The sequence below is a fragment of the Nelusetta ayraudi genome, unplaced genomic scaffold, assembly GCF_046127955.1.
Source record: "Nelusetta ayraudi isolate G7.1 ecotype Tasmania unplaced genomic scaffold, CSIRO-AGI_Nayr_v1 ptg000070l, whole genome shotgun sequence".
NCBI lineage: Eukaryota > Metazoa > Chordata > Actinopteri > Tetraodontiformes > Monacanthidae > Nelusetta > Nelusetta ayraudi.
The window spans coordinates 164,229-233,291 of record NW_027466120.1 but is presented as its reverse complement, the minus strand read 5'-3'; the positions used below and the strand labels follow the sequence as shown (position 1 = coordinate 233,291).

The window sequence follows — 69,063 nt, the reverse complement described above, 5'->3', positions numbered from 1 at the left end:
GGGTAGAAACCAATCCATCAATCAATCAATCAATCAATCAATCAATCATACCCAATGGCATCTCTGCTGTTGGCAGCAAGACCAAAGACTTAACAAAGGCAAAGCGCAAAAAGAAACAAGGTTGGCGGCTTGGTCAGACTGTCGCTCTCTGCGAAAAAGGAAAAACCTCCCATAATTAATTCAGAATTAATGCGTAACAATGCAAGGGCCATCTAATAGAAATTAATGAGCAACCACTCAACCTTGAAGTTTCTGGAAGGACTATTTCCTCACAGCGGAGATGCTAGTCGCTCTTAGCGGCGGCGCCTCCTCTTAACATGCCGGAGAGTTAGCGGCGGGCGGCGGGCGGCGCAAAGGGGCTATTTTTCAGCACAATGCAAAGCGATGTGATTATTACAGATGAGTTTGTCCGACGACTGCAGGTAAAGTAATACAATGAAGCCCATTTGATAAAACGTCGGAGGGGGGGGGCGGGGCCTAAACGCATCAGATCCACGACGCCTGTAAAAGCATCGGCGTCGTCTGTCACGCCGGGACTCATCCGTCAGCGTTAGCATGGTCTGGCTAGCGCCCCTGCGCGCAGAGCCACTTGGACTGGAAGCCAAACTGTACTTTGAGGAGAAGAGTAACGCTGTGGAAACGGAGGTCGCCGTTACGTCGCGTGCAACGAGGAGCCGCGTCTGTTTGCGTGCGTGTTCAGAGGCGAGGTCGTCCCGGGTGTGTCTGGAAGCGTTTTTGCTGCGCTGCGGTTCATGGGAAAAGAAATGAAATTAAAAAAAAACTGAAAGGAAATAAAAGCCAGGATGCAGCTCCAATGACTCCACCATTCATCACACGAGGTTCCCACACCCACCCAAAAAGAGGGAGGGGGATGGAGAGAGTGGGGGCGGGGGGGGTTTGGCGGGGCAGATATGAGCAGCAGGCCAGGGGCCGAAAATCCAAAGAGCGGCTCTGGGAAAAAGCTGCAGTGGATGAAGGTGGCGTCTAATGGAGACGGAACTCGGGCAAGATTGGGAGCGACGTTAACTGGGGGCATCAATAAATAAAAGCTCTAATTAGGAGAGAAGAAGGCGAGTGGAAGCAGCACGAGGGCAGAATATCAATGGGGCCGCCGCCGCCGCCGCCGCCACCGCCGCCGCCACCGCCGCATCTGTATGCAGGCGGGACCCTCGGCCGATGGGGGAGGGGGTGGGGGGCCCACAGGGGGCGGAGCCACCGGTGGGTGGGTGGGTCGGTTGGTCGGTCGCACTGGTGGACCCATCCATTCCTGACACCACCCCCCCCACACACACACACACACACACACACGTATACCCTGACTGTGCACTGAACCCAGCGTACCCCCCCCCACCACCCCACCTCCTCCCTCCAACAGCTTCTTCTTTTCCCTCTATCTCCTTCCTCTCCTCCTCCTCCTCCTCTTCTTCTCTTCCCCTTCCTCTCCTCTTCTTCCTCCTCCTCCTCCTCCTCCTCCTCCTCCTCCTCCTCTCCTCTAACAGGCTTATCTGCGCCGGTGCCCTGAGTTGTGCCGCCGTGCTCCGCGACTTCACCGTGATTGATTGTGGTGGGGGTCCCTCCACTCCCTCCACTCCCTCCACTGCCTCGCTCCCTCGCTCCCTCACTGGGTGAAGAGAGAGAGAGAGAGAGAAAATGGAGGACCCGGGAGGGAGGGGAAAAAAGGGGGAACCAGCAACATAACAGAAGAGTGTGTGTGTGTGGCAGAGGAGGGGTTGGGGGGGGGGGGGGGCTGATGGGGGAAAAAAAAAAAGGAGCGGCCACGTCCGGCGGCGAGGTCGGAGGACGCTTATGTAAAAACGTCTTTTGTGGCAATGAACACGAACGGCGGTGGCGTGGCCCCCCCCCCCCCACCTCACCTACACCCTTACCCCCCCCCCCCCCCTCTTCAGTCAACATGCAGGTGTGTTCCCAGTAATAACGCATCACCACCAGTCTGGTGTTGGCGGTGGTGGGGGAGGGGGGAGGAGGAGAGGAGGAGGTGGGAAGAACTGAGGGGGGTGAAGGGGGGGGGCAGAGGGTGCGTGGCGCTGACCGCTCCCTGCCCCCCCCTCCCACTCCCCCCCACCCCTCTGCTTCCCTGGAGGGTAATAAAGACTGATGACAGTGATGCCGTGCCATCCGGCTCCTCGCTCCCTCCACCGCACAACCATTTGCGCCATCATTTATCCCCCCCCCCCCCCCCCCACAACCCCACCCTGCACCCCCTCCCCATTCTAATTCTGCTTTAATAACCGCCGGCGCCATTCATCAGCGTATTGACGGCCGTGACAGGCGGCGCGGCGAGCGCTAACTCTCTGCCCTTTACTGGCTGGCAGCCGGGGGTCACGGCGAGGTCACGCAGTCAATAATCACAACACACCTCGCTGTCACCTTGGAGCGACTGCACCACCTGCATATCTATCCTCGCCACCGCCTCCTCCTCCTCCTCCTCCTCCACTTGCTCCTCCGCCGTGTTCTGGAGCGACCGGGGGCCGTGCAGGTGCTGCAGGTGTTGGGTCACAGGACGGTGCTGGGGGGGGGGGGGGGCGGTGCAACGGTGGGTGGATCCTTAAGTCTGAAAAATGCAATCGTTTCAGAAAATTGAGAGGAAAATGTGCTTTTTTTTTTTTTGAAGACGACTGAAAACATTTTTTTTTTTTTTAAATCCACAACATCCTGTTTTTTTGAGCAAAGTCGCTATGAGTGAAGTGCAAAGTGCAGATTTTGTGCTTTTCCCATCGATACGTTAAGCCAGCGACCCGGGTTAAAACCGGGCCAGATCACCTCCGACATCGCACACAAGAGTTGAGTACTGTGGGAAGAAAAGGAGTCAGGAGTCAGGAGTCAGGAGTCAGGAGTCAGGAGTCAGGCGCAGGTGCGGTCGTCCTCCAAACTTCACCGCAGTTTCTCCGCCGTCGCCTCTTTTTTCTTCATACCAGCTCGACAGCGACATTTATGTTCATCTGCTGGGCGCAGCGGTGAGGCATCTGGAGGGGCCGCCTCCCTCTTTCACCCGACGGAGAGAGCCTAACAGCGCAAAGCTGCTGCGGTGACTCAAGCCCTCGATGAAGAATCTGTGTTTTTTTTGTTTTTTTTAGGGGGTCTGGTGGGGGGGCGGGGGGGAGGTCTGGAACCACACGCCTGTCCTTGAATCTTTCCATTCGCTTCGGGGGAAGTGACTCCGAGCATCGACGATTCATCCACCAGAGACAACGAGGGCAAACGGAAAAAAAGAAAAAAAAGAAAATGTAGAAATGCAAGAGGTTTTGTGAAGCTGCAAAAAAGGCACAAAGGCGACTGTAAAACACACACTGTACCTCCACCCGCGCAGACATGCACCTCCCCCCCCCCCCCTCCCGGTTCCCGCTTCGCCTACCCTGGGCAGGAGGCGGCAGCAGCCAGGGGTGTGGGCGCTGAGGGCTCTAATCCGCGGTGCAGGTCCCATTGGCAAGGATCATTGAGCTAATTAATAACGTGGCACTGAGAGGAATGGCAGTCATTAAGGAGCCGCGGCTTTGTGTGCGCGTGTGTGTGTGTGTGTGTGTGTGTGTGTGTGTGTGTGTGTTGTGTGGGAAAGGGTTGGGGGTGTACCACAGACTCAGGGGCCGGCGTTAGCGCGCAACCGTTTTCCAAAAGGCCACGCTAACGCGCTAACGCAGCACGATACAGTCGAGACAACGCTAAAATCACAAAACCCACACGAGGACTCAGAGGGATTTTCCGAAGGGAATAAATTGAATGCACACGCGACGTTTAGATTCTCTTTTTTTTGTTGTTGCATCGAGGTCAGTCAAAATGTGGCTCGACATGCCCGTCCTGGTGTTTGACGTTGGAGCTTTTGTTTGTTAACCTATTCCGTTGCGGACCAAATGCCTGCTAAACAGGTATCAGGGTGTCTGAATACTTTCCAATACTTCAGCGTTATTGCATCCTATTAAACTGCTTGACTCCAAAAAAAAAAACTGAATATGAAAAATATATGTTCACATGTAAGCTGACAACTGACCACGTCAACAAAAAGCTAGGAGCACTTCAGCTAGCTAGCTAGCTAGCTAGCACCAAAGTGTTGGAAAATCAATACAGACCCAGTGATTATTAGTGCCACTAAGCTATTAAATAATACTATATGCACCGATGCTGGAGGTTAGAATATACAGCCAGATCCTTCATACCCTGTGAATGCCCTTGGTGACATCATAAAGTGGCTATTTCCACAAGTGTATTTTTTTTTTTTCCGAGAAGTGCAACATGGACTTTTTCTTATTTTTTTGGACTGGAGTCACACATGGTAAAGTGATTTTTTTATTTTTTTTTCTTGCGCCGCAATGTGAGTCCTTCAGTGGGAAACTCCAGTAAGGCCGCTCCAGGCACTCCGTCCTTCCTTTGGGCACAATATAAAACCTGCTGCATTCCAAACATGCGGCGCTGATCATTTCCGCACTGGATAGCCATATTTTAAAAGGCAAACCACCACATAACGTGGTCCAATATTTACTGCAGACCAAGGGACCAGAAGGTTAGGAGCACTTAGTTGCGTTGTGCGAGGCGGCCCGATAGCTCAGCCTGCGCTAATGAAAGGAAACAACAGGAGCAATTAGCGTGGTAAACAAACAGCTCACTGAGGCCCAAGTGTCCTACTTCACCCCCCCTCCTCCCCCCAGCGCTCCCCCACCTACCCCCCTCCTCTGCCGTCCCCTCCACCCCCCGACAGCGAGGGGACTGGCAGCCTGAAGTAGGAGGTAATTGGGAGAGCTCGGAGCCGAGACAAAATCAATGGCAACGCATGCACAGACACAGCACGATTACTCACCACCCTGCGTCGCAACCCCGGGGACTCAAACACCACAAGTTATGGCTGCTGCTGCTGCTGCTGCTGCTGCTGCTTTGACCACGTGACGCTCGCAGCTATCTGCGGGAACGCCGCTTTGACTCAAACTCAGTTACAAAGGCCGAAAGAGAACGAGCGGACGTTCATTATTTCCACGCTGCTTCCGACTGAGAGACTTGGAGGCGGACGGCGAGCTCGACAGCGGCCTCGCTGAGAGCTCGACAGCGGCTCACTTTGACCACCAGCCATCCAGGAGCCTAACGACACCCCCCCCCCCTCCCGCCCCCCATAGCTCCCCCTCTCTCAGTCTAATTGATCTCATCCCGGTGCCATTTATGTGTCTGCCTGAACACTAATGCCTCCCACTCACTCGCTAATTGGGAATCATCAGCGTGCGCAGGGAGCGACGGTGAGGCGGCAGCGGCGGCCTTCAGACAGCAGCCAGGCAGCAGGCGCTGCAGCCACCGCCATCTCCTCGCTGAGTAGCGGCTGAGTGGAGGTGGCGCTAATGTGGGAGACTGGACGGAGCTTCAGGAAACAACCTCCCGGAGACACAGAGCTGGAGCCGCCACAGTAATGATAATAATGATAATAATAATAATGGCCATAATGGCGAGCTTCACTTTCCCTCCCACAGAAGTGCTTGATGTACGAGCATCGTGAGATCCATTCCAGAGTTCAGCTTTCAATGTGGATCAGGAACTTGTTGACACTGGGAGCAGGATGAGGTCATAAAAAAAATTAAAAAAGTGCCAAGAGCAAAGTGACGGCGACGGGGTGGGGGTGTGGTGGGGGTGGGGGTGGGGGGGGGTTGTAGGGGAAGAAGGAGGTCATTTAGTTCCCATTAGAACTTCCACCGGGTGAATCAGGACGTCAGAGACACGTTCTGTTTGGAAACACATTCATAAAAAAAAAGGTGCTGGCAGGAAAATCAAGCGAGAATTTATCGTTGCATCAACCTTCCAGAAGAGTCAGCCGAGCACCGACCCGAACCGTGCACCCGCTGGCCACTTTATTAGGGTCCACCTCGCCAGCACCGGGCTCCCTAACAAAGAGGTTTCAGATTGAGAGAAGCTCTTCCGCAGACCGCAGGTTGCAAACCCTTGGTTCTTTGAGACAGAGTGTTGCACTTTCTATGGCCAGTCTGACTGTTCCTCCACACAGCCGCTGCTGCTCACTGCAGGGCATTGTCTTCTCTGGGGCCACTCTCTCTCTAAAGGAGAGCAAAGTGAAGTAAGGTCGAGAAAGGTGTTTGCGTGTCTTTTGAAAACGCGTTTAAATTCCAATTCGTGCTGCAATTTTAAAAGGGAGATTTACAGAGATGGATGTTTTAGAGAGGGAGGGGGGGGGCAGAAATCACCTCGCTACCCTCATCTTTGATTGTTCCCCCATCCTCATTATCAAACGCCGTCGTTCTACAGGATCACAAGGTTCAATGTCTCAGGACGTTTGACCAATCGAGCATCAATCAGAGAGCGCACGTGGCCTCAGGCTTTTGAAAAAAAAAAAAAAAAAAAAATGGCGAGAATCATTTCTCACTAACTTTTGACATTTTATAGACCAGCGGATTTGTTGATGAATTGGAAAAAAATTTTTTTGAATCGGCCCGGTTGATCAATAATGAGAATAATCATTGATGGAGGCCCTCGAGGTCAATAAGCTATTTGCCGCCACGCTAATGCACAGATTTGCAGCTCGCCTGTCAATAAGGCTGCATCGCCGTAGAGACGCTGGCGAGCTGGGCCGACATCCCATAATTATCAAAGCACGGCGCCATTCTCGTCATCGTGAGGAAGTCAGAATTCTGGCTCATTCGCCCGACCTGGCTCTGCGTAACACAATGGTAAAAAATCCTCCCTCCCCCCCAAAAAAAAACACCTGCAAGGTGATGCTGCATGTCGGCGCTCACCTGCTGGCTCCGGAGCTCGGCCTGAATCTAAGAAACTTCCTCCATCATTAATGACGCGGAAAATTAGCCGGAGACCCGACATTCATCACGCACGTCGGCAACGTCTCTGATTTAGTGGTCAAACGTTATTACTGCAGATACTTAAATACTGGCTGGGCTGGGCTGGGCTGGGCTGGGCTGGGCTGGGCTGGTTTGGGCTGGGCTGGGCTGGGCTCGGCGGTGGACGGTGGACGGTGGGCCTTTATGGACGGCGGTGCTGGAGTAGAAAAAAAAAGTTGCGTGGAAGGAAATAAAAGAGGAGCACAAAGGAGGCAGAGGAGACGCAGCTCCTCGGCCCACTGCTGTCATATTTAATAACCTCCTCCAGCATCTCACTGCCCAGAGAGCCAAATGGATGCACACACGTGCGTGCACACGCACACACACACACACACACACACACACTGCCCTCTGAATACCAGCACATTACTGGCCTGGCGCTCATTGACAGAGCTGCCACTCAGCACAGAGACAGATGCTCCTCCTGGGAAGCTTCCAAACCTTCATTGGCTCATTTGTTTTGCTGATCTAATGATGGCCGCTACCTTTCCAACGGGACACCGAGCCGAGAGTGTGTGCGATTAAAGGAATGGGGGGGGTGGGGGGTGGGGGAGTACACCAGTAGCGGTGACCCTGATGACCAGCAAACCCCCCCTCCCTCCCCCCGTCAGGATTGTTTTCGCCGCACAATACCTGCAAACTCTGCCGCTGGCTCCTCAGTGGTGCTCCTCACAGTTGTCCTCTTGGCTCATTTATGCACATTTGGCTGCGAGTTCCTTGATTAAAAACATGTAAATGAGTGAGAATGGTGCGAGATCCCCAGCGGGTTCCCTGTATGTTACAACAGCCTAAACAAACCTTCAGAATTTGCATTTCCACTGGGGTTGGCCAGGCTGCAGCGGCCTGCAGTCACATGACCGTCTCCCACCGCACCGATCCCTTCCAAAGACGTCTTCATCTCCTCTGTCATCAGCCGTAGAGTGCCGCTGGAATACACACACACACACACACACACACACAGTGGGTCACACTCCCGGCCATCGATAGTCACGGGGCACCGAGGGCCCATAATGAATTTGAAGAGGTGCTCACCTATAGCAAAGTCATTTACTTTATCAGTCCGATAGAGGGAAGTGATAAGATAGTGGCTTGGCACTGTAAGAGTATCAGCCTCGCTCGCTATTCATCTCAGCCGCGATCTACAAACAGCAAAAGCTCATCGCTCAAGGCAGTCACACACCGAGCCTTTATCCGTGGAATTTAAAGGAGCTCTAATGCCTCATAAGAATGTGTGCTTATGAAAACCATCATTTCCATATGATTATCAGTCTGACTGCCGCACCAAGAGGCTTTTGCTTTGCGCTGCTTGCACTCGTGGCTCAGACGCCGCTGCTAGAATGCAGGTGCAAATATGATTTGGAGCCTTTTCCTCTTATGAAGTTGACCCCCTGTAATTGACACAGACACACTGGCAATTTGATTAGCTCTTCCTGCAGCTCCAGGCCATTTGACCGCGGCAACCTCACATCATCTGTTTTGTGCACATAGCTCCACCTATTGGTGAGGTCGGGGAACAGCAGAGCAGAGCGGCATTGAGGCCGAGGCGCCTGCTGTAACAGTGCGGCGGTCGGAATACAGCCTCTGCTCTGAAAGCCCTGCCAGACCACCGATAGGATGAGGCACACAAAACAATGAATGACACAAGATAATCATCCGATGACGTTCTCAATTTTCCAGCGCTGCTGTGTTGTACTTCAGAACAAACGCTAAATTTATTGCAGTAGCCGTTTTTTGCTTCACAAAAACGAAACGGCATTTGTGTAAATGCGATTGCCTTTTGTGCACATGGGGAAAGCGGGCATGCACACGTAACGATTTGCATGCGAGTTTGAGTGCGAGCAAACACGCTTGTCCACAGTGAGGCGGCGAGGGCCGAGGGCCAAGGGCCGAGGGGGGGGGTTGCCCCTGACAGTAGTTAATCCTGTGACTACAAAAGGAACTGATAAGAGCCTCTTGAGACACTTGAGATAAGCGCCCGGGTTTAAGTGCACTGACATTGTCGCCAAACATGTGGGCCTTGGGAATGAAGTTAGAGGAAAGAAGTTGGAAGGCGAATATACACGCGCGCAAGACACGCACTTCCACGCACACACGCGTACCTACCTACGTACGTGCGCATGCACGCCCGCTAAAACAGGTTCCCGCTTCATAGTAATCGAAAGGAATGTGCTCAGTAGCAACAGCAGTGTGTCACGCCAGGTGAGAAGCACTGTATGTCGCTTCATCAGGATACGTCATTAAAGCTGCCAAACATCAAAGGCTCTCTGATCGCAGCTCATTCTCCAGACACCAATAGCCTCATTCATCATATTTGTTTGAACAACGAGCAGGGCAGGGAGGAGAGAGAGCGGCCAAGCGAGAGGAGAGGAGGAGAGGAGAGGAGAGGAGGAGAGGAGGAGAGGAGAGGAGAGGAGGAGAGGAGAGGAGGAGAGAGGAGAGGAGGAGAGGAGGAGAGGAGAGGAGAGGAGAGGAGAGGAGAGGAGGAGAGGAGGAGAGGAGAGGAGGGGAGAGGAGGAGAGGACAGGAGAGGACAGGAGAGGAGAGGAGAGGAGAGGAGGAGAGGACAGGAGAGGAGGAGAGGAGAGGAGAGGAGAGAGGAGGAGAGGACAGGACAGGACAGGACAGGACAGGAGAGGAGAGGAGGAGAGGAGGAGAGGAGAGGAGGAGAGGAGGGGAGAGGAGGAGAGGACAGGAGAGGACAGGAGAGGAGAGGAGAGGAGGAGAGGAAAGGAGAGGAGGAGAGGAGAGGAGAGGAGAGGAGAGAGGAGGACAGGAGAGGAGAGGACAGGACAGGAGAGGACAGGACAGGAGAGGAGAGGAGAGGAGGACAGGAGAGGAGAGGAGAGGACAGGACAGGAGAGGAGAGGAGAGGAGAGGAGGAGAGGAGGAGAGGAGAGGACAGGAGAGGAGAGGAGAGGACAGGACAGGAGAGGAGAGGAGAGGAGAGGAGGAGAGGAGGAGAGGAGAGGACAGGAGAGGACAGGACAGGAGAGGAGAGGAGAGGAGAGGATAGGAGGAGAGGAGGAGAGGAGAGGAGAGGACAGGACAGGAGAGGAGAGGAGAGGAAGAGCGCCAGGAGTATTTTTTTTCGAGCCGCACGGCGAAGAAGAATTACGGCTTGGCGTAATGGAACGGGCGACAAATAAATGAAACATGAAACAACAGAGAGATTAAGAGAAGAAAAAGAGGAAAAACAACTGGGGGGGGAATTTGAAGGGGGGGGGGGCTCATGCATTGGATAAGTAATAGCGTTGCAGCAACAGAGTTCTACCAGCTCTGTTTGTAGCGGGATGACACACACACACACACACACACACACACGCACACACACACACACACACTAACACACCTGAGCCACCGTCTCGCCTCCGCAAAAACTGGCGACCACTTTCATTTGACCCCCACGAGACTTCCGGTGCGCCGCTCACTTTAGCCCGGATTTATTATCATTCATGGTTTTTATTATTATGGGAAAAAGCCTCTTGGAGAGCCGAGTGAATCGCTCATTTCTGTCCAAATAAAAGCATGCGAGGGGACATCTTCAAAGTTTATGCGGCTCGTGATCAAATGGTTTTTTATACATCCCCAGGCTCTTGTGTTCTCCAAATTGCTTCAATAAATAACTTGTAGGTCTAATTATGCGGCAATTAATTGCAGCCAACGTGGAATGCCCATCAATCTTGTATCTTGAAAGAAAGAAAAAAAAAAAAAAAAGGTCTATTCCAGCAGCACAGCCTGGCAGCGCAAATAAGAAATTTGATTATATTTTGTGCTCGCGCGCGCCGGATTGTGTGCGTCTGTGCACGCCAGCTTATCGCGAGTGTGTGTGTGTGTGTGTGTGTGTGTGTGTGTGTGTGTGTGTGTGTGTGTGTGTGTGAGCATGTGCCCACAGAGGTTAAAGCCAAAATCGCACAACAGAGCAGCTCTCTGCAGGCTGCTCTCGCTCGTCCAGTTGCTATGGCAGCGGCAGCGGCGGCGGCGGCGGCGAGGTCTGTATCCATGGCCAGAGGAAGGAGCTGGCATCCCCCAATAACAGACCTTCCACCAGCCCCCCCCCTCCCCACCGCCTCCCCCCGCCAGGCTCCTGACCCGCTGGTGAACCTGCTCTGGGGTCGGAGGTCAATGGCTCGGAGCTGCCGAGTGACAGTGAGGGATGATGAGGGAGAGAATGAGAGAGAGAGAGGAGTTACGCCGTGCAGATGGGGAGGAGAGATGAGAAAATGAAAAGATGAGACCAAATTTGATTACTATCAAGAGGTGGGGCGGGGGGGGGGGGCACTCTGGCAAAATGGCTGCTGTTTTTTTGCCCAGCGCCTTTAAAATGGAGGTGAGAAACACACTGCGTTGACTCTGTCTGTTGTGCTTTGTGTGTGTGTGTGTGTGTGTGCGCACGCACGTATGTTATTTGTGTGCATGTGCTGGGCTGGTCGGGGAGGGTGGTGTGTGTGTGTGTGTGGGGGGGGGGGGGTCTGAAGGGGCAGGGGGCAGCAGAGGAAGGAGACAGGCAGTGTCTGGCAGCAGGAGATGGATTCGTGTCACTTCCACTTTTTTGTTTATTTGTCTTGAACGTGCCCACCCCCCCCGACCCCCCCACCCCACACACACACACACACACACACACACACAAGAGCACTTTCTCTTGCAGGCTTGGGGGAGGGTGTGTGTGTGTGTGTGTGTGTGTGTGTGTATACAGGCCCTGCTGCTGGTGGGGTGAAGGTATGTGTGTGTGGGGAGTTATCAGTGCGTTGAACATGTAGTCAAAGCGGGGGTGGGGTGGTGGGCTGATATGGACGAGGAATGGGGGTGGGGGGGGGGGGGGTCAAGTGAGTTGACCCCCGACCCCCGCTGCCTGCGAGGGGTCAGACGGCCTCTGCTTCTCTCAGAACACAACTTCCTCACCTTCCAGATTTGTGTGCTTTCATACCTGGGGGCCGACACAACTATGCACTCATTCACCGCCGCTTGTCACTCGTAATTTCCCAGCGGAGAGGCGCGTCGTCCTCCTACATTTTCTTTTTTTTTTTTTTTTACCGCCCAACAAAATGTTGGGAACGCGGAGGTCACGACTGTACGTTTGCTCCCGGTGGGATTCCTAAACATACACCACGAGGTGGAGCGTCCTCCAGAAGATTCCAGCGCAGCTGGAGGACGAGCTGCTGAAGTCTTGAAGGGACGGCTCGCTCAAAATGGAAATGCCAGCCTTCAATTTTCTCGGAGCTTGAGACATTTTTCCGTTCCACTCAACTGCTCTGAAGTTCCTGGGGAGGCAACCATGCACTCGAGTTGCAAAAGAACAAAAAACAAAAAATGTTTTCGAGTAAGCCATTGCACATAAAATGAGCACCAGAATCTCCATTGAAAACAACATTGGGTGCAGTTGGTCGCACTCTTTCTTTGTGGGAAGAAAAGGGATACAAGTGCGAAACGTGAACCTCGTTGTGTTGCCACCTGTGACAACACGTTATCGTCGACCTCGCGAACGGGAGCCGAACAGCGGCACGTCGAGCGAGCTGCGGCCGCGGCTACAGTGAGGATAACACTACCCCCTAGTGGCTAATGTGCGCAACTGCACGCGGGACGTGACGCAGGCTCCCTCCGTCTGTAAATCTGCGGTCCATCCTGAGTCGAACAGCCTCCCGCTTGCAACGGAGCACACACACAATGCGGTTGGTCGTTGTGCCAGATGTAAATAACATGTGTTTGTCATGGCGGCTGGCGAAGGGCAGGGAGCAACCACGGACCCCAGCAGCAGCCAGGAGGGCAGGGGGCGGAGTGTGCGTACACAAACACACAAGATGCCCGGCGGCTCCGCTGACACGCTTTGCTCTCCCTCCCTCCCGTTCCTTCGCTCCGCCGCCTGCTTTATTTCCCCCCCGCCTTCCCCCCAGATGCCGTGTCCTCTTCGTCACCCCGCTCCCTCGGCTCCGCTCCGCTCGGTTCTCCTCATCCACCTCCCTTCGCAACCACCACCCCGCCTCCCCTCCCCGCCCGGAGACTTGTCACAGGCCCTAACTGCATCAGGAGCGCTGCTAGATTGGCTATAGATGATCTGTCCATCCATCAGCGGGGAGATGTAGGGAGTGAGAGGGAAAGACGGAGGGAGAAAAAGCGGCTGTCTAGCTATCTGTGAAGAGGAAGATGGTGAGGAGGAGGAGGAGGCGGAGGAGGAGGAGATGGAGGAGGAGGAGGAGGAGAAGGAAAGAATTGGGACGCAAAGTCATTTGCAAGGCGGAGCGGCGCGCGGGGAGGGATGCAGGGAGACACGTTCAGGCATGGGCATGTTAAATTGATCCTCGGAACAGAGCACGTGCAAAGGGGAACACATTTCCCTGCAGGTTTCTATGTGAGGGAGCGGCGCTGAGTGCTGAAGGTGTGCTGAGGTGGCATCGTTAAAGGTCTCACGAGATGCAGGAGTTCTCCTTCAGCTGTGTTTTCTACACAGCACAGGCACAGCAGGCACAGCATCTTCATCTTGTCGTTAAAAGCCCCCCCCAATCCCCCCAAAAAAAAAATAGGAAGAAAAAAAAAATTCCCAACACTTTTCAAAGTTTGAGCGCTGAAACACACTGCTGACTGACAACCCACTGTGATGTCACAAAGGGGACTGATGGCCCCGCCTTGTTTTGTGCCAGCAGCCCCAGCCGGGTATTCACTCTACCCTCTGAGACTGCATCACCCCCCTTTAAATGACACGTGGAAGCCACAAATCACTTTAGAAGCAACAAAAAACAAAAACGAGCATTTTTGCAGTTGGCTGTAAACAAAGGGCTAATTAAGCTGGAGCTGATATGTGTATGGTTTTGGGGTTTTTTTTGTTTTTTTGGACATACGCAATGCTGTTCTGCTGAAAAATAGGATGAATAGTAAAGATGTGAAAGTTGCTGTAATATCAGAGCGTTGAAGGTTAACGAGTGTTTCTCTGGGCTGCTGTTATTTTGAATTATGCCTGGCGTGAACTTTTGCTGTAAGTTCTTTGCATCATTTATTGGATTTCTTTGTCCTTTCTCCACCTTAATGGATTTGCACATAATCAATTAAAAGCGAGTGCAAAGCCGTAAAGCAATAATATTCTAGATGAAGAAAAAGTCTCATTTCTCACCCCAGAGATAATTTCACAGCAATAAGCTACAGTGTAGAATGGAAATGAAACTACACTGTATAGCTTTAAAACACCATTACCAGTCTCAGCGTTTGAGCAGGTGAGCACAATGTATCAATTAACCCGGTCATTAAATGCATTTCTGTTTTAGGAAGTCTTTAACTTTCTTACAGTTAAGGACACTTTGATACAACTAACGGTTTGTTTTTTCACTCAACCAAAAACATGATGCGTGCAGTATTTCCGCGCGGTCGCATATCAACACGCGGACTCGCACGCACTCCTCCCAAATGTGTTTTGCAGCCACCTCGAACATGAGTTTGTCACTGCTGCCTGTGTGCGCTGCCGCGTGTGCGGGACGACTGGCAGACCTGCCAGATGTGCGCTAACATGGGAGCGGAAAGGCAGAGTCTGAACTCGTCTCTCTGCCTCTCGGGGTGAAGAGTCGGAGGCGTGCTGCTGCATCACCTCCCTGTCTCACCGTCCCTCTTCCATCTGTCCGTCTGCCGTTCTTCTCCACATTTTCTGATAGAGCTCAAGAGCGACAGGCAGGCAGCAACGTTTCCTGCCGCAGACCTTGTAAAGCCAGCAAGGTCAGACAGCAGCAGCAGCAGCAGCAGCAGCAGCAGTAGCGGGACGCTCTGTCGTCAAATGTTCATCATTTCATCCCAGTGATCCTGCCCAGCGCGTCACTGGAAAGCATTTGCGCCCGCTGCAGCAGGAGCCTCGACTGGGGGAGCCGGAAGGATTCAGTCGGGCGCTGAGGCATTTTTAACAGCTGACAGCCATCAATTAGCAAGAAAATGTCAAATAAGTCAGTGGAAATGTGAACCAAACATCCCGCCGTAATGAAAACAGAGGCGCCCCGAGCACTGGTGTTGCCTCTTGTAGCTGCAGACAGGCTGCTGCCATGAGTTAGTTTGATGCTGCTGTAACTGCACGAGGAGAGTTCAGTCTGAGGTGAGTGTTGCCCCAACACTCCATCGCTTCATCTTGCCGTGTCCGTCTCCGTCGGCCCCTCTATCTTTTCCATACATACACCCCCAGCCCCTCCCACCCTCCCACCACCACCACCACCCCCTCTGTCTCCATCTTGTTCTCCCTGTTCTCTCCTTCCCCTTCCTGTTCTCCCCTCCTCTGTGTTCATCCCACCTGCCCTCTCCTATCCCTCCCTGCATTTTCATATTGAACACCACACACACACACACACACACACACACACACACACACACACTCATGCACGCACGCACACACGCACACACACACACACACACACACGCACACACCACTCTCTCCCTCCATCTCCCTTTCCCTCTGTCCCCTCTCCTCTGCCTGTTTCTCTCTCCGCCGCGCTCTGATGAATTGCCTTCCCCTCCCGGTGAACTCGACCGATAATCCTGGGGAAGCAGTAAAAGATCATCGATCAGCCCTGCAGACAGGCCCACAAGCCACAGCGCAAAACAACACGCTAACAACAAGCCCCTGCACTTGGCCCGCAGTGCCTGCACACATACGTGCACACGTACGTGCGTGGGCGTGGGCGTGGGCGCGTGCGTGCGTGTGCATGAGTAAGTGTTTTCACACATGCAAGAATCCATATTGTACAAAGAAATAAATACACGCAGGGGTTCCCAGTGGAAGCAGGGCGCGCTGTCGTATGACGTTTGTTGGTATGTTAATATTCACATGTGAGCCAGGCTCGCACACACGCACACACACACACGCACTTGGCATTCTCCAGGCCCATTGTGAACAAGAAGCGGAGAGAACGCACGTGATCTTGGGACAAGGCTCAATGGCTAGGAATTGGACCAGCTGATGGATTAAAGCAATTAATGCGTATGAGTCCGAGCAGCCAAGCAAGACATCCGTTCACCAAATAAAATGAAGCGGAGACAACTGGATTGTTTTATCATTTCCCCATGAAGCGCTGTGAAAGAGTGCCTGCTGCCGCTGCTGCTGCTGCCGCTGCTGCTGCTGCTACTGTTGGGCCTGGGATAACGATAAGCTAGCAGCCATTGTGTTAAGTTATATGACATGATGGGAAGGCTCGGACTGTGCAGAGTCATGTGTGGAGTCCATTCATCTTCATCCCCCCGTTTTGCACACAAAAATAAGCCAGCTGAACGATTCAAGCACGCGGCAGCCAATGGTCATTATTCTAGCCCCTTAAATATGACAAATGGGGGTGTAGCTCCCATTGAATCTCATTCTTTACATGCCATATTACAACACGCCGCTGTTCGCCAGCGTGGAGGAGCTTGACCATAAAAAGCCAGTTGCTGGAGAAAATAAATCTCCACTTTGACAACCGGTGAACTGCTTTCATTGAGACGACTCGCCATTCACGGCGTACTTTATCTCCCTCCCTTTTCATTTTGGTACTGTACCCGGGTTGTCCTTCGCTGCCTTCCTCTCTGCTGTCTTTGTTCCTAATGTACTGGCAAGGGGGAACCTCATTAAGCCCTGTATGTGGCAAAACACATTTGCGCCCTAGTTTGATTTTTTTTTTTTTTTCCCCCTTCCCCCTATTTCATTTGGCCTGATGCGCCACAGCACTGCCACCAAAGCGGAAAATAAAATGCCCATCAGGCTTGAAGTATGCAGCATGCTTCATTTGTGGTGCAGGCGACCCCCTGTGGTCGAAACGGAGAACTGTCACTTCACCTCTAAAATCTTGCGAATGCTGGAGGGCGGCCAGGCCGAGTTTGTGAACAGAGCCGCTTGTTCCCTCCAGAGAAGGCTGAGAGGCTGCAATTAACAGCTAGTTTAAAACATAGACATGGGCCACCTATGGAACAAGAGCGAGCTCGCAAACACACCCACACACACACACACACATGCGCACACATGTACACACCCACGGCCTTCCTGCTAACCTCAAACGACACCTGCAACAGTTATGTGAGGCATCCCGCAGGTATGAGAAGACGTCTGAGGGCATGATTCCTCCAATACTTGGGGAGTGACTTAATATGAGGGTGTGCACGTGCGTCCCCCGTGTGTTCTCCTGAAAACACGGCTGAAGACGCCATTGCGGACGTTGATGGATCACAGGGGAATGTTCAATTGCAGGTTGCTGCGTCCTGCTGTCACTGGGCTCATCTGTCACGGGGGCAAGGCTAGCTGGGAGGCAAGGTGGGGTGAGGTGGGCTGGGTTGAGGTGGAGGGGACGGGAGGGCAGGAGCGAGGGGCGTCACTCCTCCCGGAGATGACGACGACGATGATGATCGTAGACCGGGGCTGCTGCCAAGCAGAGTCAGGCTGCTTAGCCCCGTCTTGCTCTTGTGGTCTATTGGAATTTTCTCCAGGCAGGAGTCTAACAGCTTTGACAGTGCTGCAAGAAAGCATCATCAAGAGTTGTAACCCCCCCCCCACTCCCAGAGCCAGAGATATTTCCTTTGGGGTGGCCAGGGTGAGATCATGACTCACATTGGAGTGGCAACAAGTAGATCTATACCTGAAATGTCCACATGACTGTTTTTATTATTATTGTTATTATTATTATTACTCTAATTGTTAAATGACCTTATAACAGTCGACCTGTCACCATTCCTATGAATTGGAGAAGATGTTAAATATCAATAACAATATAAACCTAAATGAGCTTGTTCCTACTGCTCCGGTGTTTGTGTAACATTCAATTTCTTCTTTTGAGTTTCTTGTTTCCCCAAGAACAGAAACTGGACCAATCATCAAGTCAGAAATATGGAATGAAAAAGGAAACAAAGACAGGATACTGTCCATCAAAAGATACTGTACACTCTTCCCCCACCCCTCTCCCACCACATAGCTCCGCCCCTGGCCTCTCCCTACACGTAAGCCGTCATATCGCGCTATCTCGCATGGCCACGAGGGCGTGTTGACACGGTCGAATCCCTGGCAGCGGCGCGGGGGTTGTTCTGGGTTTGATCGTGAGACATGAACTCCTCACAAATGCCACACACGGATTCTGTTTTCAAAGGGCCTGCAGGGGCAGAAGTGATCTTACCTGCTCTGCCTGCTGCCTGTCAGCCACTCTGCACCGCAATAACCTCTGCAGCGTCCCTGCCACTCACGGCCGAGGCAACGCTTCCTCTTCCTCCTCTTCCTCATCTCCAGTTTTTTTTCTTCTTCTTCTTCTTCTTCTTCTTCTTCTTCTTCTACTCCTTCCTCTCACCAGTGCGTTACCGTCAGGAGGAGACGCACGGGCCGCTCTCTCCCGCCGACTCCCTCTACTGTCGAGTCCGGGGAAGTGCCTTTGTTGTGACACGAGAACAGAGACAAACAGGAAGGCCAATTACAGGCCGGCAGTCAGCCGTCTGTCAGCCGTTTGACAGGAACATAGCACAGTCAAATATATGGCTCGGCCGTAAATCACCGCATCTCGCTCTAACTAGCCTGTCTGTGAGTGAGTAATTAGTCGTATCATGCAGGAGCGTTTTGGCGTCCCCGGACCGCCATTAGATCATTTTACTTTTGATTTTTAGTCACTTTCCTCCGAAAACCCACGCGCTCGAATCGCTGAGTGTTCTTGAAGATTGTATGCATAAAAGTGATTTAGGAGGCACTCAGGGAATCGATCATGCAACAGAATCGTTTAATGTTTAAGGAAGGGCCCTGGTGATTTGTGGCTGTTGAAACAGAGTTCATATTCCACATTTAAAGATTAAAAAGAGGACCTTGTATTTTCATAGGGAGACCCAGCCGCCTTGTACCTCTACTACCCCCCCACCCCCACCCCCCTCCCTCGCCCCTCGCCGCTGCAGTCCCACCCCGAGAGCGGCCCGTTGCTATTGCAGATGCTTTATGACGGGCAATTTAGCTTCAGCTGCTATCTGAGCCATCTCAGGAATGGACGCGCTTACAATCAAGTGCAATAAAGCGCGGGGGAGGTCGGGGGAGAGTGGGGGAGAAAATAAAGAAGGACAACAAGCTCGTCTGGACGGCATCTCTGGACAAAAGGCTGGGGTGGGGTGTTGGTGGGGCGCAGTGGGTGGTTGAGTGGACACACACACACACACACACACACACACACACACACACACACACACACACACACACACACACACAGGCAAACAGTGATTTCCCAGGCTCTCAGTCAGGCAAAGTATACCTGTTTGTTTTCACAGGAGCTTCCAAGAGCAACGTGCATCTGATGACATTTACACACTCTTCCTCCCATCTGTTGGTTAGCAGCTTCTTTTTTCAAAGTTTTACGTGCGTGCATGCGTGCGTGCGTGCGTGCGTGCGTGCGTCTGTCGTCGGCCTTCCAGCACCGACCTGGCTTTGTTGAGTCTGCTGAGCTCCAGGAAATCTCAAGAGACGGAGGGGAGACAGATTTACACCCTTCCCCCTAAGAGGGCTTTACAGCCTGGGACCCAGCAGAGCAGTGGAAGGTCCGAGAGCACCGAGTGAAGAGCAGGGTGATGAGACGGAGAGCAGGGGGGGAGGAAAAAAAGCGAAGGATAAAGGGGGAGAGGAAGGATGAAATACTGCAGCGATGGAGCGGGGGAGGACGGAGCGGGGGGGAAACGGGGTGGGGGGGGGAAAGGGGGGGGGCGGTGATATTGATGGAATGCAACATGGCTGCTATTTGCTCGCTGCCCTTCGCCTCGGCTTCACATTGCCTCTTCTTGTCCGCCGTGTCTTCCCTCAATCTCAGTTTATCCCTTCTGTTCCTGCGCAAACACAGACACAGACACACACAGACACACACACACACACACACGCACACGCGCACACACACACACACACTTGGACAAAGGAAGGCCATAAATCTGCCAGTGTAGTGCTGCTGGGATAGAGTCACCCAAGAAAGAGGCCTGTGCTGTGTTTGGAGAGAATGCAGATGTACCTGCTGCCTCGAGCACATCATCATCATCATCATCATCATCATCGTCGTCCTCTGTTCCTCTTCCTCTGCTCCTCCTCCTCCTCCTCCTCCTCCCCCTCCTCCTCCTCTTCCCACCCTCCCCCCGTCCATTTTATCCTCTCGATCTCTCTTCAGACTTTTCTGTCTCATGTTCTTAACCCCTTTCAACCTTAACTTGGCTCATCTCTCTTCCCTCTCCACTCCCTTTGCCTTTGGTCTCACTTTAAGGGCCCATGGCTCTTGTACTCCCCCCACCACCCCTTCAGGGAAGTGGCGGTTGGGGGTGGGGGGGTGGGGGGGTGTTCCTCAGCCAGCCATGTACCATGCCATTGTATTTGTATAGACAAGGCCAAGTGACAATGGGTGCAAAAAAGAAGAGGCAGATACAGCTCATACCGCAGGCAGCCCCCTGTGGGTGGGTTGAGGGTGGGCGGCGGTGGGGGCGGGGGGGCTACAGGTGGGGGGTGAGAGGTGGGTGGGGTGGGCGTTATTGGTAACAAATATAGGGTCTGTGCAAGCTGTTTGCTGCCGTTGCTGTCTCGCAGCCACCATCCGTCACGCAGCGACGGGTCCAACGACCCGCCGAGTGATACCTGATGATCTCCGATGGGCTACATTCACAGCTAGCCCCCTTTTACACCATCCGACTGGGACACAGTCGGGCAGCGGCACCACAAAAGAAACAGGAAACGGTGCTTCTCGCTCACGGATCGGCGGGAGCAGGTGTTGGTGTCGAGGGGATCCATAAAGACAAGGAAGAACGTCTTTGTTTTGTTTGGAAGCATCTTAGCTACAATTATGGCTAATGTTAAAGCCCAGCTGCACCGGGCACGATTGCCTCCAGACAAAGACAGGGCTAAAAAAAAAAAAAAAAAATCACTCACCCACTCACACACGCACACACAGAGATACACACACACACACACAAAGTCCTCACACTGACAACAAAGCATTAACACCTACGTCTTGACAATATCACGCCATGGCATTGCACAGTCTCCCGGTGAAAACAAGGCCTCAAACACAGGCGCGCACACATAAACACAACCGCTCCAAACAGATGTGGCCCGTGTGACCTGATTTACAGTGAAGTAAACGCTTTAAGCCGCACATCTCACTCCGACACCTAAACACCTGACAGGCCTCTCATAAATAAGACTGGCCAGTAACTGCCACATAATTTACACCTTGGCTATCTCCTAGGCTAACATGTAACAGATCTCCGTTCCATATTTCAACCAGCGAGAGCCTCGCCACTCCCTGGGAAAGATGGACATAGAAAAGTTTCTCCAGGAGAAGATGGGGGTGGGGGTGGGGGTAGGGTGGGGGGTGGGGGTAGGAGAACTTCAAAAGGGGCCTGGATACAGGGGATGAAGCTCTCCGGGCCTGGAGTAACATTTGTTCGTGTGTGTGTGTGTGTGTGTGTGTGTGTGTGTGTGCGTGCGTGCGCGTCTGAAGGTGGGCCCAGTGCGTGTGAATGACCCTGGCCCGGGGCACCGCCTAGCCTAGCCTAGCCACAGACCGTCTCAGATCAAGGCCCACAGCCAGCAGTTCTACTTCTGCGTGCGCCATAAATCGTCTCGCCTTTGTCTATTCTTTCTCTTTCACTGGCTGAAACTTATCCTCTTCCATTAAGAGTGATGGATCTGCACCTCTTGGGACGCGTCGCACACTGTGAGGCTACGGGTCCCTGCAAAAGCATGCACTTTACACGGCAAATGTGAAGGAAATGCACACAGACACATCCATCCGGCGTACACCCCTTCAGAAAGCAGACTGGGGAGCATGAAATAAATCTCCGAGCCGGGAAGGAACAAAGCAAAGGACGGCTCGTTTGAAGATGAAATAGCTTAATTGGGGGCTGCTATTTATCTGCAAAGGTAAATATATATATTGAAAGGGATTTAAAATAAAAACGTGTGCTACAGACTAATGGTTTTTAATTGTCAGGCACTTCCTCATCGCATTTTACAGCGTCTGTGCTCCCTCTGGTGGCCGCCCACCGTCACAGTCAAAGAATACGTTCACTTAGAACAACATAAAAGACCTCCCATCAACCTTTAATGTAAACAACACATATTCTGTTTCAACTCTGCTACGCAATCATTCCTTCGTAATGTTCTCAATGTGGATTTGATATTACAACCCCTCTGTTTGCATGAAGCGCCATAATTGGAGGTAAGGCAGCATATGCATTAAATGCATACAGCGTTTTTTTCTTCTTCTTACCCCGCAGCGAAAGAGGGCTGATTTTTTTTTTCTTTTTTTTTTTGGCATTAGAAGTTACAAAACATGTTACAACAACGACGACCTCAAATGAGCGGCGGTGTGTGTGTGTGTGTGTGTGTGTGTGTGTGTGTGTGTGTGTGTGTGTGTGTGTAAAGGTTGTGTAAGAGTGGCCTTTGTCTTGACTCTGTTAAAATTACAGTTGAAAAGGATCGACAGTTGTGTTTTAACGCCACATTTTTTTATTTTTTTTATTTTTTTTAAAAAAGATCCTTTTATTTGAATTGATCTGTTCTGTGGTCAAAATAAGACGGACTTCGACCAGCAAAAGCAGTTTTGAACGATTGACTTTGATGGAAGTCAAAAAGAAAATAATTGAAAATAGTTGCATTTGTTTTTCCCTGCGTGAGGAAACGCTGTTTTGTCTGAATAAATATTCATATACAATGCGTTCTAATTCGAGGAGAGCGAGAGACGCCTCTGCAGCCGCAGCCCGGCTGAGTTATGCTGCTCCCAGGTGGTGAGAGTAGAGAACAACATCTTTAGGAGTCACTGCTGCTCCGTTTCATCTGCGCAGCTCTACCGCGCCGCTTCCACGTTTGAATCGTGTTTTTGATTTAGATCACTGTGTGTGTGTGTGTGTGTGCGTGCGCGTGCGCGTGCGCGCGCGCGTGCGTCAAATCGCGTAGCAGGGCAGCTCTCCGCAGGCTGCGCGCGCGCTCCAAGAGACGCGCATGCGTAGTGACCGGCACGAGTGGTCTCCTCTCAGGTCTTTTGTCTTGGAACGCTTGCGGTTTGGTGCGCTTGCGCGTCGCTCCGCCGGACAGCGGAGGCACATAAAGCCTGGTAAATTGCACCGGGGCAATAAAATGGCAATAAAATGACAACAACAGTACATTAATCCATCACCAGGGAGCGCTGAAGGTACTGTAAAGAGCTCTGGCTGGAGTCAGGAATGATTTCTGGGCTTTATCTGCTCAGCAGCTGCGGCGCCCGCTCGGTATGCCAGCCAGGGGGCAGTGAGGAGCTGCTGACGCCCTCCTTCCCCACCGGACTGAGCTCATATTAATACCGGGCAAGTCGGCAACGGTCATAAAGGAGGAGGGGGAAAAAAAGACGTTGCAACTCTTGTGCGGAGCCTTCCAGCTTCTTTTAATTAGAGGATGGTATTAATAAAATGGACGAATGGCGCTTTGATCTGGCAGGGGGTGATTGGAAATCCCCAGTTCATGGCCTCTTTTAGCGGAGCCTTATTTGGAAGCAGTAATTTCCATGACATGATCTGGCAGGGAGGTGCAGCGGTGCAGCCCCCTTGCAGCCCCCCCCCCCCGACCCCGGCTCCCCGCAGCTCCCGGAGAAAGAGAGCTTTATTCCGGGGCACCTGGATTTATGTGGGGGGAACCAGAAACAGCAGGTGATGGAAAACTGCACCGGCCCTGTAGGTTGGCTGCGGCTAAGGGGGTTCTGGCGGGGCAGTAAGTGGACCCAGTGGGTCACGCTGTCATTTCCTGTTTCTCTCGCCTTTTACTCTCTCTTTTTTTTTTTCTTCTTTTTTTTTTTTACCGCGTCTACATCCCAGCCTGCCTTCATCTACTTACTGCCTCTCCGCCTTCCTACCAGAGTCACTTCCTCCAATAGGAAACAGATGAGCAGCGGCTCGACAGTCTCGAGGTGGCCGAGCCGAGCCTCGGCCTCCCCACATCTGACGCACATTTCCACTCACTCTGGCCTAGAATGTGTCCTAAAACCAGTTTAAAGTGGTGTAACAACTCTGCTGAGAGAAACGTCAACGGCGTACGTTTTTTTTTTTGGGGGGGGGTAGGATTTTTGGGAAGCATAAAGCATTTTCTTTCTTTCAGCGCCGCCCATGTTGCCTAGAGGTGAAACAGATCTCATCAGGTTTGAACTTGGCCCGCCCGGCTCGCCACTAGCAAACCAGTCTGCTCGTCGCCTTCGTACAGGTCTGAGTTTCGTAACACGTTTTCAAAAACGCTCTCTCTCTCTCTCTCTCTCTCTCTCTCTCTCTCTCTCTCTCTCTCTCTCTCTCTCTCTCTCTCTGAGACAGTGTGAACATTTCGACCTGTCCCCAGATGAAACCGCCAGCCGGTTGCGCCGACAGCTATTCCACTAAAACAGCATTCTAAGCTAAACCAGGTGTGCACATGCCACAGCGGAGAGGTCAAAAGTGGAAACACATGATCCGCCCTTTCTTCTTCCACTCTCCTCCTCTCGCTCCGCTTTCTCTTATTAGCCGCCGCCTGGCAAAAGAGGGGGAAAATAATAATAAAAGCCTGGTGGTAAAATGGTCCATTAGACGTTCCAGGGATGCTTATGCAATGTGTAGCTCGGTTCATGGCGAGCAGATTTAAAAAAAAAAAAAAAAAAAAACACAAAAAGAAACTCAGTAACACATGCGTGGTTAGTTAGAGGAAGAGGAAGAAGAGGAGGAGGGAGATTAAACAAATGAGTGTCCGGCACACAGGAGGGAGCGGGTGGGGGGGGGATCGGAGTCGGAGGTGTCTGCAGAAAGACATGTCGGCCTCCCAGATTCTCTCACGCTTGCTGGATCCCTGACTTGGGTTTATTTCAGGCCGGCGGTTCACACGAAGGACTCGCAGTGTTTAGACGTGGCCCTGTTTGGATAAATTGGCCCGTCTGTGTTACAGATCCTGGATGAAAAGCTCCGTGCGGCCCCAGAAACCCTCAGAAGTGTGACACCTGAGACGCGTCATATTTCTCCGGGATTTTACCATGAATCAGCACGGCGGCCGGCCCTCCTCCGTTTCACCCGGTTTTATTACAAATGTGTTTACAGCTAATCAGCGTAATGGACTGAAGTGTGTAGTCTGTGCGCACTTATATGTATATATATATAAATGTGCATGTCCTGCGGAGCCTAGGACATGACAGCAGCCTTATAAGGGCGGCGGTTGTAATATTGAATTATAAAACCTACTCAGGAACCTGTCAAGAGCCCCTTTATACTGCGCCCGGGAACATCTTTGAGCTCTTTTATGTGTTAGATTTGTTATTTCGTCCAGGCTTTATAAAGTATTTATCAAGACTTTATAAGACACTAAAGTTGTAACGATTCCAGGAGCCCCCCACCTTCTCTTCCCTACCCTCCGAGCCCCCGCACTCCCGCCTCCCTCACCTCCGGCAGCAGCAGACTGGCTCATGTTGTGGAAAGCTAGCTTTGCTTTCCTTTTTTCTTTTCCTTTTTTTTTGTCTGAGGCCCTCGCCGGGACTCTCAGCTTTTCCAGCCAGAAGTGTTCCACATGAATCAGTTCTCCAGCATCTCCTGTCGAAATGAATAACAAGCTTCAGGAAATCGCAGGGATTTCAGGGGCCTCTGTGAACTCCCATCCTGGGTGGAAATAAAAAACAAAACAAAGTTATGTTCATTTGACATCCAGCGATTCGATGATAAGACGCGCTCAGTTCTGCAGACAGATGTGTTGGAGGTTTCTTCTTCTTCTCCTCCTCCTCCTCTTTCTTCTTCCTCTCCATTCTGCTGAGACGAGGCGGCCGCAGCTGGACTGGGTTCTCACCCGGCGTCGAGCCTGCACGCACCAGACCTCAAGCGTATAATAGCCCGCATTCATATGCAGTGTAACATTAGATAGTTTATGGCACTGTATTATGTGGAGGCCGGCCGTGGCTGGCAGCGGAGGCGACGGAACGCTGTGGTCGGCAGCGGGTCAGAGACTGTCAGGGCTCAGGCGTCCGAACGTGTCTGCGCTGAATGTTAATGGATTAACGCCTGCCACACATACGGCCAGACGGAGAAACTCAAGATGACTTTTAACATGAAAGGCCGCCAATAAGTCGCCATCATAAATTCAGGGACACATGCTGTCTGCGGGGGCGCAGCAGGGAAGGCTCCTTCCCTCTTGGGGGAGGGTGTGGCGGCGTAATGGAGGACAGCGATGCGGTGGGGGGGGGGGGGGGATGCGTGTTGGCTGACCTTGCCTCTCGCCTGAACACTTGCAAGGTGTGATCAGTGTGCGGCTGGCAGCTGTGGCCTTGGCTAAATAAACAGCCAAGGTACCAGTCAAAGCAGGTACATCCAGCCACACACTATTGTTCTATTGTCCTCACCCTCCACCCACTGGCAGCCTGCAAGCATGCATGGATTGTAAAGGTCCCCAAACTCGCAAAATTCAGTGAACACCCCAGAAATGAGAAAAATCCTCCTTTTAGTTGTTTTGCATGATCCACTTTTCAGGAAGGACGTGTTGAAATGTGGCCACAGTGATGTTGCAAAGGGCATGGATGCCCATCTGATACCCACACCAATGTAGTGACATCACCCCCAGCCAGGTGTTGGTCCCTCCCCAACCGCCATTGAAATGCCTCTCTTACAAACGTGCACAAAAGTCTAACAAAGGGTCAATTTTAACAATGAGGGGGAAAACAGTTTTTGTGGGCTGCAAACAAAGAGTTCACTCTTAGCTTGTCTAGTCGTTAAGAGCGTGTGTGTTTCAAAGGTACCTTATTGTGCAAACTTGACTTTACCAATGATATATGTAGGCTATCAGAGACGTCACCAGAAATGAGTAATGTCCCTTCCTCCCTTCCCTGTTAGCTTTGCTGGCTAAAACACAGCAGTTGTGGAAATCACCTATAGTGATGTCACAGAGGGCACAGAGCTCCTACAGTTCAGTGAGAACATAACCAGCCACGTGTTCATTGAAGACAGTCTTGACAAAACATGGGGTGTAGCAGCAGGCTGACACGTAGCGCTTCTGCTGGAGCCGCCAAACACGGGGATAAATAAACAACAAGCTAGTTTCTGAAGATCTATAAAAGGTACTTTTTGTGGACGATTAATGACCCAAGGCTGTTCCACTGGGGTCCAGTATTCAAAATAAAGATCTGTGAATGGGTCCAATAAGGGGCCTTTAAATGCGGACCCTGCTGATTAGACGGCTTTTTTAAGTGCAAGAGAAGACTATTGTGCCGCATACTCCTCCTCCTTATCGCTTCAAGCGAGTAACTTGGGCTTGTCTAATGTGAATTTCCACATGGCAGTGGAAAAGCTCTTTGTGGAACTGTGTGCGGCGACACCCCCAAATTTGCCCAGCGTAATTTACCAGCAGGGGGCAACGAGCTAATCGAGCAGGAGAGCATCTATTCCCAATTTAAGACCAATCAAGTTGCATTTGGATTTTTAGGGCCTCTGCTTGAGCCGTGCTGTAAATAAGAGGTGGGTCGGCATGTTGTGCGCCCGCATGGTGGGTGGGTGGGTGGGTGGGGAAGCAGGGGCGGGTGTCAGTTTAAAGCCGCCGCTTGGATTCATGACACATTTCACAGCAAAGTTTCACACACGTTTGGACGCTAATGTTCTCTATTTTTCCTCATCATTTTGCCGCAGCACTGCAAGTAATTAGGCATAAATATGTCGGTGGGTGATTTCTGGCCATTTATTTGAGGGCTGACTTACAAGCATCCATTAGCAGCAGGGCTGTTCTAAATACTTTAGAGGGAAACAAGTGACACACAGGCACAGGGAAGTTACGGCGGGGGGGATTTGTAATGTACTTATCCTGTGCTGGTGAATAAAGCACAGCGCTGGTTTCTGTCCCCAATCACAGCGCGACTTACTTAATGCCATCATTTCTTTTCGCCTCTCTTTCTCTCCCCTCTCACTTGATCCTCTCTGCAAATTAATTTATGGTCTAATTAAAGGACACGCCTCCAGATATGAAGGCACACAAATCACCGCTCCTGACCAGATGGCAGAAAAACGGCGCGGGATAATTGAAAACCTCAAAGTGGATCAATATTTAGAAGCCTGAGGTTACATGAAGTATGACAATACTATTAACGTGGAAATATGATGCATTACATCCGCAGGTAAATTAACTTTGAGCTGCGGGATGGCTGGCCAAAGCTGCGAGAGGCTGAGAGGCTGAGAGGCTGAGAGGCTTCCAGCCCTGCCACCAAACCCCCTGCACACCTCCACACCTTTACAACGTGCTGGTGGAATCGCTTTAACGTGCATCCTTTCCCTTACGTGCACAGCTGCACGTGTCCATCCTGAACACCCCGTCGGCGAGCCGGCGCAGGTCAGGTCTGCCAGGCCCCCCCCACCCCGCCCCCTCACGCAAAACGTGCCGGGGAACAGGCTTGAAGAGAGTCCGAGCGTAACGAAGACCACCTTGGGCCCAGCAGCCCAGCAGCCCCCCCTGCCTGCCTGCCTGCCCGCCCTTCCTTCCCCCTCCATGCCTTTATACCTCAGGCCTGTTAAAAATGATATCAGCTCGTGGAGGGCAAGCATTAGCATTTGCATTTTATTGGAAGCGCTGAGATTTAGAGCGGAGGATATATCAGCTCTGAGCAGACAGAATTAGTTAACAATGCATTACCTGCCTTTTATGGCGGCTATAACTCTCTCCCCTGGTGGGGAGAGGAGATGAAGGGAGGCGCGTGCGTGCGTGCGTGCGTGCGTGTGTGTGCGTGCGTGTGCGTGCGTGCGTGCGTGCACGCGTGTGTGCGTGTGTGCGTGTGTGTGTGTGTGTGTTGGGAGAAGAAGGGGGGCCAACACAGACAGCCAGCAGAGGGTTGGCTGCGGGGGCCATGCTGCATTGTGGGTTAGTGGGGGAGTGGATGGAGGTGGGGGGGTGGGGTGGGTGGGTGGGCTGTGTTCAGGGCTAGGCCAGCTTGCGCCGTAGCGCTACCCTGCACATGGAGCTCAATCGCCTCCCAATTTGGAGCGCCGCACGGCAATCACCTTCACACAGATCAGTGCGCCGGCGACATCACGCGCAGACCTTTTGTTAGAATGCGCTCGCTCGCGACATAAAAACGTGGAGACACAGCTGTTGGGCAGCTGCGCCCACTTGACCGAAGCCAGAGCGGAGCCAAATCTAATAATGACCAAAAAGAAAAAAAGAAAAGAAAAAAAAAAGAAAACTCCTTTATTCTCCTCATGACTTTCAACACAGTAGTATTCCCGCCCCCCCCCCTGCAGTATTCTCTGCAACAATAACCTGAAGATGAACAAGGTAATAGTGCGCATCCTGGGTGCGTTCCTGTGATCTGTTTTAGTGGAAATTTATATGTTTTGCTGTTTTTTACTGTCACCCTTGAACAAGCTGTGGAGTGCTGATGAGGCCCAGAGCAGCACTGCCGTCCCCTCCACTGCTCCCCCACCGCTCGTTCGGTGTAATGTTTTGTGAGACGCTGCGCGGCTGCGGCATGGGCCCGTATGCCCTGTGGAGCTCATTTGCGCCACGCACGAGACTCCAGGACGGCTGGGATCTGTGCGTGCGTGCTGTTACGAAGTTGCAACGAGGCCGCTGCAAATAATTGAATAAATAAATTAGTGCGCGGACGGCAAAGCACAGCCAAACTCTTAATTGTGCCGAGTGTCAAGCACAACTCCCATCGCATTAGGGCACATACACACACAAACCACACTTTAGTGAGGAGTAAAGTCCCATATGGTGTTTATTTCATGAGAGAGTTGCAGGGGAAAAAAAGTTTTTAACAAGACTCTAAAATCATACTGATGCGCAATATCAAAAACAACAGCCAAAAATTGAAGGCAACCAGATGATACTGACTCACACTGTTTGTGCGCACTCTCTCTCTCTCTCTCTCTCTCTCTTTCTCTCTCTCTCACTATCAGCACAAGCTCCAGTCTGATTTTTGCTCATTCATATTTTTTTGCCTCCACAAAGATCCGCCCTGCGTTGACCGCGCACAAGAACCGCCTCCACGGCCTTATAGGTGCCGCACACACATCACAGCCATGGCTCCCACGAGTGCCACTGTGGTTTTCCCAAGCAAGGCCACTGGCCGAGGGTTTTGTCAGCAGACAGCTCCAGGCTCCATAAAAGAGCCTGCTGCTCGCTCCCTTTGCCCAGCTTAATGGTCCCAGGGGCTGGAAATTTACTAGTGACCTTTGCATTCCATTTGGAGTGTAAAAGCCTTTTCGCAAGGAAAATTCCATCACTTTAGACGTATCTGAGCAGCACTGTGTGTGTGTGTGTGTGTGTGTGTGTGTGTGTGTGTGTGCATGTTTGGGGCTGGGGGGTAAAAAAAAAAAAAAGGAGTGAGACACTATTAAAGGCAGCAGCCAGGAAGAGGAAGAGGGTGCTGCGGGAAGAGCAAGGATTAGACTCAACCTTCACGGCGTGTTATTAATGCTGCTGCATTATTCTTACCAGACATCTATTTATTACAATAAATAACTAGTCGGGTTTTTGTCAGAGAGCCAGATTGTTGTGAAATGGGGCATGTCCTCAAAAATGTTATCTTACAAACGTGTGTGTGTGTGTGTGTGTGTGTGTGTGTGTGTGTGTGTGTGTGTGTGTGTGTGTGAAGTACGGTTATATCAATGATCCTTTTTTTAAAAAATGAGAATGCGGTTTTATCACATGGGAAAAGGCAGCCTAGGGCTAGCTAGTGTAGCTAGCATGAAGTTGCCTATGTGTGTTTTGCGACAGCGACCACAGTTAAATAACTTTTCTGTGCTCTCTAATCAAAGGCTACTCTTATTTTCATGAATACGATACATCACAAATTGAATCCGTAACATCCGCGTGCGTCATGAGGGCACTAAATAATTTGAACGTTACATTCTGAAAACCAAATTTAAATTGCTCACGACCCACACCTACAGGTGGGTTCGGCAGATTTAAAACAGTGTGGTCCAGGGATCAGACTCGGAACATATGATCCAGCCAGCTAAGTAAACACAGCATGTGTGAGCACAATGCACGTCCAGCTAATAGTGTCTGTTTGGAAAATATATTTCGGTTAAGCACTGCGGTCTTTGAGCGTTTTCTGTGAATGACTTGCAGAAAAACGACCTGAACGCATTCCTTCCTTTTTGGTTTCCCAGATGCAGCACAATAGCACCATCTGTCGGTCGAGAGCAGCTCACGCTCCCCAAGCGTCTTCTCGGGAAAAAATATATGCAATTTTTATGGAGCCACCGTTATTATCGCATCTCGCTGGAGTTTGGGAATTTATAATTTCCTGGGAAAGGGAAGTTATCACCCCTGATTCTGAGACATTTTCTTAGATCCAAAGAATCCCATTTCATTCAAAAGCAAAGCAGATGATTGTAACCGAAAAAATGAAAATGATTATTGAAAAGTTAGATTTAGGACAAATAGTTCCTATAGCCTGCCAGTTTTCAAAAGTCTCTATTTAGCACATAATGATAATAATAACAATAACAATAACAACAATAATAATAATAATAATAATAATAATAATAATAATCTCAGCCTTGTCAAACAAACAAAAAAGGTTTAATGCAACGACAAGAAAACATAGGGTCAAGGGACTGAATGGTACAATATCGGTAAGGGCCGATCACAACCTTTTTCTCAAAATGCCAAAGTGAAAGTTACAAAGTTACAAGAGTGGGTGGAGTACTTTCACTTTTTCTACACAACATTTTGGTCCAAGAATTTGAGCAAAGCAGAGCAAATGACAAAGCTGGCATCCACCTTGAATGTAATGTTCCACTTACTATGAAGCAACATTATCCAAATGAAATGTCTAATACGTTTGCACACAACACTCAAAATACTCTCCACAATAAAACAGGATCTGCAGAAACCGTTCAAACTAGCTCTTATTGGTTCAAAACATGATTTCAATTGTAACTGACATAATCTAAAGCAGAGTGGGTTTAACTAATTTACAAGAAGGGGAAAAAGAAAATTCTAGTGTCAATCACAACATTAAAACCACAAAGTTGTAATTGTAAAGCCCCAAAGATGTTTACCTCACGCCACAAGGGGGCAGACTCCAATGAGTGGTGCTGAAGGCTTATGATGAGTGAAGATTGTCCAGTGTTGTAATTTAAAAACAAAAAACAAAACGGCAGTATGACATACAGGTAAAATGCAGCAACCAAGACCAGAAAACAAAAGGAAAGGAGGTAAGAAACACATAAAAACATGTTTTATTGTCCTTTTCTTCAACCAACGTCGAAAAAAAATATGCACAAAAGTTCCCATTAGAAATTCAAAATGCAAGATAAAAGTTCATTTTTTGAGTGTTGTAACATGAACATGCACAAAGTAAAAAGAGAAACGAGATGGAATTGGTGGGCATCATTTGCAAAGAGTGAGTTCTGAGTCAGGCAAAAACACTAAAAGATCTACAAAGGATCGTCCCTTCCCATCCCCACACAAACACTATTGTGATTTTGCAGCCAGGAAAGTGATGGTTTCTTCCTCAATACTGAGTCTACATGTCTACCTTGGTGAAGTCCGTGATTTCATTAAAAAAAAAAAGAGGTGCACTGCTAATCACAAATTGTGGAAGCATGATGGGGTCGTGGAGGCTGGAGCGTCGACGGCGGGACACTCCCACAGTTGACACGCTGTCTAATGGCTGTGCATGCCTTACTGACACAATCACATCTTTTAAGCATTAAAAGATGTGATTCAAATAATCCTTAAAAAAAAAATTCATAATCAGGAATACAAAGACAGAAGTAGAAGCCCCAGCAGCTCATCAGCCATGTCCACTACAGCCTCTCCTTCTGTGGGATCCTTCTCAGCAGACTGAGGGGCCCAGGCTCCGGTCGGGGGTGAAAGGAGGCGACACGACTGTTTCTGCAGCCTGTATGATGTCGTTGGGTCGGACGTGATGAAGAGGGAGGATTTGGAGTCTTGGTTATGGAAAAAAAAAATAAAATACAAAAACAAAAACAAAAAAAACTCCATCTGACTCAAGGTAGTCCCTGCAGTGGAGGAGGTCTGGGCTTCCTCCTCGGCTAGCGTGCTCACGCACTGACGGCGTCCTTCTCCTTCTTGTCGCCGTCTTCGTGCCAGGTGAGACGCTCCTCGTAGAAGGCTATTACTATCTGTGGGCACTTATGATTGGCCTCCTTGGCCAGCACGAGATCAGCCTCTTCAGAGTCTTTCCTGCGAGAAAACCCAACAAACAAACTGTTAGAAAGTAGTCCAGCTTCGGGCAAGTGTATGACGCCTTGTTATCTAATCACAAAAACACGGGTGCATTAGCACTTCTAATAGTTGGCAGTCCTTTTCGTATACTAACAGCACACCATATCTTTTTTTTGGGTTGTTTTACTTCATCGCACATTCATTTCAAACAATTTATTGACACAAGAGCTTACAAGTGGTGCTTGTACACAAAGTTGTGGTCACGCATCCTTGCTGTTTGATGCCATCTTGTTCTTGTTCTCAGGTCAAAATGTGCACAGCATGATAAAGAGCACTGTTGGTTTGTGTCAGTGAAGCAGAACATCAGGTAGCCGATTCAATTGCTGGTTCAGTGTGTTTGACGAGGTTAATCGCATTGTTAAGGTTTCAACATCTCCTGCATGATGTAAACGCTGAAGTGAGCCGGACAGGCGGACTCACAAGTTTAGAAAAGATTAAATTCCATCACATAGCGTTGCGAGTTGAAAATGAGTTACCTTAATGGTTGAGGACTCGGTCTGCCTCCTCCTCTTTATATTGTTATTGATTTTGACTCCCTTACTATAACAATGAAATAACAAATAGCAGTGATGGCGTGGCTGCTGCCCCACCGACGCCCTACATGGAGCTCCACCGGTCACTCGCCATATCAATCAACCTAATGTGTAATGAAATAAAATTTTATGGTGTGGCATACTGTTTGTATATGAATGGACAGCCGGGCTATTAGAAGCGCTAATGCCTAATTTGTCTCCGGCAGTGTGACACATTGAGCGCTTCTGTTCCGCGGGATCACGCTATTACCAATGACAAGCGGCTGTGCAGACATGCACGGCGCTGCTGCCTGTGAAGTTTTCAGCAGTCGGGTTTAGTGGGAGGAAAAGCCCAGCAAGGTTTGATGATTTGGAGGTTTGGAGACAGACACCAAACACCAAACTTCTTTTGCAGTTTCTGTTTCTATTTTTCTCAACAATGCAATTTTAGTCAATTGATGTATTTATTTCTGTAACGCACTACCTGCTCTATGAAAGACACTGTCTGTACCGTTAGTTCAAGGCTTTGGTTCTCCGAACGTTTGTAGAGACCATTTCCATTCAAAAAAAAGAAAAAAAAGTGTTGTTTTTATTGTTTAGTCCTTCTCTTACAGCCAGAGGGTGGCTGGGAACTACATCTGTGCAGTGTCAACGCCCACTGAGCAGCTGTGCACATACAAGAAGTATCCAAGTACTTTGAATACATTGTAGAAATGAGCAACAAGTCCAATTCCATGCATACTGACTGGTAAAAGCAACATACCGGTTCTTCCAGAAATGTTGTATCAAACACAGATAAAACTAATTAAGTCTAAGAATTTATAACTGTAGTGAACGACCTGATGCATTCCAATGTTGTGGAGGGCGTGTGTTCAAAGGGGCAACACAGTGGTGCAGAGGTTGGCACTGTTGCCTCACAGCACAAGGGTCGCGGGTCCATCCCTGGACCTGATGTTTGCATGTTCGCTCTGCCTGAGTGGCTTCACCGGCACCATTATTTTTCTTGTTGATTAATCTTATCGATTATTTTTACAATTAGTCACGATTGTCTTCATTATCACCACCTACTTTGGACTTCTGTTTAACCCAACTTGCTTAAATCTTCACACCTGTGTTATACTGTTGTACTCTGACAACATACGTTTTTAAACAAACATATCAAAAGTAATGACATGCAAAGTATTTATCTGTGACATAGTTGTTGCATTTTTTAACGTAAAATATCAAAGGTATATTGATTTACGATTTAAAGGTTATATGCAACGTTTGTCACAGTTAAATATCTTAAACAGATTTCTTACAACTTGAGTATAACGCCCGGTTCACACTGGACGCGGAAGCGCCGCAAAGCGCTTCAGTTCGGCGCCCATGTTAATCAATGTAGTGGTTCACACCAGACGCGAACGGGCGCGCGGCTTGTGCCATTCATTTCAATGGAAGCGGAAGCACCGCGAAGCGGGAAGCGCCGACGAAATTCGCGAGCGAGGCTCGAACTGGTTCACACCAGACGCGAACAGCTCTGCGACGGTCGACAAGCGCTTCTGCTCAGCTGCTGTCTTTTTTTCACTCCCACTTGAGCTTTTTTTTTTTTTAATCATTTTCATCGTCGTCCCTCCGCCCCGTTGCCAGCCCGCTCCGTTGCTCACTTTCGTAGGTGTGTGTGTATTTGTTTAATCTCTCTCGCAGTCTGATACAATGCACCGACAAATATAACATGCAAATATGATCGAATTTGTCATTCGGTTTTTATGTTGAAATTAGTTTATTTTGAAAATTCACTGGACTTTCTAATTTTTTTTGAGCGACTTCCTGTACTATTGACGAGGATCGCTCGCGGCTCACGCACAAAATAGAGCAGACGCCAAAACGACAAATGCACGGCGCGAGCCGCGCGCCTGTTCGCGTCTGGTGTGAACCACCACATTGATTAACGTGGGCGCCGAATGGAAGCGCTCGGCGCTTCGCGGCGCTTCTGCGTCCAGTGTGAACCGAGCGTAAAACTAATATGCCCTATATAACACTTAAGTCATAAGTGAAAGTGTTACAATTCGGTATAAACTCAAGTATTGACAGAGGCTGTAATTCACTAATTACTACCGTAAATCATGCGCTTACCTAAGTGAACTACCGTTCACTAAGCAAGCTTTGTTCCATGATTTTCTGACATGCGAGAAACACAGGCTGATTAACAAATAAGTCATTTAAAAAACATCTAGGAAATATCCATCCTCAACGTTATTCGTGAACTCCTCTGTGCGTGTCGCCGTAATGGTGTCATGAAATGCTAGGTGAGCGTCACAGAGTTTGCACCTCTCGCGTTTCGCCGTTTCATTTTCTATGAAATATTTCTAAACTTTAGAAACTTTGTGCCAGAGGTGTCCCCCTCCTTCTGTTTTATGCAGGATGTAAACAACGAGCGACACCACCCTCAGCACTCAGTACAGCACTGCAGGTACAAACGAGCGTGTAGCGGCCGCAGTGTGATTTTATCATTCAGCAAATTAAAAACACAATAACAAGATGCTTCCACGCTTACATCTTTGCGTCAACGTGTTGTCAACGTAATTGATTACGTCGACTAATCGTTACAGCCGTAGTTCACCGGCAGTGCCAGTGTGCCAGTGCATGCGGCCCTGCAATGAACTGACTTGTCCAGCGTGTGTCACCACCGTGACCCCGACCCAAACAATCCAAACATTTCTGTTTGAAGAGTTGAAAGACCCCCATATTTTGCATTGACAACAAAATGATCGGAGGTAACGGAGACATTTCTCCACGTATTTCGATTGTGACAATATTTTAACAAACTTACCACTTCATGAGAAACATGAGGTCGCCACATGAGTCAGTTGCTCCAATGATCTTCTCTGGCTCAAGCCCTCTCTCAAAACCACGCGCCACTAGAACCTCGTCCTAGAAATCACAAAGAAACACATTTTTCACATTTTTCATACTATAAAATGAGCAATGTACAAAATAAAAAGCACAATCTATTAAATATTATTGGGTCACAAAAGATGAAAAAAATGCAGATTGCTTCCGCGACATCCCGCGTCCAAAAACATGGTGACATCCCGCTAATTTTAGTGGAACAGAGTCTTTACAGGAAAATGATGTGCCAGTTTTTTTTGTTTTGTTTTTCTAAAGGAAACCAGGAGGTCAAACATGTCTAACTGATAGGCAGAAATGTGGAAGAAATGTGTACCTCCTTCTTCTTTTTCGGTTTACTTCCTCCCTCCTCATCGTCGTCTGAGCTTCTCTTCTTTGACGAACTGGAATCTTTGGGACGTCCTAATGAACTTGTATTTGATTTGCTTCCGCCACTGCCAGGTGTGGGTGTCCCACTGCTGCTGCTGCTGCTGCTGCTGCTTTTCTTGTAGTTCTTCATGAACTCTGCAATAAGTTCGGGACAGTCCAGATTCTTCTCTGGCTCCCATGTGTTGTGCTTGCTGTGGAAGTTCACAGTACAACATGTCAGTGCACAGCTTTTCACAACATGCTTATAAGGAAACCGTTAAAAGGAATGTGCTAACACAAAAGACATCACATTACATTTTTTTTTTGTTGTTTTACAGGTGAACTGTAGAAATTAAGCTTGCCTTATTTAGAATATGGTCTTTGCGTCTTTGCTTAGGTTATGATGACATAGCAAGTGCAAATTACATGCATTCTATCGCTTAAGGTGCAAAATTTGATTATTGTATGTCTCGTTGCATGCACATTACAATGTGTAATGTTGGAGAACAACTACTGTATAGTACTGTTGAGAGGAAAACATGATGCGCGACTTACTCAGAGTATCCTTTCCATTTCAAGAAGAACTCAACTCGTCCTTTGACCACCCTTCTCTCCAGCACCTTCTCCACAACATACTCCTCTTCGTCAGAGGATGATGATTTCTCTTCGCGAGACTTTTTGCCCATAGCAAAGTTTGTCGGCGGACACAACGATATTGCAGGCCAACGGTCCTTTCCTGTTTAGCAGAAGAAGCTAACGTCAAAACAATACAGGGTGGCATATATGTCTTTCCAACTTAAGACCATCGGTAGATCGCTGAGATACGTTTCCGTCAGAATATCGTGTATCTCAAGTGAGAAAACAAAAACTAAATGAAATAAAACACCACTGAACGACAATACACTTAGCATTAGGCACAGAAATTTGCGAAAATGCTAACTGTCTTGGCTAGCTAAAGCGCAGACTTAAGTTTCCTGATTGCTTACGTGAGTGCCAATAATAATTAGCTCAACAGAAGCGTAAGCTCACGGTAATAGCAGCACATAAACAAGGCTACATCTTCTAGCACCTATATATCTAACAAACCTAGGACCTGGATGGGGAAACTTGATAAAGACCAAGGACCAGACAAGCAAGAACTTCACTCTGCTAAGGCTAGCTAAATTTGACCCCTGACTGCAACTACATAACGAAAACGGTAACCTCAAACTATTTTCAGGAGTTAACATTACTCACCCCTTGAACGCGTAGAGGTCCGGCTTCGACCACGATAAACAGCGACGACACTGTGTGTTTATTGTCCGAGGAACTGCGACGGATGAGGCCCACGCTCGCCCAGGCTACTTTAGCATTTAGCTTGTATCGCATAAAATGCTGTACGTGAAAAGCGCGGGTTAAAGACGCACAATGAAAGTGTCCGCCCCTCCGTCAGCTGATTATCCCAAATGCCATGTTAAGAAACATCAATGTAATGATCACGGAGTACCTCTTTAGAGATTAATGATGACAACCGTACAGTCAACTATTGTCATATTTTAAGTAAAATGTATGAAGTTTAAGGGTCGTATAATTGGGGCAATATATATATATTGTAGTTTCGTTGCAATACAGCACCACCCACAGGTTACAAAGCAAAATGAATTAATCTGAAGTGTTTTGTTTTTATTGTTCCACTGTTTGTCCCTGTATTTAACTGACATGGCAGGGATATGCCGTTTTATTTAGATTTAAAAAAAAATAATAATCTAAAAACAAAAAAACAGGTGTATTATTTTCTCGCAGGGGGGGAGCAAGTTTTAATTGTCAATTGGCTGTTTTTGTTGAGTGATTGAATCTGGTCCAATGACAATCGCGGAAATTGTGACGACACGCTGCAGCGGGAAACGATGGCCAATTCACCGCTCTTAAGGGGCGTATCCTGAATGATCAGCTCGCGGTGTTTGCCCGTTAGTCTCGCATAGGCAGACCATCAGTCTATCACCCGAGTGGCCGTCTCGCATTTAACGCCAACATGTCGAAAGATGTAAGTACAGTTGTTGATAGCACAATTTCACAGGTGATAACCGAGTAACTGGATATTGGGACACTTTTCGGTGTTTGCATTTTTTCCCCCCCTTTAGTTGCGCAGCGGTGATGGCCCCGCAAAGCCGCCATTTTAAAGCATTAGGCCTCGTGTTCTTTTGTTTGTTGCCCCCCGTTTTTACGCGTGAACGTATTTTCCCAATTCGTCCATCAGCATGTCCACGCGGCATGCTCATGTGTTGCTACGTTCCCTGAAGAGGGGACGCGAATTGCTTGACGACAGCGTGCTGAATTGTGTGTTGACCTAACGGTACTCCCATCAAATCCCTGCGGGAAAATACTCCCTGCAGCTCGGTTGTAGGAAGCACTTCTTCCCTCCCACTTATTGTGATAAACAGTCATTCGGTGCTGCTGAAGTACGGTATTGCTACCGAGGTGGGAAACGTTCGGTTTCCGCCCTGTGCTATTTTACGATAACATTAAGCAAGGCAAGCCGGTGCGGTTGTCAGTGGGTGCGCTGTTATTGTTATTCCCGACCCCCCATTTAAGATGGCGGCGAACGCGCCCCCTCACTGCGTCCCAATTTTGCATAACACGGCGACGTTTTAGAATGCAGTCCCATCTATTGAGCCGCGCTGTCTGTTCTTAATTTTGCAGGGTCCACGCGAGCCTGAGCAGCTTCGAAAGCTGTTCATCGGGGGTTTGAGTTTCGAAACCACAGATGAAAGCCTGCGGTCTCATTTTGAACAATGGGGCAGCCTCACAGACTGCGTGGTGAGTTATTAAATATGACTTTCTTTTTGTAAGTCTTACACGAAACTTAGACGCGCACTGTTCCTTTGAATCCTAACGAAAGCCATTTTCCCTGGCAGGTGATGAGGGACCCTTCCACAAAGAGGTCGAGGGGCTTTGGTTTCGTGACCTACTCGTCTGTAGATGAGGTCGATGCTGCCATGAGCGCACGGCCACACAAGGTCGATGGAAGAGTAGTCGAACCCAAACGAGCGGTCTCCAGAGAGGTGTGTTGGCTTGCTTGTGCCGCGTCTCCCTATTGCAAGAACTGGAGTGACGATGATGTCGAGAAATGATTTCACCGGTAATTTGTTTGATTGCTGCGATTGCAGGATTCAAACCGACCCGGTGCCCATGTAACCGTGAAGAAGATCTTTGTTGGCGGCATTAAGGAAGACACAGAGGAGTCCCATCTGCGGGATTACTTTGAGCAGTTTGGCAAAATCGAGATTATTGACATCATGACCGACCGCAACTCTGGCAAGAAGAGGGGCTTTGCCTTTGTGACGTTTGATGACCACGATTCCGTTGACAGGATTGTCAGTAAGTTAAAGTTGCCCGGTTCCATGCACTGTCCCGTCGCCTGTAGGGTTAAATAGATTTCTAATCAATGCACTCTCCCCCTCCCCATAGTCCAGAAATACCACACAATCAACTCTCACAGCTGTGAAGTGAGGAAAGCCCTGACCAGGCAAGAAATGCAGAGTGTCGGAATGGGAATGAGAGGTGGGCTTCTTGTCAAACTTGCGTTTATCACATTTCTCGACCAAAGCTAATGCTGCAATTAACTTCCAGGTCGCAGCAATGGTGGCAGGCCCTATGACTATGACAGAGGCTTCAACGAAGGTAAAACATCCGAATGATTTGGGATTTGTGCTCTCTTGTTGGCAGTTAATTAGTTTTCGCTTTTCCCAGGGAGCAGGGGGCGATATGGAGATGGCCCCTACAACTACAATGGAAATGGAGATAGTAAGCCAGCACTTTACTTTTTTCAATGTGTATTTCAAAGATTAGACAATATGAATGTGGCGTCACTGTGAATTGTACTCTTCTAGACTACGGGGGTGGACCTGGTGGCCACGGAGGCTATAACAATGGTGGTCACCGAGGATACAACCAAGGCTACAACCAGGATGGAGGTGGAGGTGGGGGCTATGGAGGAAATGGTTATGACAACAATGGCTATGGTGAGTTGTTTGGCCTGCAGGAGAGGTCAGTGCAGCCGGACGTATTGGAAAGCCACATTCTAAAGCGTCTTCTCTCAGGCAACTACGGTGGAGGTGGCGGCGGTGGAGGAAACTACAACATGGGCCACTACGATTCCCAGGCATCCAACTTTGGCCCAATGAAGAACAACTATGGTGGTGGAGGTGGCGGTGGTGGTGGTGGTGGTGGCGGCGGCGGCGGAGGAAGGAACTTTGGTAAGAGAAGAGTGTTTGATGCAGCTGTTTGTATTCTCCTTGCGTCGTCGTACATGTGAAGTTTATTCATTATTTTTTAAACCCCAGGTGGCTATGGAGGAAGCTCTGGAGGAGGTGGTGGATATGGCCGCTCTGGACGATTCTGAAATGTGAATTGTAAGTCCTGAGTAGGCATGCGTGAATTCTGTGTATTTTAAAACCCAAGTTAACAGTTACAGGGCCTGGTGAAGTGTAGATGCTGAAATAATCTGGATGTCAGGTTATATGAAGACAGTGCACAGTTAACAATGTTGTTCCGTATTGTTCAACAGGACTGATTACTTAGGAGAGGAGAGCAAGGAGAGGAGAGCAAGCGAAATGACAGGGCAGCTGCAGGTTTACCGACTAAATCTGCTCAGCCAACCAGTTGCGGCAGGTTACAGCTGTCGCAAGAAGAGAGGATTTGTAGTTAAATCACAGAGCGTTGTTGTTTAAATATTTTGTGTTTTTCATAATCGTGTCTCTGGAAACCAAGCATTCCAATAAGATTTTATGTAGAGTTTTTCTTTTAATTATGGTTTTTATTTGTAACTGCATCCAATCAAGCTGAAATAAACCATCTGTCAGTTTCTTTTAAGTGAAGCTGTTAGCATCTTAAGTGATTCTGGAGAGTTTGTTAATCGTTTCTCAGGTATGCAATACCCTGCATACACAAAACTGCATGATGTGGTTAGAAATAAAATAATTGAGCATATAGAAAGTCAATAAACTAGAAAAGCAACACACTTGGCAAGGTATTATCCATAGAATTCCAAATGGTAAAAGGCTTGTGGCAAAAACACAGTTGCTGTTTGTCATGTTATCCCAAAGACAACTTGGGTTGGGGTTTATCTCTGTTTATATATTAAATGTAATTTAATTGCAATAATTTAAGATTTCAGTCTTCCACATGAAATTTTCACAACGGTAAAAGTGCTTTGACATTGCTAAACTTTTATCTTGTATCTTCTGAAATGAAGTCTTGTTTCTTGACCTTTGAAAGAGTAGCCTGCATAGTAAAATATAAGGTGTTAATGGTACTGGCTCAGCATTGAGGTGCGGTGTGTGGATACCCTTCAACCAATCTATACACCCTACCCTGAGTTCTGCAAAGACCCATCTGGTGGATGCTAGCTTACATGCAAAGTCTTTGAGGCTAGCCATGGAAGCCAGCTGAGGGAGAGAAGTAGGAAAACCATCGCCAGGATCAATGAAGCAGGGGATAGTGAGACCAGAAGCCTGAGGCTAGCAAACAGCAGCTACCTAAAGGCTTTAATGCTGTGTATAGGTAAGACCAGACTTCTCAACTACTGACAGTATGTCTTGCTTTTGTCAAGTAGCTGGTAGTGAGTTGTTTAGTCCAATAATGATGTAAAACTTGCACAAAAAAAACTCAATGCTATCCATCCTACACTGCTGTTGACTTTTTAAAGTTGAAGCCCTACAAGACTGCATGCTGTTACCAGAAATAGGTTTACCTCTTGTGAGAGAATGCACTTTCCTTTCTCATTTCATTTTTTCTCAATTATAGGAGATGTCCAAAGTGGAGCCCAAACCTGACTTCATTTCAGTGACAATGGTTCAGTCAGGTAAATAACCTAGGTATTTAAAATATGTATATACTTCATATCAATATATATCTGTAGCTATTACTAACCCCAGTTTCTGCTTTTACAGGTTTGCAGAACAGTCGCACTGATGCTGCTGACTGACCGTATAACTGCTGTGCAGTGTAGACTTATTTATTTTTGAATAAAATATTTTTTATAAAAGCAAATGCGTCCCCACTGTTTTTTTGTGTAGAGTCTGTCCATAAATGTAGACGCAAAATTAAATAAGCAGAAGTCATGAACAATCAATAACTAGCACAATTTTATCTGTTATTGGCTGACAGTTGATCTTTACTGGTTTCATGTTCCCTTTTTTTTGTTTTTTTTACAGTTATTTTTATTTGTGTTGACTGTATCTCAAATTAGTTATCTATTGTTTGTGTGGCTATCTCTGTGTTGGGGGGACATTGAAAACGGTAAGCTTTGGACCTGCTGGTGGTTTGCTTTGGTTTTTACAGATAAAGCAAGACTCCAACACACCCACTGTCCTGTGTGCCAACAAGCTGTTAGAAAATGGAATATATGTTGGCTACTGCTTGTAATTTGGATAAGTATAGTGCATCCTCTTCTGTTGCATGCCCTTAATTCATCTTAGGTCATTTTCTCTTAATGTATACCATCTAAGACATAGTTAATATTTTCTTTGTTTCATTAATATTCTTGGTTTACGATACATGGGTAATGTTTGATCATCCCTTTTAGTGAAATTAACTGGAAGTTAAAAATGAATGTCTGTTGCTTCTTATCGCTGAGTTGTTGCTACTTCCTTTAAATCAAAAGGTATTTTTGTTTTCAAAAAGATTATTCCTGATTGATTATCTCTGTTTTGGGAAAATATCTTGGTGGATAAGATTTGAAAGCATTTCAAAGTCCCTACATTTCAGAGAAGGATTCCTTATAAAATTGTAACCATACACAATTATTTCTTTGCTAATCATTTATAATTGTGCAAAAAAAGTCATGGCAGAATGAGTGATAATGTGCTCTAGATCAAGAGAAATACAGAGAACCAGTAGCGAAGTGACACAATTTAATAAACTATGGGGTCTTCTTCCGCAGAGAGAAATAAAGGTTTGTGTTCATACCAAGGAAATTAACAAAAGACACTGAACTTTAGATACTTGCTAGACAAATGGGTGATTGAGTGAAATCCTTAGGTATACGCTGTTGTCTCCACACTAACAGATACAAGAAAAACATGATTGATGGAAGTTGCAAAAGGAAGCAAACATTGGGATGCCGATTTAATGAAAACATTGTTTATCAGTGTCTACTATTTTAATTTAGAAATATTCACAGACGTGCAGATGCATCTGGATTTATTAAACCGGTGTCAATTGTGGTTTCATTGTGAAAATTACAATAATTTTACTGCAATTATAATTTAGAGAAGGGAAATGTCAACAAAAGTAATGAAACAAGGCTTCCCATTTTGCTTTTCTCAGATGCCCGAGACGATCTTGTGTATGATTCGCACCTGTGTAAATATCTAACGTAAACTTCCAAAATGTGACAATTTTCATGGGTTCTGGCTTTTTATCGAATCAATAGAAATGAAAAGGGAGACAAATATGCAAGACGAGCCTTTGGAGCTGATACCTCGAGCAATTGCAGTAATCATGCCAGACCAAAGGGTGGTACTCTCACGTTGATGGACCTCTTGCTTTCGTAATGTAAGAGAAGAAGAATTTCACTCCGCCGCTGGAAAGAGGCGCCTCCAGTTGACTCGCGGACATTGGCCTGGTTTTATCGTCATCATTTACCGAGTGGTCGTAAATAATTCGCCATGTCGAAAGAGGTAAGTCCTTATTTAATGCATTTACACCTTTCAACTCCATATGCGACCACTGGTTTACGCGTTTCATGCACATTTCCATAACTGCGTATTTTTCTTCTGTGTCGCAGACACGGTGCATTGTTTAGCCGCCATTTTGCCGTAGCAGGCCTCGTGGCTTTTGTTTTTTCTTTTTTTACACTCTCCGCAATTTCGCTACAAAACTCGAGTGTGCATTGTTGTCAAGGAGGTTAACAATGCGAGTAGGCGCCGGGATGGATCGCGTGCGCTTTGCACCATCACGTCGTGTCCGTTTAAAGCCATCAAAACCCCTCGAGCGCTTTTACAAACATGGCGGCCACAGATTCACCAGAGCACCTCCAGGTTTTTGCCTCCCGAAGACCTGCGTCGAGCAAAACGCTTCAGTGAATTAATTGTAACGGAAGTGTTTTTCCGCGTGTCTTCTCACCACCCCGCGCAGGGTCCACGCGAGCCGGAGCAGCTTCGAAAGCTGTTCATCGGAGGTTTGAGTTTCGAGACCACAGACGAGAGCCTGCGGGATCATTTTGAACAATGGGGCAGCCTCACGGACTGCGTGGTAAGTTGTTGTTTTTTGTTGTTTTGTTGTTGTTTTTTTTTATATCCCATCTTCAGTTACGCTCTTGTGTGATTTCAGTGTCGGATGCACATGTTTTATTGTTGTTGATAATAACGAGGCGCTAATCACCTTTAGGTCATGAGGGATTCCCTCAACAAGAGGTCGAGGGGGTTTGGTTTCGTGACATACTCGTCCGTAGACGAGGTTGATGCTGCCATGACTGCCCGCCCACACAAGGTCGACGGAAGAGTTGTTGAACCTAAACGGGCGGTTTCCAGAGAGGTGTGTTCTCTGCGGGGTGTCTTTGTCAATTCTCGTTGATTTACGTAAATTGGACTGAAATTGAGGTGAGTAGCTATTTCGCGAGTCATCTGTTGTCGTCTCTGTGGTTGCAGGACTCAAATCGACCGGGTGCCCATGTAACCGTGAAGAAGATTTTTGTTGGCGGTATTCCAGAAGATACAAAAGAGTCCCATCTGCGGGATTACTTCCAGCAGTTTGGCAAAATTGAGATTATTGACATCATGACCGACCGTAATACTGGCAAGATGAGGGGCTTTGCCTTTGTGACGTTTGATGACCACGACTCCGTTGACAGGATTGTCAGTAAGTACAGCATGTGTTTATGCACGGTTTGACAATTGACACAGAATGGATTTTCAGTGTCTCTCTCTCTCTGTTGACAGTCCAAAAATACCACACAATCAATTCTAAGAACTGTGAGGTGAGGAAAGCCCTTTCAAAGCAGGAAATGCAGACCACAGGAATGGGAATGAGAGGTAGGCATTATTTAAACGCAACAATCACAATTTACATTTCACCCCATACTCATGGCACCAAAGGTTAATGGTGAAAATTATGCATCAGGTCGCAGCAGCGGTGGCAGGCCCTATGATAATGACAGACCCTTTTATGACAGAGGAGGTAAGACTTCCACATTAATTAAAATAAATAATTTAAAAAAGCATTAAAATACTGACATTAAAATGTGAGTTTCTTGCTTTTCCCAGGGAACAGGGGGCGATATGGAGATGGAGCCTACAACTACAATGGAAATGGAGATAGTAAGCCAGCACTTTTACTTTTTTCAATTTGTATTTCAAAGATTAGACAATATGAATGTGGCGTCACTGTGAATTGTACTCTTCTAGACTACGGGGGTGGACCTGGTGGCCACGGAGGCTATAACAATGGTGGTCACCGAGGATACAACCAAGGCTACAACCAGGGTGGAGGTGGAGGTGGAGGTGGGGGCTATGGAGGAAATGGTTATGACAACAATGGCTATGGTGAGTTGTTTGGCCTGCAGGAGAGGTCAGTGCAGCCGGACGTATTGGAAAGCCACATTCTAAAGCGTCTTCTCTCAGGCAACTACGGTGGAGGTGGCGGCGGCGGCAGCGGTGGTGGAGGTGGAGGAAACTACAACATGGGCCAGTATGATTCCCAGGCATCCAACTTTGGCCCAATGAAGAACAGCTACGGTGGTGGTGGCGGCGGCGGCGGCGGTGGAAGGAACTTTGGTAAGAGAAGAGTGTTTGATGCAGCTGTTTGTATTCTCCTTGCGTCGTCGTACATGTGAAGTTTATTCATTATTTTTTAAACCCCAGGTGGCTATGGAGGAAGCTCTGGAGGAGGTGGTGGATATGTCCGCTCTGGACGATTCTGAAATGTGAATTGTAAGTCCCGAGCAGGCATGCGTGAATTCTGTGTATTTTAAAACCCAAGTTAACAGTTACAGGGCCTGGTGAAGTGTAGATGCTGAAATAATCTGGATGTCAGGTTATATGAAGACAGTGCACAGTTAACAATGTTGTTCCGTATTGTTCAACAGGACTGATTACTTAGGAGAGGAGAGCAAGGAGAGGAGAGCAAGCGAAATGACAGGGCAGCTGCAGGTTTACCGACTAAATCTGCTCAGCCAAACAGTTGCGGCAGGTTACAGCTGTCGCAAGAAGAGATGAACTTTAGATAAATCATGGGGTCTTTGTTTATTTTTTTATTTTCACAGATTCTGTGCCCTAAAGTACGGGTACTCTTGCTGGGGTCTGCTCCTTTTTATAAAATAAGATAATAAATCCATGCCTTCATTTATACGTTGTATTTTTCATGAATTTGTCTCTGGAAACCAAGCATTCCTATAAGGTTCTATGTAGATTGTTTTTCTTTTCTTTCCTTTTTTAAAAAAAAAATCTGGTTTTTATTTGTACCTGCATCTAATCAAGCTGAAATAAACCATCGTCTGGTTTCTCTAAAAATATGTTGTTAGCCTCTTTAGTGTTTCGGGAAAGGGAGGGTTTATGATTTTAGATGTTCCTTAAAGTGAGTTGAAACCTACTGAGTAAAATGAAGTTGTTGGGTGGGGAAAACCTACTTTCCTGAGATATGTTGAAGATTGCAATTCAAGGCATTTATGGTGCTGGTTCAGTGAGGTGCGGTGTGTGGATACCTTTCAACCAATCTATACACCCTACCCTGAGTTCTGCAAAGACCATCTGGCGGATGCTAGCTTACATGCAAAGTCTTTGAGGCTAGCCATGGAAGCCAGCTGAGGGAGAGAAGTAGGAAAACCATCGCCAGGATCAATGAAGCAGGGGATAGTGAGACCAGAAGCCTGAGGCTAGCAAACAGCAGCTACCTAAAGGCTTTAATGCTGTGTATAGGTAAGACCAGACTTCTCAACTACTGACAGTATGTCTTGCTTTTGTCAAGTAGCTGGTAGTGAGTTGTTTAGTCCAATAATGATGTAAAACTTGCACACAAAAAAAACCTCAATGCTATCCATCCTACACTGCTGTTGACTTTTTAAAGTTGAAGCCCTACAAGACTGCATGCTGTTACCAGAAATAGGTTTACCTCTTGTGAGAGAATGCACTTTCCTTTCTCATTTCATTTTTTCTCAATTATAGGAGATGTCCAAAGTGGAGCCCAAACCTGACTTCATTTCAGTGACAATGGTTCAGTCAGGTAAATATGAACTTTGGGATTTAAAGATGAAAAAAAAAAAATTAAAAAAGTTGCTAACCTGTTTTTTCCACTTTTCACAGGTTTGCAGAAAAATCATACAAATGCTGCAGACCTATTTTTAAGCATAAGACTGCTGTGCAGTTTTCCATATTTATTTTTTTTAAATAAAGATTATTTTTTTACAAAAACAAACTGGCATTTTTTCATTGTAAATGCATGATATATTCATGAAAGTTGTGTCAAAAATATGAATGAAAAAAAAATTGCAGCAAACATAAGCAACATCCAATCTTCGGCTGGCAATCTTGTTTAGACAGTCCCGTCATATTTTACACTGACTTTTAACCTCAGTTTAGTTGAGGTTTTTTTTTATTGCACATTTGAATGGGGCACTAAAAAAATTTTCCCATCCGGAGTCTGCTGTAGAGAATAGTCCTCTATGGAGTATGGCTGTCCATTTTCATCTCTTAGGTGAGAAAATACTTGAGAGTAGAGATTAGTTAGTCGGCACTTGATAAAAGCTAAACTGCGCTTAAACTCCAGCCTCTCCTTAGCCAGGTGCTCCCGCTGAGCCAGGAGGTGGTTGAGTTCACTTTCCAGGTGAATTATGCCCTCCATCTTCCTCTTTCTGCAATTTTGGGCTGCAACTTTGTTTTTTCCCCTCCTTCTGATGTCCCGAACCAGTGCCAGTTGGCTGTCTGTTAGTGTGTACTGCGTGAGGAGCTCATTGAAGTCATCCACAGGCAGGTTTATGATCTTATCTAACGGAAACGGGATCTTCAAGGCAACGGCTCGTCGCTCGTCTCTGCTCAGCGGGGAAGAACTGCAGACGTTGCCCTGTGCTTTGGCATAACTGTCATGGTGTGAGCTCCCTCTGCTGGACACTCCGGGGTCGGGGTAGAGGTGGCTCAGGCCCGTGGCGGGACCCTGTTTGAACGACCAATGAGTGCTTCCATCGTTCGGCGTGTGGGACAAAGTCTCTGAAGAATTTGGCACTAGTTCCCCAGGGTGATACTGATTCTGGTAGTCCATCAAGTACTGGATATGTGGCCTCCGGCTGTGCTCACCCATGCCGTCGGCTTCAATATCACTGTACGTCAGACCCATGTCAAGTCTATGGTAACCCGGTTCACTGCTAATGGGGTTGTCGGGAGAGGCCAGAGGTGGAGTGGAATCGAGAGAGAGACCCGAATCCGACTCCAGGTCATCGGCTGACCGAGGGTGAACGTTTAGTCCATGCACTGGCCACCCGGGGTGCCTGCCAAGGCCGTGAGAGTGGAGAGCGTTTGTTCCTCTGTGCCCCTGGCTGGTGCCAGACATGTTCATGTGCTCCCTCGGAGGCATGAGCGAGAGCTGAGCGTTAGACGGGGCTGGCACCATCTTCTGACTGAGCTGAGACTGAGTGTAGATCACATCTGCACCTCCATCGAGATGGCTGAAGACGGGCACTTCTTCGTGGTAGCTTCCGTTGTAACTTTGAGCAGGGTTTAGCTCACACGCAGGCGGAGGAGGGAGTTCAGAATGGGACTGAGTCATCCCATAGCCTCCAATGGGAAGAATGGGTTCCATACCTTGGTACTGGGTCGTTTCATAGGAACCTTCGGCTGAGACGTCAAACTGTCAACAAGAACAATTCAAAATTAGCGCCTGCGCACGTTAGATGTATTGGATATGTAAATTTCCTATGTAAAATATGCCAGACTGAGCCGGATAGAAAATAGATCCACAGAAGAATGGTGAGGGTGCAACTGCCAGGCAGGACACCTAGGGGAGATTCTGGTAGTGGTGAAAGAGGACGTGAAGTTTGCTGAATGGAACAGCCAAATGGGAAGGAAAAAGAGGAAGGAATTTCTTGGGTGAGAATGAGGCAGGAACGATGTGTAAAATGTCTCTTATTCATCTCATTTGGGAAAATTCAAGTCACTTCTTAAACAGAGAACATACAGAGTACCTCCTGTGGTCACAAAGTGCTCTCAACCTGTAAAGGATTGCTCGCTACACGAGGAGTGGAAAGGTGTCATCCCTCAAATTCTGTCTGTCCAGATATATAAAAGACAGTTTGGCCCCACTTCAGCATGCCACCCATAGGCTATGAAGGGCTCTCAAAGATGTGATCAGGTTACACCAAGACACAGACGGCTATTGTGCCTCGCAGGGGTCCGCCGGCAAGATACAGCACTTCTCCCACCCTCGACCTCCTCGTTCTGCCAACACTCAAACGGCTCATTGTTTCCCTTTTCACCTGAGTGTGCAGTGGCTATTTCACTATAATCATTGCGATAAAACAGCTCAAAATGCTTCTATTAATTGCAATGGATACTTTTGTCCATTAAGCGACCTGAGTCTGCTGACATTGGCAATGATTTGAAGCGACGTGTATATCCCGTGTGGCGTAATATCATAACTAAAATCAATGAAAGGATTGAAAACTCACCTGCATCTCTGTAATGGCCATCAGCTCCTGCCAAGTCACATCCATCTCTGAGTCCGGATGGGCTCCATGAAATCTTCCTGCAGGAAAATTAGATGACATGGACCCTCCCGCACAAAGCTTGGCCGGAGTGGCCAGTACCTTCAAAAACAGGGAATAAAATGATAGTCTAAGAACAGTCGTGTTGCTGGATGCGGGTATTGTGACAGACCTACCTCACAGGTCCTCCTCAGCGGGAGAATACAGTTGGCTGTAGAACACATTCAGAACAGGCTTTTGCTCCAAGAGGCTGACCTGATGGAGACACACGGCAACATGTACTCAGACCTCCACTATTAAAACCCTTTACAGAAGACAGACAAGCTCAAACCTACTTAATGCAAACTACAAAGTCAAACACATTATTTATATATTTATATATGTTACGTTACACATATACAGTCATGTCAGCGCGACGTAAACATCTGTTTGGATTCCGTAGGAAGATGTTAATAGTTCATTTCAGTTGACCCCTCCCATCAGCTGCCCAGGGCTGCAGTTATGCCGACCCCTGATAAGACAATCAGCGGGAAAACAGCGGGGTTTGCAAGACGCTCTTGGTCCTGACGACCTCCTTTTGGAAAACTCGCAATAATACTTGAAACCATTTCAGCAGTGTCCCAAAAGCACCCTTTATGTAAAAAAAAACAAAAACAAAACAGAACTCATTCCGTCCAGAAAAAAGGCTCACAGTTATGTATATAACATGATTATCTGTATTTAAAACACCATCAGAATTTAAAATTTCCAACATTTCCAGGACGTAGCATCCGAAGCAGCAGTACGGTTGGATGCCTTCATAGCACATTTTTCAAAGCAGGCACACCAAGACAACCATAAACAATGGAACAATATGTGCATGAGTAAAAACAGCTTCCCCCCTGTCTTTTATTTCTATATATAATCTACTTGTTTAATGTTGCAACCTCAATTATAACGCTTGACCTGCAAAGAATTTTTGATATGGACTGTTGTTCTATGCCGCTCTTTATGTCTGTTGCAATAATTCCTCTTTTGAACCAGTGTTTATTGCTGAAGTCTTCAGACAGCATTATGTTGGGTTAGTACATGCAGAGGTCGGGGACTGAAATTTCTATGCAAAACGTTTACAATTGCTTATATAATATTCACTTTATTCCCAAAATATGTCTCTCTCTTTTTTTTTTAAATACATATATAAATACTTTCAAAACAGAACACTTTTGATTAGAGGGTTATTGTTTGAAATAGGCTTACGCAACCAGTTGTATAACGGTAAAATGTAATGTTAAAGTCATTGTTTACACTCTAATCCTTGATTTAACTCACTTTCAACAAAATGTTTCTGTTTTCTTTGCAATTGCAAACATTTTAATTTCACGTTTGTCTTATAATGGTGTTCAACATAAACAGAAATAAGATTGCAATATTTATTTTTCAAAATTAGTTGTTTATTCATTATTCCAACTCACAACTTTGTTTGTTCATAACTTTGCCCTATTTGCAATGTTAGAGGTCCAAGAACAAACGAAACAAACCATACTTGCTGGTCGTATTTTTTTCCCGTTTGGTTCTGTTTTTGTTTAAACAATGCCAGAGTTTTGTAATTGCATTGTCTAACTTTTACATGATGCTACAAATATTTCGGCCAAAACCTTGTGTCTTAATAAAAATATTCCACTGAAGTACTTCGAGGGTTAGCCAGTGGTTGTAGTTGTAGGAAACATATGGAAACTTACCTGAATAACATTGTCTGCTTCCTTCACGGGCAGTAAATTAAAAAAAAAAAAAAAAAGTCCTAGTATCAGAAGAAAATTAAACAGAATGAGGAGATTCCGGTGTCTCAACAGATCACAAGAAGCAAATCACACTTGGACTGCTGTCCTATCTCTTGTTCAACTGACTGTCTGTCTCTGCTCAGCTTTGTGTGCAGCCACCGGCATAAATGGGATGGCTTTGTGCAGACAAACGTAACCTTCCTGTAAAGCACCCACACCACACAGTTTTTTCTTTTTTCGTTTTTTTTTTTTGCGCTCTTGTATCCTTAATAGCACACTTGCACCCGATCTCCAAATTTCCCTTTTACCCACACGGTAAACCACAAACCAACAGTCTGGCGTAAACCACGACAATCATTCTGTCAGCTCACACAGATGCGAACAAAATAAGTTCTGTAAGCAGTTCTGATTCCACACATTTGGATTAAATGACTCAAAGCGAGCGAAAAAAACAACAACAACAACAACAACAGTATTGTTGTTGCCTGGGTGTTGGGACAAACCTTGGAGCCACGGTGTCCTTTTAAGTCCGCCGGAGCAAAAGGTGCAAGGAGTGTGATGTGGAGCACCTGAAGCCAGAGTTGGCGTTGCTGTGAGGGCCCGGTTTAGGCAGCAGTGGGTGGGTGGGAGGCAGGATTGAGACTTTAGCTCAGAGGAGATGGAATGTACGCCCTCCGACAGGTAAGAAAGAGCACATTGTTCCAGTATCTGGTGGAGCGACTGCCAAGGGAGAGTGAGGAGCAGGAGGAGAATGGAGGGGAGCGTGTCTTACATAGCAAGTGACCATTACAGTCCCTCACGCAGAAATCCCCTCGTTGCCCTGACCTGAGGCAGCGTGAGCGCTGGGCTCCTTGGGCCAGTTTGTTTTTTGGGAAATGCCCTGTGAGCCTTTGCCTAAAAGAGGAGCCATCGCAAGTAAGAGGAAAGGAACGAATGCTCGTTCAGATCCTACTTCAGTCTTGGATGATGGAACTAATCCACAATACTGCTAATCTACTTTATATATAGTCAAACAGTATACTTCTTAGATAGACAGACTGAGGTGTGTTTCTACCCTATGCCCATATAGTTACATTAAATGATGTGTGTTGCTGTACACTTTTGCTGCTGTAATGATGGAAATTTCCCCACTGTGGGACAAATAAAGGAATATCTTATCTTATCTTAAACATTAAGGACTTGGACAAAGGGGCTAATGCATATGCACATTTGGCCTTTATGGAAGGAGTTGGTGGCTTGTATGATACACATCATCCATGCAAATGAGATGTTCAGTTTACCTGATGCTGTCCCACCCCCACCCATGGAAGAGGGACCCTTCACAAGGCAGACTCGTGACTATACAACAGGGAGAGATTGTTGAGATTTTACAGCCAAAACGTCTCCAAAACCAAGGCAAGTGTGCCTCCAATTGATCATGTGCCCTGGCTACTTGGCCAAGGGGATATCCAACTGCTTAGCGTGCATGGCTTTCACCTGGGAGTCTGGGGTTCGAAGCCCGCCTGGGCCCTCTTCACCTTGCCACGTTCTGGTGTTGTCGGCAGGATCCACGTAGCACTGGGAGTGGGCCCACGGATTCCCACTCAACTGTCCCCCTGCACAGGCCTGTGCAGAGCACGAGGTTGTGCTTGTGAAAAGAGGGGGACAGTTGAGGGTCCTGTCACTATGCCTCCAATTGATCATGTGCCCTGGCTACTTGACAAAGGTACCAATATCCCATTGGCCGACTGGTTAGCGCTGACTATTTACCCGGGAGTCTGGGGTTTAAAGCCCGCCTGGGCCCTCTTCACTTTGCCACAGAAGTGCATGGGACGAAGATTGCACTTCTATTGAAAGTTTCACTGCAGCGTTTAGGATGGCCATGTTCAAGTGTGGCTGAGGTGCTCAAAAGAGATTTACGGGTCATTTGAAACATTATGGACCTCTTCTATTGTCCTTAGTAATAAAAGATTCAGCAATAAAGCCACGCAGAGTGCGGACTTGTCTGTCTGACAATGTAAAAACTTAATGAGGGAATTATTGTTTTGTAGAAAAAAATATATTTCATCTGTTTATATTTTGTGGCGATATGAAACTACTCTTTGTATGTGTCTGTCATCTTTGGGTCACTGCCCCAGTATGTTGTTGCAAACTGTCAGTGAGTGTAAATTAGCTGGCTTTTCTTTTGCATCAATTGTCCATTCATATGACACACAAACATGACTGCTAAGTCATCACAGTTAATATCGATGTAAGTTACACAAACTTGGAGTTAGAGTTCAGATTATTCTGGTAGAAACGGAAAGACACGAGTGAATGAAATAAAGTGCTGTATATATTGATCATTTACACAAAACAGACTATTGCAGAATTAGGCTTAACAATGATTTAACAACAAATTAAGTCAAGTTAAGCTGTGGGGATGTTTTTTTTTGTTTTGTTTTTTTACAATTATCTTAATTAATTTGTACATGTTTTCAAACCATAATGGTAAGAGAGTAAATTGTGAGTAAAAAAAAAACAAACTGTCAAGTTGCCTTTAACCTTAATGGTGATTTTATTGTGAAATAACCTACAATTTAGAGCTATAAATGAACCAAAGAAAGGGAGACTTACAGTAAGGCATTGTGTACAGAAAAACCAGAGAGAACATGGAAGGTTTTGTCTGGCTCCTCACAATATCAAACCCACTGAGACATAAATCTCAATGTTTTCTCCGTCATTGTTCTCAGATGGAAAAAGTAGGTGGCTGACAGAGTCAAGAAAGGTGAATTTCTACCAGGAATCAAAAGAAGGGACTTCCCAACCCAAGTTCCTAGCACCCAGACCCTGACTCAACCACTGCCACAGCATGCCAAAGAGCACCCTGTCATTACTGCGACCACAGCGGTCTGCAGCTGGACACAGTTCCCTGGTCTACGCCCACGGCCCGTGTTTGTGTTTGTTTGCTTCAATTAGCCTTTGACATCTCTGCCTTCCTGCTTCCCTGAATGTCTGAGAGGTTCTCCGGCCTCCTCCGTTGTTGCTCGGTCCATGCTAAAGGCTACACTTCAAATTTAGACTGTACCAGACCAGAAGTGTTGACTCTGGAAAAGTCCAAGGTTGACTCAACGTACTGTACCTCTCATCATGACTTTGGGATTTTGCTTCGTGTTAAGTCGAATCCAGAATTAAGCCTTTCCCTCCTCTATAATGGCATCTTTGGTGTTTCCATGACATTTTGTCCCTCAAAGATAGATGAATGGGGTACCTCTGATATTTTTATCATCAAAGGAGCTGTGTAACACAAGCGGTTAACAACCTTCATTCTAAAAAAATAAATAAATATGTATAACCAATTAAGCTTCTTGGAAAGAAAAAGGTTTCAATTGGAATTTCATAAGGTGCAAACCCACTCACGCTGACTATACCCTTTTAGTCAAAAAGCACAGCATTTTAATTATATGTTATCCAAAAATCTTAATGCATGAGGGATTGACCACCCCCCTCGCTTGTTTCCTGGTGGCCCACTTGAGTTTTTTTTTTTCAAACGGCGTTTCTCAAAATGCCTGTCTCTATGGTAATACGGAGCTTTACTCTTTACCTGGAAAAAATTAAATGAGGAACTTCAACCTGCATTATCATTCTTCGGAGTGGCTCTGTCACGCCTGTTCGACAAATATAAGAGGAGATCATGTTTTGCAATAACGCTGTTGCATGTTTCAATTATGTGTGGTCGGGCTCTGTTTTTGTTAGGTACTCAGAAAAGACGAAAAGGAGGATGTTGGTTGGCGGAAACTCTGCTTCGCACTGATAAAAGAAGCACTTGGGTTCTGAAGAAGGGAACTTCTAACTGCTGTGGTCGCTGGTAGGCTCTGAAATACAACTACACATACTTTTTTTTGGAACTTTTTTTTTTTTTAAACTAAGTTTATATGCTATGTTCTTTTGTCTTTTTAACATTAAAACAGCAACAACACAAAATACATTTAAGAAGCATTCTTACGGTTTATTAATTTATCAATCAGGTACTTCATCAAGGAATCAAGGAAATAAAAAACAAACACAATTCAAACCAAACCATCACTATAAGTCTCTTTATAAAAACCTCAGTTTATAGTTTACTTGTGGTCACACAATATTGAATTTAAAATAACACCTTATTAAAGCAAGAGCTATAAGGCAATATATTCTTACCATCCACCAAGGGTAATTGTGAAATTTCATGGCTGGATTTTGTAAACATTGTTCAGTGTTGTGACATTTCATGGCATCCCACAGGGCTGATACAAATGCATTTCAAAACAGTTTGTATCTTTTACCGTAGGCCTACCCTTGTTTTCAGCTGGTTCTAACCCCTTTGTTTAAACAACAAAAAAAAAAAGAATAAAAAAAAGCTGTACATATTCCAGTATTATTCAAAACTCACGCCCCAATACATCTTACAGTAAGGCCACACAATGATGTCATGTATGGAGTGAAAAAATAGGGAATTCCCCATCAGCTTGGATTTCCAAATTCTTCCCAGAAGTGGGAACTAAGATAATTAAGGTTGGTTAAATGTAGGTGGATCCTTAAGGATAAAAAGAGAGCGAGAGAAACGAGTGAGACACACAGAGAAAAAAAAAATCTGATGAATATACGAGCAAGCTAAAATGGGCTGCAGCCTAAATTAGTCATTTACTACGCACGTTGTATTGAATCATCCATTGTTATGAATATGATGCCTAAACCATAAAAAATATCCCCAGTTGTAGGCCTTTGATCAGAATGTGTTAAATGCATCCCATCACTCTGAAGACAAAAGTGACCGAAGACAAAATAAACTTGACTGAGCGAACTGCATTCCAGTTTAGTTTTACAATCTATACACAAGTTGCCTGCAATTATATTTTGGTTTCAGATATATTGGTTATATATTAGCTTAAAATAAATTGTTATGGTACGGACCACTTCTCATACACTGATATTATTCCCCCCCCCTTCCCCGCCCCCCCCCCTAAAAAAAAATAAAAAAAAATAATAATAAATAAATAAATACATAAAAAAATAAAATAATAATAAAAAAAAATGCATTGTTTGGCAACATTGAAGGAAATGAACTGAATGATTAATTTGTGTTTTCGGGTAAGCCGTACGTTCTAGACCACTGCTGTTCTGTTGAGGTCCCTGACGTTACTCCGCACGCCTGTTCGGTGAAGCGTTCTCTGCTCTTTACGTATTACGCACGACTCTACGCCAGCCAATGAGAAATGGCCTCATTGACTGTACCTACTACGTAGCCCGTCGCTCTCCTGTTAGCTGGTCTGCTACGAACAGAGAAAATGGACTCTCCCGTACTGGTAAATTTCTCTTTTATTGTCTTGTGACTGTGTAAGTTATTATTTGAATTACGACAACGAGTCGTCGCAGAAAAAGAATATTTTAGTCTGTCAGTTTACCCATCTAGTTAACTCTGCGACTGGACGGTTAGCCTCGAATGTGCTAGCTAGAGCTAGCTAGCGTTGTGCTTATATGTTTACTGGTGATGTGGAAGTAATTCTCAACTTTCGACTTTACGAACGAACGCTCATTCAACGCTCATTCTGTAGGTCGGACTTCATTTTGTTTATCTTAATAATCGTGCTACTTACGCAATCATGTCAGGGTTTATTGGTAGCTTATTTTGTGCTTTACTTACTAGCTGCTTTTGATGACTTTTACTACCGATAAATGAGTCCAAGTTGTCACCGCTCCCTACAGGAACCGTCACTGTACACCGTCAAAGCAGTTCTGATACTGGACAACGACGGAGACAGGCTTTATGCCAAGGTAAGATGATACCAGCTCAGTGAACCTTCCCATTCGAACACTGTTTTGTGTATAATAGCTGATGGTAAGGCGAGTTCAGTTGTTGGTGTTTGTTCCACCCTCTGAGCCCATCTTATGGTCATCTCGTCTTGTCCTCTTCCGAACAAGTGGAGTTTAGTAGGAAACTATAAACCCACTGTTTGTTGCAGAAGGCTGTATACCGATAGGCTGTTATCCGAAGAAGATTTGTGTAGTTTGTTTTTTTTGTTGTTGTTGTTGACAGTTAAAACATCTGAGGGTGCTTCACTCAAAAGCAAACATGTGAAAATGGGTATAATATAGGACATTTAGACCTATTCTGAAGCTGTTTACAAACTGGGAAAATATGTATATGCAAATGTGAAATATCGTTTAGTAGTCTGCATTTTTTTTTTTTTTTTTTTTAGTTTTGTAAAAAATCTGCATTTTGCCTTATTTTCATTCACAGTACTATGATGACACATACCCAACTGTGAAGGAGCAGAAGGCATTTGAGAAGAACATATTCAACAAAACACACCGGACTGACAGTAAGACGCTCTCTTCATAAAAGACTCTCTGCTTGTCTCTGCACATTAACAACAGCTGACGTCTGCATTTGCAAATCCTTAGGTGAGATAGCATTGCTAGAAGGCCTCACCGTCGTCTACAAGAGCAACATAGACCTTTTCTTTTATGTCATTGGAAGCTCCCATGAAAATGAGGTTGGTTTGAAATGAGCAATTAAGCAGTTGCTGCAGGCTTCATATAAAAATAATGCATTTTCTAAAGACAGAAATGAACAAGGCTTGTTTTTATTCATTAAAAAAAACAATGTTGAAAATGTCTAAAAAGATTGTAACATTCTTTTATATTTTTGACAGCTTATGCTCATGGCTGTCCTAAATTGCCTCTTTGACTCACTCAGTCAGATGTTGAGGTATGTTTTCAGAGCTATAAATTCTGCATAAAAACAAAACAAAAAAACATTTTTTTTCAAATTGCTAATCTGAATTTATTCGTTTTTACACATAGAAAAAATGTGGAAAGGAGGGCTTTGCTGGAGAATATGGAGGGACTGTTCTTGGCTGTGGATGAAATTGTTGATGGAGGGTAAGTGATGACAAGGCAGTGGACAAGAAAAAAAAGTTAACCATCTTTTTGAATTGGATACTAAAAGGAAGCAACATGACACAAAAAACACAGTTTAAAAAAAAAAGGAAGTATGACTTCTATTCTGTTTAACTTTCCCTATTTGAACAGTTTGTGACGGATGTGCATGAGATTGTGAGTGAGAGTGAGTGTTTCTCTGACTCTCTCCTCCAGGGTGATTCTGGAGAGCGACCCTCAGCAGGTTGTGCACCGTGTGGCCCTCAGAGTAAGCTGCCTTGTTGCTCTTCTTCTCTCAACAATCTTAAATGATGTGGTGTTTGTGAAGATTTTAAACCCAACATAATTATTCCTTTAGGGGGATGATGTGCCTTTAACGGAGCAGACAGTCACTCAGGTGAGAACCGCAGTCCCGTCTTTTATCTTTGCTGTAAAAGTTTTTAACTGCTCCATTAGTTAATTAACCGTCAAAAGTCACCACTGCACAACCTGTGACTGCAAGGGCATCGTTATCGTGTCGTTATCTCTGTCCCTGCTCTGTGGCACATCTCCAGGTTGTCTTATTGCGTTGTCTTCCGTGCAAGACAGAGCAAACGATTGGTAATTACTGAGCGCAAAGGTGGTTAGCAGCCATCGGTGCTTCCTGTGAAACCTCCTCTTCATTAATGATGTCATTTAATTGGCCTTGAGACTGGCTACCGCCAAGGCTCCTGGCTCCATTAATACCTCTTCGCACTCTCTCATAGTTTACGGTTATGAGTCGCTTATCATTTAACAAATTAAGATCTTGCATATTTCTACCGTTTCTGGCCTCACTTCTGCGCCTCTTTCTTCTCAAGTCACCCAAAGGGCTTTTCTTCCTGTTCCACTCCCCTCTGTGTCACAGTAGTTTAGGCTTGGTTTACACTCGGTAGTTCAAGTGATAAGAGTTCACATTTCTTTCTTTTAAGTGTCACAGATTGTTACCATGAATGTCTATGTAAAAAGAGCATGAAAGTGGGAATAAGCGGTTCAGATTCAAACCTCCTCGTCCAATCAGTACACCTGGGGCCTCATGTACAAAATGTATGTATGTAGATGTATTTCATCCTGAAACCTGACGTACGGTCAAATCCAGAAAACTGTGTCCGTGGATGTTCAAAACGTTGCAAACGCACGGAACTGAGCCAACACGAGCGCACGCCGCGCTCCTCCCTCGCAACGCCTCCGCGTACACATGAAAATCTATCGAAATTAACTCTGCAGCTTGGAATTCCTTTCATTCAAGTTCAATCTCGGCATGAAAAAGAAAAACGTCGCTGAGCGTAAGCTGGAAACCCTTAGAAACGAAGTAGAAACTCTGAAAAATGTGTAAATATCTTCACAACAGACCAAGTTAATATAATGGGCTTCATCATCATCTCAGCCACGCCTTGCAAAGAAAGCCGCGGTCACCCAGGTCGATTAAACAAAAGCGTACTAGAATCTTGTTATTGGCTTTCATTGAGTCATTTTACACGCCACCAACGTGGATCGAACTGAAAGGCTGCGATGCGCCGGTGAAAATCAAGTCACTGAACATTAAGCACGGCTTTAATTGACGTAGTTAGGGCTACTAAACACACAAAGAAATTCAGAGGCTTTTTTAAAAAAAGTTTTGAATTTGTAGTTTGACCCCACAAAGAACTACAATAGTCTTATTTAAAACCACAGGCAAGCAATGGCAGTGTGAAGACAGAAGGCTCATGATGTCAATGCGTGTCAGGGGACTTTTATTTTTAAAGGGATAATAACATTGTGAAGATGTTTCAGTTAAAGCTAACAACTACGCCAGATGAATTGCTTGCAGCTTTTGATATCATAAAATGCGTGAAGGCAACAAGCGCCTCTTTTTTTTATTCATAGACAGAATATTGTCAGAAAAACATACAAAAATAACAGGCAGTAATGTAAAAGCAAAATACAAAAAAATATAAAATAAACCAAAAAAAAGTTTGGGCAATGTTTTTTCTTCACATAGCCCTCTTGTTTTATCAGGCGAGTCAACGAGACAATGAATTCAGGGGCCAACCAGCGAGCACCATGCTAGTTTGAGACCGCTTTCACTCAATCGTGCCTTGAAGCACACAATATTAATCAGTTATATGCGTGCACCACTGATGATCTACAGAGTGCGTAAAGAACCGCCCTGGAGAACCTGACACTGCTCAGGAAGTCCTGATGCTTTCTTCTAATTCTTCTAATCACCTCGTCCTCCACAGTGGCCACGCTGCCGTTGTTGGCTTCACCTTTCACACTGCGTGACTTCCTACTGATCGATAGAAATGAATGTGCTGTCCGTCAATGCCTTTTAGACACCGCTGCAGTAATTGTTTCCCCAACGTAAACCAGTGAGTGACGCAAACGGACCAGCAAGTGTACGTTTGCAAGCACCGCACATTTCCAAGGTCAAGTCATGGTCTTGTGCATCCGTGAACGGGAGTGTCGAAACGGGCGCACAAACAGCTTTTGCGCTCGCATGCCTTCTGTTTTTGTACATGAGGCCCCTAAAGTCTATGCAGATTGGACATGAATAGAATAGAATGCCTTTATTTAGCCTACTTTGGGAAAATGTGCATAATAACAGTAGCATATTGTACAAAGAGAAAAATAATAATGATTTAAATTAAATAAAAAAAAAGAAAAGAAAATATTTATGGAGTCAGAAAGGAAAAAACAATATTTGATCTATATGGACAGTTGGATTATTTACAAATGTTGAACATAACATTGAAATACAAAGAACTGTTTTATTGCACCTTTATGAAATGTATACGGTTGAGAAAATGTTTCATTGAGAGCAGTTGCACAGCTTAACCTGTGCATCTACAAGCAGTAAAGCATTAAACAAAAAAAAAAAATGGATAGCATCAAGAGCTTTAGTGGGAACAGTGGTCCGTTTAAACAGTTGTTTACTAGTTTGCTTTGCCTCTTTGTTTCCTCCAAAGGTTCTCCAGTCTGCCAAAGAACAGATCAAGTGGTCCCTCCTGCGGTAGACTCACATCTACGCATCATCATCATCATCATCGTCATCATCATCCTCCCTGTCTTCAAGGCACTGAAACACAACCACCAATTATTTTCACTCTCAGTCAAAGCTGTGACTGGTAGATCGAGCCATACACCCAGCACTACTACTTGACCAAGTGGCGTTTTCCTCTCTTAAAAATAATTGTTTCTTGTTTTTTGGTTTTCCTACACAAGCATAGCCTGTAGCAACATTCCACGTGTTTCCAGGAATAATGTCCTGGATCTCTACTCCAACTCATTGTACAAAGTATTCAGGCACTGTATCAGTTTTCATTAAACCTGTGAGTTAATCGTGAACAAATCACACTGTCTTACCTGTGGTTGTGTTTAACATCACTGACACAAATCTTTAAATAAATAAAAAAATAATAATAAAGTTGACGTAGTTTTGCCAGGAGTTTGTAATGTTCAGCTTTGAAGGGAAGACATCTGTAATATTTGTAGACATTTCTTTTCATAGATTAGATAATGTACTTAATGAGTTTTGTCTTGCTCTTCTGACGCAGTCTACAGTGGTCCAGTCTTCATGGAGACAGGCAAGTACTTAAAAAATAAATAAATAAAAAAATGAGGAGAACTTAAATAACACAGTCACAGAGATTTTTCTCCAGAATGATGGGCGAATGGACTCGTCCTACGAGGAAAAAGACCATTTCAGTTTTACTATCTTTCGACCTTCTTAACAAGCCTAGCTTAATATGGGTTTCCCCACACATTAATCGTCATCCATTAGTACAATTAAAAAAAAAAAAAAAAAAAGCTAAATAGCAGAACAGTACACCTAGCATGTCCTTCGTTGAGTTCCTTCCCTTTTAAAATATGTGAAAGACCACACAGGCACCTCTAGTGACACAATTTAGCACCCACAACGTATTTACCTTGCCATCACGTCGTATTCCCTTGCTCTTGCACACGAGGCCATCAGTTTCTTACGGCGCAGAGAAAGTGGTGCAAGAGCACCACCTGCTGGTATCCACGCAGCAGTGCGAGAGTGAGGCAGCGCAGCTTGCAGGGTGGAGAAGGGAGGCCATTGCTGCGGTGTTGGTTTCACTCTGTGGCAGGACGTCCTATGCGCAGGTGCATGACGTTTTGTTTGTGCTCCGGTTTACTCCTATGCTACGCTAGCACACTGCCAGCTAGTGGCCCGGCAAACAAACTGCAGTTTTTTTTTTTTTTTTATTAGCTCGTGTGTTTGACACCAGGACACAAAGGAAAGAGCTTTCCATTTGAGTGGCTCTTGTCGCCTCAGTAATGCAGTCATTACCAGGGGCTAGCCTACTAAATTATATCACGTACAAATAGTTGGAGTCACCCCTGCCCCCCCCCCCCCCAAAAAAAAAAAAAAACACATAGAGGACTCTATATATACATTTTTACATTTTTACGCCTGGCTGTTTGCACCCCCACTATCGCAGACAAGCCCCTTACACTCATTTCAATGCAAATGAAATCTGAGGTCTGAAGGGAAATGGATGGCGAATAGGCACTAGATCACATCGCTACCTAATTCAAATCTGCAGAGTGGAAATGATCTATGGCCTTATTTGAGCATGGCATCCCCCATGAGTTCTCATGCGGATCACTTCAAGGTATTTTTTTTTTTGCTCCAAGAGATTTTTTTTTGTTGCAATGCAAACAGACCCAGCCATGGCTAATTTGAACCCCATTAAATGGAAGATCTGGTTTCACATCAAGTGCTCCATCTACTTGCACACCCTCAAAATCAAATCCCCTCTAAACTGTAAGAGTGCTACATAATATCTGTTGACTTTAGTGCTCTTTCTCACATAATACCGTGAGTGTATAGCAAGAAAGTCGTTTTGCAGACATCAAAGTCATTGAATAAATGTTTTCGATGTACCAGATGTACATTGCCCGGAGCAGTTTGCAGATACGATTGTGTACTTTTGCATTTCAACATTGACGGCTGTATCATTGTTAAATTGGTGGGTTTGAACCGTTTTCCTTTAGTCTTTTTTTTTTTTTTTTTTAAATATACATATTTCTTTCTCTGTACATAAATAGCAAAATCATGTTCCTCTTTAGCCTTCTCTTTCACCAATTACAAACATGTGTGATGTGGTATTTTAGGGTGCTTACAACTCCGCAGTTTAATTGCTCTTGCGGGAACATTGGAAAATAGACTTGAGGAATTTCAAGCAATTAACAAGATTCATTTTGGATGCAGTGTGCTTAGTGTTCAACAGTACCCCAACCATGAAACCATGACTTGTCTTCGTTTTAAAAAAACAAAATCCAATTAAAAAAAACAAACAAAACAAAAAACATAAAATTAATGTTTTTCTGGGAAAAATACAGAATTTTCCAAGATGAATGTCAACATTTTTTTTAGTTCATTTTCATCTACTTAAAAATAAAAACAAAACAAAACAAAAAAACAGACAAAAGACAAGAAAAAAAAGACATTTAACCTCGACAAAATCCTGCAGTAATCTGTCTTTCAAGCTGTAAACAATTTAAATGATTAAAATAAAAAATATTTAAAATTATCTGGATAAGATCTGGCATGTTTCTGTTATTTATCTGGTTAAATGTGACATTCATATGGATAGCATATACATCCAGATAGAAATAATGATACCATAAATAAAAAAAAAGCATTTATCTAGATTTTATTTGGCATTTGTCACAGATTCAAATATGCTTATCCTGCATTTATTCCGATTTTCTGTAGCATAAGACAGCTGTGGTGGTGTTCGCACCTGAATGTGTGTATGCAACGTTCCCATTTAGTGCTACTGAGTCTGACCTGTGGCCCCTTTTTGTCCTATTGTCAGTCGGCCAAGCGGGTGTCTCCTTTCCACTGCAGAGATTGCACTGTCTGCCAGCTAATTACTGAGCGTTTGACTGGAGGAAGCCCAGTAAGAAGCGGGTAATCTTTATAAATGGACTCCATTATTGCGCCAGTTTACTGTTATCACGCCGGTTCGCTGGCATAATGAGGATGGCTCCTCTGTCCCCGGCGTGTGGCTTTCTGTGGAGGGGAGGAGATTTGAAGGTTAAAGAGGACGAGGCTAGCGGAGACAGAGTGCAGTAAATGTGATTAGATGAGATCCCGGGGAGGGTCGCGTGTGGCACGCAGGGAGGAGCCGGTGGGCAAACGCATGCATGGAAAGGAGCCCTCTCTCTCTTTCTCCTCTGCAGCGCCACAAGGGCCTGCAGTGCCTTGCTCTCGTCCACTAATTAGAATTTAGCCATTATGATTAAAAAAACAACAACAACAACGTTGAGGTAATTTATATTAATTACACAGCCATGAGTATAACAGCTCGGAGCAGCGTGGCTTGACATGCTGTACGTAACATGCAGTAAAATTGTCAGAGACGTGTGGGGCTGCTGCCTCGCCGTTGATCGATGTGTACAGTGAGAGAGTCGCATTATCTCGCGTGTTCCCCTCTGCGTGCGTGCGTGCGTGCGTGAATTAGACTCAATAAATCATTATCATCTGCAGGCTCACAGAGTCTTTATGTCATGGTCGATGTGCCCGAGCACCCGTCCAGTGGTTTGCTCCGCTCACGAGGAACAACACCGTGCGCAAAACAATGACAGCAAGTTGGATCTGGTACAGCAAACAGATTAAAGAAAGTGCCATTACATTGTCTGAACAGGACAAAGGCCGGGACCCGCATGATGTTTAATGACCCAGCGCATTAAAATTAACAAGGCAATTTTGCCTCCACGGCCGTCACATTTCCGCGGGGCGATAATGCCACTCTAATAACATTAAACACGGCGTTGGGAGTAAACAGAGCCGTGAACACAAAGGGAAGCGGACTTCCTCTTGGCTGATCGTCGAGCGTCTGTTTCAAGCTTTTTTAAAAAGAGGTGAAATTATGGCGTCGACAGAAAATTTGAAATGGGTCATCGCTTGCACAGAGGGAGAGGAATGGGCCGCGGGGTTGTGGGGGCCTGCTGCCTTTCTCCTCCTCGGCACAGTGTCGCAGCAGCCTGACGTGGTTTATGGCCCCAGTTGCCCTCTCTGGGTCTGTTTATGGATTCCCATAGAACGGAGAATCATGGCCACTCCGGGCTAGAGTGAGCCAAAAACAACAACAGTGCAGCCTGTGTCTGCCTGTGGGCCATAACTCAATGTGCTGCTCATATTCTATTCTACTGAAGAAGAGGAAGGAGGAGAAGAAGGAGAAGGAGAAGAAGAAGAAGAAGAAGACTCACCCGTAAATTCAGAGGCTAATGCTTGGGGTTTTTTTTCTTCCTCCCTCGTGCTGATGAGAAATAGAGACGTCAAAACAAAACTGTGGCCGGTTTATTGGATGCTGTAATCCGTGGTGGGTGGAGTGGGCGGAGTGGGCGGGGGGCTGGTGCAGCAGGTTGCTCTGAGTCGAGAATGTTTTATGTCACTTTTATGACGCTTGGACAGGGCGACCCACCAAGATGATCGTTCATTTAACCAAATATTTATCCCCATGTCTTCCATCATCTTACTGGAAGCATCGGCGTTAATAGAGGCACTCTGGCTGTGAAAAGGCTCCCTGTCGCCAGTCACACAAGTTGTTTAAAAACGGTAGGGAGGGAGGTGGCGGCGGTGGTGGGGGGTGGTGGGTGGGTGGGGGGGGGTGTCCGTCATCCGCCCGATCAACTGGGGCCACATCTGGTTAGACGATGGGAGCCCGCCGCCGCTCCCGACAGCGAGCGAACGCGGCAGGCCAGGGGTCACTGGGTCACTGCGCTTATCAAACAGTCGGCAGCGGGGTCTTGGCCAGAGCGGCGGCGGTGCGGAAGAGCGGCGAGGACGGACCATCTGTCATTTTCACTGTAGACGCTCGACATCAGACGCAGCCACGCCGGCCGTAAAGCTTTATGAGTGTTTCTGCTGGGCTTCCTCGACTCCCACCGCATTCATCAGGCAAGCGCCACGTCTGTTTTTCCTCCCCCCCCCCCCCCTCCACCCCAACCTCCCCTACAGCTTCTCAGACTCAGATTTTTTTTTTTTTTTTTTTTCCAGCTCCAAAACAGTTGCTTGGTGTTCCGCGCCACCTTTCCTCAGCCCGAGTCTTTATTGGACGGCTTCTTTGTTTATTCTGGCCCATTAAATATGGAGAGAAAAAGGTGCTTCGGTGCATATTTCTAAACCCTCTGCACACCCTCCCCCTCTCCCCTCTTTCACTCTCTCTGCCCCTCTCCGCCTTCCATCTCTGTCATTTACTCTTTTCTCACTTTCTCTCCTCCATCCCCCCCCCCACGGATTCCCCAACTGCACCACAACACCGTTAACAGACGTGCCCCGACAGATTTACAGCCGTCGTCCTTCCATTGGCCGCCAGCGTGACAGGCAAGATTTAACGCTGCCTCCTCATTGGCCGAGGCCGGACAGGTTAATTTACGGGTGCGCTGTGATTTGATGCCTCCCGCCTTTGAAGTGAGTTACGGCTCTGTCGCTTATAGGACACAGAAACGGTGTCAGGTTGCAATCGTAAAAATCTTATCCCTGAAGCGGGGAGGGGGGTTGGGGGGGGGGGGGTGGCACTCGAGTATAATAGTCTTGACGTCATGACAGAAGGGACCTTCTCGCCAGCTGAGTGGAGGAGCAGCAGAAAATGACGGGTGTTTAGTCGAAAATCTTTGGCGTGGTTTGCGCACGATCTTGGCGCGCTGCGAAAAAAGAAAAAAAAAGAAAAGAAAAGAAAAAAGAAAAAAGAAAAGACAACGGGCTTCGTAATGAACCTGGCAACAACGCTGCCTTTCAATGCGCAGGGTTTTCCAACTGTTTGGTTGTTTTTTTTATGTTTGTTTGCGCGCACACCCTTTCTTTTTCCTCCACCGTCCTCTGATAAACAAAGACTCTCGTTGACCGTGGGGGTGAAAAGGTCAGGAGTAAATCACGCATGCACAGCATCGCGGATCGTCCTCAGCCAAGTGCCAAAGTCACTTTGGCCTTCTGACTGCCGCGCACCCGCCGCGGCCCCCGCCATTCGTGCAACGGCCTAATCTATCTGCAGCCTATCTCTTCATCAGCCTGACAGTCGGAGCTGACAGGAGGGAGACGGGTGAGAACGTGGCCCCGCAGCTGCCTTCATCCGCAGAAATACCCAAGGGTTAAAAAAAAAAGAAAAAAAAAAGAAAGGAAAAAAAAAGAAGCCCCGACCCTTCGCTGCTCCTCCTGGATATCAAATCCTTCCCTTCACTCTTTCACTTCACACCCGAGGTCGTCTGCTAAAGTGGAAAAGCCTCCGGAGTGAAGACGAGCCGAGGATCAGCCCTGTCACGCCACCTTGCACCAGCGGAGCGCAATTACACAAGTGACCTTCCGGTGACCTTGATAAGTTTGGGGGTGACTCTGGGTGCCTCCTGACAAAGGTCCATGCTGGGGAGAGAAAACAGGTTTCACCTCTCTTCCACTGACATGATCCCCGTGACCTCGTGGGAGCCACGGATGCTGCGTGAAGATTTGTTGCGAGAGTTTTGGGAGAAGTGCATCAGTCAAACCCCTCGCGTTGCTGTGATTCCCTCTTTCTTCATGGAAACACAGTTGTTTGTTTTGTTTTTTTTGTTTTCCTGCCATACACTGTCACATATATGTGTACACACACACACACACACACACACACGCGCGATATGAAGGTTGTATTATCAGCACAGATGAAGATGAATGCGCAGCCTGATATTTAGCATCCCTGAGAGCAAAATATGGAGCCTGTGGTCTCGGCTCGGTCCAAACGAGCCTCAACAAGCTGTGAATTAATAGGATGGCACGCGGCCAAGGCATGTTCACGTGGCTGTCGAGGCTGGACGCACCTCAATGGAAGCGGGGGCCCTTTGGCAGGTGTCGAGCCCGCCAACGGCAACGTGGACGACAATCTGTGGCCGAATAAATCTCAACAACAAGGTCCTACACGACGGATTTGTGCATGTAGCTGACAACTTAGCGTATTTTAGCATTTGGCAGGGGTACGTGAGGCGAAGCAGCCCGCCCACTGTGCGAGGCTGTCCCACTGGGGTGACGGTTGGGATAGGATAAATGTGAAGACGA

The 69,063-nt window shown here is 46.9% G+C and overlaps 5 protein-coding genes across 9 annotated transcripts; 3 read left to right on the top strand and 2 right to left on the bottom strand.

Moving 5' to 3' along the window:
* Window positions 1-31,920: 31,920 nt before the first annotated feature.
* Window positions 31,921-38,180, bottom strand: cbx5 (chromobox homolog 5 (HP1 alpha homolog, Drosophila)). 2 transcript variants are annotated; one of them, XR_012928653.1, is made up of 6 exons: window positions 37,941-38,180; window positions 37,260-37,440; window positions 36,673-36,916; window positions 36,280-36,380; window positions 33,432-33,592; window positions 32,671-32,913 (listed from the first exon to the last, which is right to left on the bottom strand). XR_012928653.1 is itself a non-coding variant. In XM_076042146.1 (5 exons), exons 2-5 carry the CDS (start codon window positions 37,388-37,390, stop codon window positions 32,772-32,774), a joined length of 618 nt encoding a protein of 205 aa, XP_075898261.1. In that variant the 5' UTR covers window positions 37,391-37,440; window positions 37,941-38,151; the 3' UTR covers window positions 31,921-32,771. The 2 variants fall into 2 exon arrangements, 1 of the variants encoding a protein (XP_075898261.1); XM_076042146.1 differs by lacking the exon at window positions 33,432-33,592 and having other exon boundaries at window positions 31,921-32,913; window positions 37,941-38,151.
* Window positions 38,181-38,606: 426 nt separating this feature from the next.
* Window positions 38,607-43,312, top strand: LOC142898875 (heterogeneous nuclear ribonucleoprotein A1-like). Of its 3 annotated transcripts, XR_012928652.1 has the most exons (12): window positions 38,607-38,727; window positions 39,384-39,500; window positions 39,599-39,745; window positions 39,851-40,061; window positions 40,152-40,244; window positions 40,314-40,364; window positions 40,434-40,487; window positions 40,574-40,705; window positions 40,784-40,909; window positions 41,027-41,095; window positions 42,489-42,546; window positions 42,635-43,312. XR_012928652.1 is itself a non-coding variant. In XM_076042145.1 (11 exons), the coding sequence occupies exons 1-10, from the start codon at window positions 38,716-38,718 to the stop codon at window positions 41,083-41,085; spliced, it is 1,002 nt and encodes a 333-aa protein (XP_075898260.1). In that variant the 5' UTR covers window positions 38,607-38,715; the 3' UTR covers window positions 41,086-41,095; window positions 41,251-41,560. The 3 variants fall into 3 exon arrangements, 2 of the variants coding, with proteins under 2 accessions (XP_075898260.1, XP_075898259.1); XM_076042145.1 differs by lacking the exons at window positions 42,489-42,546; window positions 42,635-43,312 and adding an exon at window positions 41,251-41,560; XM_076042144.1 differs by lacking the exons at window positions 42,489-42,546; window positions 42,635-43,312 and adding an exon at window positions 41,251-41,560 and having other exon boundaries at window positions 40,784-40,939.
* An 898-nt stretch (window positions 43,313-44,210) lies between these two features.
* On the top strand, window positions 44,211-48,095 carry LOC142898874 (heterogeneous nuclear ribonucleoprotein A1-like). Of its 2 annotated transcripts, XR_012928651.1 has the most exons (12): window positions 44,211-44,365; window positions 44,823-44,939; window positions 45,075-45,221; window positions 45,335-45,545; window positions 45,626-45,718; window positions 45,807-45,863; window positions 45,950-46,003; window positions 46,091-46,228; window positions 46,307-46,459; window positions 46,547-46,615; window positions 47,846-47,903; window positions 47,984-48,095. XR_012928651.1 is itself a non-coding variant. In XM_076042143.1 (11 exons), exons 1-10 carry the CDS (start codon window positions 44,354-44,356, stop codon window positions 46,603-46,605), a joined length of 1,041 nt encoding a protein of 346 aa, XP_075898258.1. In that variant the 5' UTR covers window positions 44,211-44,353; the 3' UTR covers window positions 46,606-46,615; window positions 46,771-47,030. The 2 variants fall into 2 exon arrangements, 1 of the variants encoding a protein (XP_075898258.1); XM_076042143.1 differs by lacking the exons at window positions 47,846-47,903; window positions 47,984-48,095 and adding an exon at window positions 46,771-47,030.
* nfe2 (nuclear factor, erythroid 2) lies at window positions 47,122-52,304 on the bottom strand. The gene is made up of 4 exons (XM_076042142.1): window positions 52,092-52,304; window positions 50,550-50,628; window positions 50,338-50,475; window positions 47,122-49,520 (listed from the first exon to the last, which is right to left on the bottom strand). The coding sequence occupies exons 2-4, from the start codon at window positions 50,595-50,597 to the stop codon at window positions 48,273-48,275; spliced, it is 1,434 nt and encodes a 477-aa protein (XP_075898257.1). The 5' UTR covers window positions 50,598-50,628; window positions 52,092-52,304; the 3' UTR covers window positions 47,122-48,272.
* Window positions 52,305-57,289: 4,985 nt separating this feature from the next.
* On the top strand, window positions 57,290-62,355 carry copz1 (COPI coat complex subunit zeta 1). Its single transcript, XM_076042050.1, has 9 exons — window positions 57,290-57,430; window positions 57,831-57,899; window positions 58,366-58,447; window positions 58,530-58,621; window positions 58,781-58,836; window positions 58,932-59,009; window positions 59,223-59,274; window positions 59,365-59,403; window positions 61,973-62,355. Exons 1-9 carry the CDS (start codon window positions 57,413-57,415, stop codon window positions 62,018-62,020), a joined length of 534 nt encoding a protein of 177 aa, XP_075898165.1. The 5' UTR covers window positions 57,290-57,412; the 3' UTR covers window positions 62,021-62,355.
* Window positions 62,356-69,063: the final 6,708 nt, after the last annotated feature.

Coding starts and splice junctions, on each gene's coding strand:
- cbx5 (XM_076042146.1), bottom strand. CDS start 37,390: ATGGGCAAAAAGTCTCGCGAAGAGAAATCATCATCCTCTGACGAAGAG. Junction 36,917..37,259: donor AAATGGAAAGGATACTCTGA/GTAAGTCGCGCA, acceptor GAACTTCCACAG/CAAGCACAACACATGGGAGC. Junction 32,914..36,279: donor CTCATGTTTCTCATGAAGTG/GTAAGTTTGTTA, acceptor GTTTTCTCGCAG/GAAAGACTCTGAAGAGGCTG.
- nfe2 (XM_076042142.1), bottom strand. CDS start 50,597: ATGTGTTCTACAGCCAACTGTATTCTCCCGCTGAGGAGGACCTGTGAG. Junction 50,476..50,549: donor CGCTGAGGAGGACCTGTGAG/GTAGGTCTGTCA, acceptor CTGTTTTTGAAG/GTACTGGCCACTCCGGCCAA. Junction 49,521..50,337: donor TGGCCATTACAGAGATGCAG/GTGAGTTTTCAA, acceptor TCTTGTTGACAG/TTTGACGTCTCAGCCGAAGG.
- copz1 (XM_076042050.1), top strand. Junction 58,622..58,780: donor GAAGCTCCCATGAAAATGAG/GTTGGTTTGAAA, acceptor TATTTTTGACAG/CTTATGCTCATGGCTGTCCT. Junction 59,404..61,972: donor CGGAGCAGACAGTCACTCAG/GTGAGAACCGCA, acceptor TTTCCTCCAAAG/GTTCTCCAGTCTGCCAAAGA.
- LOC142898874 (XM_076042143.1), top strand. Junction 45,864..45,949: donor ACCCTTTTATGACAGAGGAG/GTAAGACTTCCA, acceptor TGCTTTTCCCAG/GGAACAGGGGGCGATATGGA. Junction 46,229..46,306: donor TTATGACAACAATGGCTATG/GTGAGTTGTTTG, acceptor GTCTTCTCTCAG/GCAACTACGGTGGAGGTGGC.
- LOC142898875 (XM_076042144.1), top strand. Junction 40,365..40,433: donor TGACAGAGGCTTCAACGAAG/GTAAAACATCCG, acceptor CGCTTTTCCCAG/GGAGCAGGGGGCGATATGGA. Junction 40,940..41,026: donor CGGCGGAGGAAGGAACTTTG/GTAAGAGAAGAG, acceptor TTTAAACCCCAG/GTGGCTATGGAGGAAGCTCT.